Here is a 72,089-nt window from a genome sequence, read left to right as displayed (position 1 = left end):
TTTATTGCAACAGACATGAGCAAGAGTCTTATATGTTTTATTTTCTCTTATTATGTCTACTATATTGGGAAATGGGAGTGTAAATGTGACCATAGGAGTGTCATTTAAAAAAGGCAAAAAAACCACCCCTTTGCCGCTAAGGATGAAGACAATATTTATTTTTCAGGAAGTTGGCAACACAACATATATGTAACATCACATGTGTGATATCAGCTGGTATTTTACAAAAGCATCACCAATGTTTTCCATGCGTTCCGCTTGGCCTGTGCTATATCCACCCTCATTTAACTTGAAATGGCTCTGGCTTCTTCTGGGTGTGCTGAACTATTCTCACTGTGTGTGAATAGCATTGGGTGTCTGGACCTGGTCCCTTCCAGCATCTTTACAACTGAACTAGCCTTGACTTGCTGTGCGGTGACATGTCTGCACGACGCTGACTGCTCGACTGGGAGGATCTGCTCTGTCTGGATGAGAGTGGGTGTACGGCTGGAGGCTGACTGCTGGGCTATGCTTGAAAGACTCTGGCATGTGCTGGTGCCTGCATTTTTCACCCTTGACTGGAAGCATATGCTGCCGCACAATCGAGACAGTGTTAGACAGGCTTGGCGTGAGGGACCCAAACGGCTTCCTCCACATCTGGCAGTGCTTGGCCCTTCTTCCAGGTGAGTCACGTCCCCAGGGAGGGTGGCTCTGCTACAGTCCTTTGCCCCTCAACGCCTGGGCATCTGGAAGTGTCTGGATCCGTCTCACTCACATTTATCTCCGCATGCTTTTGCCATTCCATCACCCCACCCCTCACCTTATTGGTGGCACCATTTAACATGAGCAAAATTCATTTCAATAAATTGTCTTTCATTTTTGTAACTTGGTGGATAACCAATAAAATTGTACGTCGTGCATTTATCCTCCTACAACCTGCAGTACATCTCACATCTCAGTTCCAGAAGGACATAACAACGCAATTCTCAATTCGGAGCAGAAAGAGATAATAACGCAGATCTTAATTCCGAGGAGAAGAAAGGTTAGACAGGCGAAGCTAATAATGTCAATCTCAGCTCAAAGCAGGGGAAGGAAATCATGCAAATCTCAATTCCAACTAGAAGAAGGCGATAATACCGCAAATCTCAATTCAGAGCAGAAGAAGCAAATTTAAAAAAAAGAGTTGTCAGATCAGCTTGAGAAGGAGACGCATGAATCACAGAATTACAGAGACATCAAACCAACATTTTCCTCTCCGAATTAGCAAAGAGAAAAAAGCAACAACAGGATTTTATGGACATGATGATGACTTAATAAACCAGTTGGGGAACAAAAGAAGGTCCTGAAGGAGCTGAAAGAGGAAAACATTTCACTCTGTCAAGTCAGAGACACCTTTGAAGATAAACGTCAGCTCTCAAGAAGGAGAATAAAGAGAAGGAACATATTTTTATTTTTTATTGTCAGAATTATCATGCTATTATTGCTTTCTGAGGATCATTGAAAATGAAAAATATTCCAGATAAGCTAGCCTGGTATGAATATACAGTAAGTATGTATGGAAAGAGAACGGAGGAAGAAGTGGGAGGGAAATAACTCCTTCCCCGCCCCCCCGGCCCTAAAAGGAATGTCACAAGCCGTCTTGGTAATTATGTCCTTAAGCTTGATGGCCGATAGGGCACAGCTGTGTGTGTGCATGTGTGTGTGATGACGGACGCTGCATGTGACAGAGTGGATTGATCATGACACAAACAGATGTATGTTGGTGCAAACATGCAGGTGTGGATATTCTCATCATTAAAGAGTTGGAAATGAACATCTTGCTCTAGTTAATGGTGGACGTCCCAATAGAATTGTCACGCTGATGACACCCCGAGTTGAAGCTGTACAGATGTGTGTACCAGTGACGTGCGGTGGGTTTCATGGCTGGTGAGGCACTGACTGCAGTTTTTTTATGTTAATGCAGGCTGTTCATTAAGAGGAGACCAAGAAAAACAAGAAAATAATTCAGTTTGGTTCAAAAAAATTGTTTTAAAGTGCTCATGACATATGTGAATCTTGTCATTTTGACTGGAAAAATGACACTGAAAGGCCTTTTTCTGGGTTAGATGTGTGGTTGAATGTTGACATATTTACCGTGACACTTTTTGCCACTGAAAAACAAATCAGTCGGAGACTGGAGAAGAAGAAGGAAGTGACGTCACTTCAAGATACATTGTTTTTCATATTTTTGTGGTGCATTTTCTTGTTGATTTTCTGTTGTTGTGTTCTTTTATATCATTACTTTTGATATTATGCCAGCTCGTTGTGTGGCAGGCTTTCGCTCGAGCGTTCGAGCAGACGGAATAAGCCTGTTCACATTTCCAAAAGACGCCATTCACCTTCTCAGATTCCTTGGTATTTTATTTCAGCACATTTGAGGACAATTGTTTTGATACTGCGCCTCAGATAAAGGAAAGTTTCGGACTGAATGTCACAAGCACAAGCACTGACGCAGCTGGAAATAAATAAAAAGTCTAAAACCTAGAAGACGCTCGACCACGGGAGAGCTTGCCAAGGTGGCGATAAGTAAATCCACATTTTGTCTACCAATCTTAGAACAATAAGAGGGTTTTTATGCCAGATTTCAAGGCTAGCTAAACAGGGATAGCTGCTTACTCGTCTTGTATCTTGCAGTCGCTGCATAGATCTGTCAGTGTCAATCATCCATCCATCTTCTACCGCTTATCTGAGGTCGGGTCGCAGGGGCAGCAGCCTATGCAGGAAAGCCCAGACTTCCCTCTCCCCAGCCACTTCGTCCAGCTCTTCCCGGCGGATCACGAGGCGTTCCCAGCCCAGTTGAGAGACATGTCTGTTCAACGTGTCCTGGGTCTCCCCCTCTTCTACCGGTCGGACGTGCCCTGAACACCTCCCATGGGAGGCGTCCGGGAGGCATCCTGACCAGATGCCCAAGCCACCTCATTTGGATCCTCTCAATGCGGAGGAGTAGCAGTTCTACTTTGAGTTTCTCCCGGATCAGTGCTTCTCACCTTATCTCTAACAGGCAGCCCAGCCACCCTACGGAGAAAGCCCATTTTGGCCGCTCGTACCCGCGGTCTTGTCCTTTCGGTCACTACCCAAAACTCATGACCATAGGTGAGGGTAGGAACGTAGATCGACCGGTAAATTGATAGCTTTGTCTTGTCGGCTCAGCTCCCTTCTCACCACAACGGTCCAATGTAGAGTCTGCATCACTGATATACAGTAATCCCTCGTTTATCGTGGTTGATTGGTTCCAGGCCTGACCCTGATAAGTGAATTTCCGCAAAGGAGGATTCCTTATTTATAAATAGAATATTTTTGTAGTTAGAGCATAGAAAATATAACCTATATAACATATATAACCTCAGAGCCCTCAAGACATGAAATAACACCCTACAGTCCTATTACCCAATATAGTAGACATAGACTACAAAAACTGCTACACTTGAAACAAACCCAAATGATCTTAAATTGTGACAACTTTTCTTATTTCAAGAGAAAAATTCTGCCAATGAGGGAAGCAAAATTTGCTTTGCTAGAATTCTTATATCTAGAATATTTTTCTCGTGACTTTTAGGAATATAATGAGTCTGAAATAAGAAATCAGGTCTAAGTTTAAGCAAGTTGTTCTAAATCACATACTGTAGCTAGATGTATTGTGAATAAAATGTTCTTATTTCAAGGTAAGAATTAAGGCAAATGCTCTTCATACATTGAAATTAAATTTGCTTTTATGAGGGTAGATTTAAGCAAAATGTTGTTATATTTTCCAGATTTAGGAATATTATTCTTCAACAGAGGTTTTCACATAGACAACTAAAAATGAACAATTTTTAGAGTCTCCAAAGGGAGAACATGTAAACTCCACACAGAGATGTTCCAGCAGAGATTCGAACCCAAGTCGTCTGAGTGTGGGGGCCAATATGCTAACCACTAGGTCACCGTACAGCCAGCATTTGTTCTTGTTGACATTTTAGCATATTGGATTCTTTTTCTCATGTGAACCATTGGTAGACAAGATATTTTTCCTTCTCAGGAAAAACATTTGAAACTGTTGCTTATAATTGGACTTTTTTACTTTCTTGACTCTTTTGTTTTTGCAGTGTAATAAAAGAAAATAACATATGGAAGACATAATATAGGCTCACACATGCCAGTATTGGGAGAGTTTCTTGTTATTTTTTTTCTTCCCACGGGGGGCTACTGTCTTGTAATATAATGACCCTTAAGTACGTTATTATTCTGTTCATGTTATTGTGCTCGTGTGTGTTGATGACGTAAATGCGTGTGGGGGACGAAAAAGAAGTGACTTTGAGGGTTCAGAGTTGACTTTTAGCTTAGCGTGAGTTACGTCCACAACAGTAGCCCGTGTTAGGTTGAGACCATCCAAACCTGCAATTAAAGCCTGTTGTTCTGGCGATCAAGTCTGTTTTTTGTGTGTCTCACTGAACATTACAGTAACATTAGTGGCACCTAGTGACCAGTGTACCAGTCTACATATCATCACAACAATGCCTTATATGTGTATTTTACTTCATTTAGCCATTTATGCTTAAAAATGCTTAATTTAGACAAAAAATTTGTAACATTTGCTTCAATGTTTGACTAATATGCCATATAAAAACCAGCACAATTTATTTATTTATTTATTTTTGAAAAAACATGACAGGCACAATTTGAACCGTGAAGTGGTGAGGCATTACTGTAATATTCATTCAATCAAGTTATAAAAAAAGTGACATATTTATTTTAAGCTTTGTATTACCTTTGATGCATCATTATCGGCAGGAAAAACAATACTGTTATGAACTGTCATCTCATTTTTATGCCAATATCAGATGGTAATATCGGTCCGACGACATCCCTATTTCAGACTCTTGTAGAGCAGAGAAAATCCAAAATGAATTGAAATGTGTGCACCCAATTAGTGTTTGTAAAAAAACATTAAATATGGTTCAATTAAATCATGAAAAGAAATGGATATCATACCTGTAGGTGTATAGGTGATATAAACTTCTGAGCGCAAATGGGAGGTTTTGTTGACAAATGAGGTCATGTGTAGTTTTCAGTTTGATGAATTACCTCTCCTCTCTGATGTGGAAATGATCGCCTGAGAGCACATTGTGTGCATGCGCCATCCAAGCATTGATCAGCCCAGACTTGTCAGAAAGCTAAGAATCTACTTTGCTCTATTCTACGTTTCACCGAGGCCACCTTGGATCAGACATTACCAGAAGCCATCATGCCAGTCAGAGTTACTTTTGACTTTTAATCATGTTTGTCAACAATGTTTTCAATGTAATGACACTAAGTTGAGAATGTAGGATGTAGGAATAATTTAGCAGTAAGTTTTTCCATTTTTGGTGTCTACGGTCTACTTAAACATTTACATGCAGTACAAACATATATAGATAGAGTACCACCATCGGTGTTTGTCATAAATGACAAATACTGTAACACAAAAGAGCCCGAAAGGCCACAAAACAACACTCAGGAGTCCTAAGGTGCCACTGGGCTCAGTGTCAAGACTTCATCGCCACAAGACCCGACACATCCCTGACACAGCAACATAGCAACCAGAGCTGAAGAACATCATCGGTTCCTCACTGCCAGATAGACAGCAGATAGAACATGCACACAAATGCATTGTGAAGAGTGGGCAACATGGAAATATACTGTCGTCTTTACTTTCATACCAACGTCACCCACATTGTGACTCAGAGAAAAATGTCATTTATTTTGGATATGTCTTTCTAGCAAGCCTCTCCAGTGGTTAAGTTGCTTATCTTGCCCAAAACAGTCTCAAAATCCCAACTTCCAAAGCATGCTTTTGGTACCCTTTTGGTAGCGATGTTCTACCGTTACAGATTACATTACATCCATTACACGCTCTACACCAGCGGTATAGAGCGTCAAAAATTTACACCAAGGTTTTGCCCCAGTATGCATACATTTTTCAGGCAGCGTACAACATGGCCCGAGTCTTGTCATGTTATTAATACAGTAATCCCTTGTTTATGGTGGTTAATTGGTTCCAGACCCAACCATGATAAGTGAATTTCCTCAAAGTAGGATTCAATATTTATAAATGGAATGTCAGAATCACAATCAAAATCAGCTGTATTGGACAAGTATGCTTGCACAAACAAGGAATTTGACTCCAGTTGAAATATTTTCTCAGTTAGAGCATAGAAAACCAGGGTGTACCTGGTCTCTCACCTGAAGTCAGCTGGCATAGGCTCCAGCATGCACCCTGCGACACTTGTGAGGATAAACGGCATAAAAGATGGATGGATGGAGCATAGAAAACCTGTTTACAACCTTCTAAATATTTTTTTTTTAATTATAAAACCCTCATACTCAGCTTTACTTCCATATTAGCCAATATAGTAGAGATAATAAGAGAAAATAAGCCAATTAAGACATAAAGTGAATAAGACTCATGCTTGTGTTCCCTCTGGGAGCTGAGTGGTAGGCAGACAGGAAGTGACGTCGGGGTTTCAGAGTTGTGTTTTAGCCCAGTAGTTATTTCTTACATTCAAGATAGTTATTTCTCACCTTCTTTATCAAAATGCTGGCACTTGCAACTTTCTTTGGCATCATTTTGGCTTATTTTGCAGCCGTGGTGAAAAGAAAAGCACAGACTTGAGGTGAGAAACCGTATTGAATTCAAGAAATCACTCAAAAGGAAGTAACCTTAAATGTTCGTTGATCCCTTTCATTCATCATTTATATGCACTTAGAATTGCTTTCTGCATCTAAAACTATAAAAACATGTTTTGTGTTAACAGTTTTGGCTTTCTGGAACGGATTAATCAGATTTACATGATTTCTTGTGAAAAAAATGTATTTGTTTAGAGTACTTTTGGGTTAAAGTCGGACCTACTGGAACGGATACGTGACGCTAACCAAGGTTCCACTGTATATACATGTATATTTATATATATTTAAAGACAAAGGTTTGGGTTATTTATTTGTATCATCATTTCAGCCTATAGTCTTTAATAGATTATGCCTTTTTGCCCTATTTTCCCACTGTTTACTGTTTTTTAAATATTTCTTGTGTTATGTTCGGCGGGCATTGGACCCCAGACGCAGAGGCAGGAGGCAGATGGACAGGTAAGCAAGTCTTTTAATTAAGCATAAGCACAACAAAAGGCGATGGTGCGGGAATCAGAAGGCTGAACAAAAAGGCACCATGAAGGATACACTTAGGAGTGAGGAAGGAGATCTCGCCTGGAGGGCTGGAAGCACTGGGCACACCATTTGGGAGACGCTGGGTGAGCTGGACCTCAGAATTGGGAAAGGAGGTCCACCAAAGCTGTAATGAAGGTGTCAGGTCCAGAGAGCCAGAAAATCACTGCAAAAAATCAGGCCACTCCCTCTGGAACTTCCTCCCGAGTGATGCTACTCCCTTGGGCAAGCACCACCTGTTCAACAAAGCATACAACACGAAATAACAAGAACACAATTATACTCATGATTTCTACACAAATAATAAATGGAAGTGGACGAGAAATGTACTCACAGTTCTTGGCGTGATACAGACTAGCATGGAACACAAAAAAGAGGAAAAGACTTTATTAATTGCAGAGCGGCTGCGGGTGTGTCTTGTTGCTCCGCCCCACACCAGAAGTACAGTCAAGGAATCCTACGAGGAAACACACAAGGAGACCAGCAGGGGGAACAAAATACAAAATAAAAGAACGGACGGAAAAACGGAAGTTGACGCAAACGAGATGACAAAAATGGTACATACACTTCATCTTCATGCAAATTAGCAAACCCAGACACATCAGCCCGCAATGCAGTGTGTGCAGGGCTTTCATTTGAATTCTAAAAATAAAAGACTCTATTCAAATAAAACTAGTTCAACTTTTGTATCAAACTGTCTGAAAAGGTCAATCACCCAATAAATATGATCCAAATAGGAGGCGTGGTGTGCACTGATAGGAGTTATGGACGTTAAGTGTGTTTGTTTTCAGCAGAAGTTGTGAAGAAGTGGAAAGTCCAGCGGTGGTTAATCAGTGTGTTTAGGTCCGAGGTCATGAGGTTGCCAACAGGGACCCTCTGCTCAACGCTGAGAGGCAGATAGATACAGATCCACCACTGAGTTTTTGCTCCACCTAATTACAAAAACCACTATGAAAACACGTACAAAACCTTGTATTCTTCTCATCTGTTCCAACTTTCCCCCGCGTGTGTCCTCACGCTGTGCTCAAATCGCAATGGGAGGTCAGAGGAGCAAGGTTTCCACATGTGGTAAACTTTCACTCCTTCCCACCATCCAAGCCATGAAAATACCACCACTACTCACACGACACACCCGCTTCAACATCAGCTCACAATCACTACATTTCCCTTAGTGCATGCACAATTTTCCCTATTTTCAAATGTTGTCTGGCATGACAGCCCTGGTGTCTCATTTATAAAGGATGCATGTGACATTTTGTAGCCCAGATGCAGAGACTGCAAAATGAGTCTTTTAAAGTAAGATGGCACGGCACAAAATAAAGACTGATAATAATGATATGCAGAATAAACAGAAGGCCACGGTGCAAGGAGGAAACAAAAGTACAGCAAAAGAATACCTATAAAAAAATAAACATGAATAGAAAACAACGAAACAGAAGGAGCGGAACAATGAGGCAAGTAGGACGACGCCATAAAAAAAGGAAGACGCCATCGGAATATACAGTAATCCCTTTTCAAACACATATAAATGAATGCTGTTTCATGGTTGCATGTGTTCTCTTATTAGTCAAAAAAATATGCATATTTAAGTAAATGTTACGTATTTTGCGCCGAAATTAAGCATTTTCAATCCTAAAAGCGTCTAAATGAAGTAAAATACAAATATAAGGCATTCAATGATGTGATGATGTATCGTATTCGACACTGGTCACTAGGTGTCAGTCACTGTAATGTTGGGTGAGACACACAAGCCAGAACAACAGGCTTTTATTGCAAGTCTGAATGATCTCACAACAGGCACAATAATCCCTAACACGGCCTACTGTTGTGGCTGTAACCCACGCCAAGATAAAACTCAACTCTGAACCCCTGACGTCACTTCCTGTGACTTCCTCAACACATTTACAGCAACATACATGAGCATGAGTCCTATTTGTCTTACTTTCTCTTATGTCTACTATATTGGGTAACAGGAGTGTAAAGGTGACTGTAGGTGTGTTATTTCATGTCTAGAGGGCTCTAATAATGTTAAAACCCATATTTAGAAGGTCGTAACCAGGTTTTCTATGCTCTTAACTATGAAAATATTCAATTTATTGATAAGAAATAGAAATTCACTCATCACGGTGGGGTCTGGAACCAATTGACCTCCATAAATGAGGGATTACTGGATGTATAAATTGGCATTGCATGAAGACATAGTAAGAGTGAATACGTAGCTACAGATTGCACGAAAAATAAAACGGACAGAAAGGAACACTAATCAGGGAACAGGCTGTCCAAGGGACGATGCGGTGTCCTCCTGTTGCAGCCACTCTACTCCGAAGCACCAGTACCTGCTCAACGGTTGCTGATGTGTCCCATTGATGCACTCATCACCGGAAACAAGGACTGTGAAGGAAACAAACAACACAGTGGAGAGCGAGGCAACAACTATAAAATAAAACAGGAAGTGGACAACGTGGAACATCACCGTCGCTTTTTACATCAATGGTGTGATTTATTGTTTTAAAAACACAACTTGGGTGGGAGACTGTGCGCACCCGCACGCTAACTCTTTTCCTTGTTTGTGTGTTTATTTTGCAGGCAGGTTTGTCTCGTGGCTGGGGCCTGGGGGCGGAGCAACAAGGCAGACGGACGCAATCAGCAAGATTCATTTTCATTCATTCATATCGACTTGCTGATTAGACAGCATGACTATTGCGCAGGTGTGCCTGAGGCTGGCTCCAATAAAAGGCCACTCAAAATGTGCACTTTTATAACACAGCACAATGCCACAGGCAGGTGTTGAGGGAGCATGAAATAGGCATGCCATGTGCAGGGATGCATGCTGGGAGTCTCCACCTGACTGTAGTTCTTCAACGTTATTTTTCTTGTCTTATATTATCTTATTATTATATGTGTAGCATTATTTTAGTAAGACGCAATGCAGTGGTTCTCAATTATTTTGTGTCAGGCCCCCCCCAGGAGAGAGAAATGATTTCACGACACCCCCCCCCGATTTGAAATGCGATTGAGAAACTGATATCTTTGTATTTATCTGTACTGTAGAGACTGAACTCGAAATTGAAACCAAGAAAATGCAACAAAATGGAGCTGTGAAGCATGCAAGCGTATTCAAGTGTCAAATTGCTTGTTGAGTACAATAAATTTGTACATGTTGGCAGGTCTGCACTAACACTGAAAGTATTCCTTGCCTCTCACTCCCCCCTAACAGTTCACCGCCCTCCGCCAGGGAAGCCCGCCCCACGATTTAAGAAGCACTGCTGTAATGTGTTGACGATGTATTGGATTTACAGGTGCTTCATTCTGTTTGTATGGTTTATGGTTCAATACATAAATAACACATTCATAAATCAATAAAACATTTAATAAAAAAAATAAAAAAGACTATTCAGTAGTTTGATTTCATTTACCAAATAAATAACTACAATTAGGTGAAGAATCTGAAACTACTGAAAGTACTGTATGCCGCCCTGCTGGGTGGAGAAGTTTTGGACCCCCTGGTCTCCACGTTAGGTCCTGCGTTGTGGCCCTAAGACCATGCAGGTTTTCATGTGTGGCCAAGAAGGGCTCCAGGCTGGTGGTGAATGTGTCTCAGTGTCCCCCGTCCCCCTGCTGAGAGATTCCAGAGGCTCCTCTTTTGGCCTCTCAGGGCTCTTGGGTCACTCGTTTGTCATCATGACCTTTGACTCTTGTTGGCCAGGAATGTCGGAGTTGTTTACCTTGGCTGAGACTGATGGTGTCCAGGTGGCTCCTTTTCTCTCCTTTTGCATGTTTTTCTCCTTTCAAGATCCTTACCTCTTCGGTGGTCAATATTGCACTAATCGAGGTAATACTTCCTTAGACAAGTACTACCTGAAAATACTACTAATTGATGTGAAAGATGTGTGATGTTATACATATGTTACACATGAAATCTATTCTTATGAAATCTATTATTTTTATTCTTTGACACTTTTTTGGATGTCACAAGTGTACTTTGGTGTGGCTGAATACAGCCTATTAGTTTATTATTAACAAATATGCATATTTAATTCATTTAAAATGTTCATTTTACATATTTTTTTGCCTAAATGAAACAATTTCAGGCAAAAAAATGGCGTAATGAAGAAAAAGAAAAATATAAGTCCTTCAGAAGACGCATTCAGAGACGTTTGATGAGTTTGTGCTAGCTACCTTTGTTAAAGCTGGATTTGCCAGTATTATTTCATATATTTTAGTCATTTATTTCCATCCATCTTTTATGCCGCTTATCCTCACTAGGGTCGGGGGTATGCTGGAGCCTATCCCAGCTGACTTTGCGCGAGAGGCAGGGTACACCCTGGACTGGGCACATATAGACAAACAACCATTCACACTCACATTCATAACTATGGACCATTTAGAGTCGCCAATTAACCTAACATGCATGTTTTTGGAATGTGGGAGGAAACCAGAGGACCCGGAGAAAACCCACACACGCACGGGGAGAACAAACTCCACACAACAGAGTTTCAAACCCAGATCTTCCCAATCTCTTGACTGTGTGGCCATCATGCTAACCACTAGGCCACAGTGTGGCCTTTATTTGTCCAGTAAAACTTGAAAAGAGAGCTATTATTTTCTTACAGGCCGATTTTTCTAATCCAGAAGAGACATTTCTATCATTAATTCATTCGAGAGATTTTCAAGTTATTTTTGCACAAGTGAAACTTATCAAAGAGATATCATTTGAAGCATAACAAAACATATTGAGTAACCTCAGAGAAGCTAAATTTGTGTCTTCAGTTATAGGATTTTACAATACTATAATCCCTTCTTTATCGCGGTTAATCAGTTCCAGACCCGACTGTGATAAGTGAATTTCCGTGAAGTAGGATTTATAGATGGAATATTTTCATAGTTAGAGCATATAAAAACTGTTTACGCCCTTCTAAATACGTTTTTTAACATTATTACAGCCCTCTAGACATGAAATTACACCCCTATATTCACCTTTACACTCCTATTACCCAATGTAGTAGATAAAAAATAAGACATTTAATACATAAATAAGACTCGTGATTGTGTGTGTTGCTGTAAATGTGTAAGAAAGTGACATTACGAGTTCAGAGTTTTTGAGTTTTTGCTTGGTGTGGTTTACGGCCGCAACAGTAGCTCGTGTTATTATTAGGGATTATTGTGCCTGTTGTGCGATAATTCAAACCTGCAAGAAAAGCCTGTTGTTTCGGTGATCAAGTCTTGGTGCTCATGTGTCTCATTCAACATTAAAGTAACATTACTTGAATGCGTCTTCTGAATGCATTATATTTGTATTTTACTTCATTTAGCCATTTCTATGCTTGAAAATGCTTCATTTTGCCAAAAAATGGGTACAATTTTCTTAAATATGCATATTTATGACTAATAATAGGCCATAGTCAACAACGAAAAAGCATGATTTATTCATTAATATATTTTATAGGGTGTAGCTGCAAAATTCAAAGCACATTACCATGGAATTATTTATCTTTATTCTTGTGATTGTCATGCATCTCTCCATGTTGTGCTAGTTAGCATAGCAGCTAATCAGAGGCACTTTGTGCTCTGAGGCGCGTTATCCAGGAGTTAATCCAGGAGTTTAAACGGAGTTATCGCGTTTAAGTCTTACTGCCATGGTAGCCTGATGGTAAAAACTTGGGAAAGAGAATGTGTCCTACTCATAATGCCGCCGAAGATCTTCAAAGTAGGTGGCTTACTCAAACATATACTGTATTTAGATGTGTGTGTGTGTGTACTGTGTGTGTGTGTGTGTGTGTGTGTTTCACTTAACCCATTTACTCTTGTGGATATATAATAAGTGGATATATAATTCTCTCTCATTCATTCATTCAGCAGAGCATAAAAATTTGACTTGTTGCTAAATCTAACTCTGTCTGGTGTGAACAAAAAAAACAGTGACAAGCACCTTTCAGCTCACGCACCCCCCCCCCCAAACCTTCAGGATGAGTTTGAGTCCGCGTATGACATTTCTGTGTATTCTATTGTCCAATTAGCAAGAATAATGATGTCACACTTATAGTAAATATGTTGCAGAAGGTTATGGTGTGTAATAAATGTTTCTCCAAACACTACATTGGCAACACACAGAAACAGGCACACGCCATCCGGCATTCAGTGAACTCAGTGAAGTGCACTCACATGGTAGGCTCAGCTTGCACACTCAGCCGAGAGGAAAAATTTGACACAGCCTCATCTTAAGTTTCTCCCCTGTATTTGATCATGAAATATGCAAATTCATCAATTTTTACTGAAAAAATGTTCAAAATGATTGGAATTATACAGAAAATACATTTATAGCACAGTTCAAAGGACAAATTAATTCAGTGGAAAGTTGGTTAGCATGTCTTTTGGTTAACGTAAAACATTTAGGCATTTACATTTTTTTGCATACATTTTCCGGTTAGCAAACAATATGGTGTGCATCTTGCCGTGTTATTAATGCACTGCGTAAGATAATTCAGATTTTTTGACATGAAGTTACATGACATCCCCATCAGCAGTGTAGTCCATTAACAGCGCCTTACCCCCCACTTGGTCTCCTAAGTTCAGTTCTGGTCAGATTTCTGTGATGAAGAACGTAGTTCCGCTCCGTTGCTGGGGACAATTAAGTCAAGAGTTTGGCTTCTCAAAACAATATGTGTACAAAAGATTAATACATATATTTTTGTGATGCCACCCATTAGGAGAAGTGGCTGTTAAAGGACTACAATGCTGATGGGGATGTCATACAACTTAGTGTCAAAATATCCGAACTATCCCTTTAATGTATTTTTTAATCACAACATGACACATTGTGTCTTTGGGAACAGTCACAGTTCATCATTTATCTGTATTTATATGCATTTTGAATTGTTTTCTGCACATAAAACTAGGATTGGAAAACTAGAAAAACGTCTTTTATGTTAACAATTTTGTTTTTCTGGAATGGATGAATTGGATTTACATTATTTCCTATGGGAAAAAAATGATTTGGTTAACATCCGTTTCGGTTTGAGTCGGATTTGAGTCGGACTCAGGTTCCACTACAGGGAATATCAAATCATCCTATCTATCTATCTGTCTATCTAGCACTCTGTCTCTCTCTCTCTCTGTCTCTCTTTCTCGCTCTTCTCTCTCTCGGACCTTACCAATGGAAACTCTTGGAAACTTTCCGATGCTTCAGTCTTTGAGACCCCACCGCCCCTTTCTAAAGAGTCCATTAAACAAGGCTGTACTACAAACAGTAAGTCAAAAGAGAGCGAGGGCCAGGTGTTGGGTACGCAGGGAATGAGTATCTAATGCAGCCATTACCAGTGGTGGAGGAGGGGAGGAGGATTATCATAAAAGCCTCTCCCCTCCCTCTAATGTGGACATGTCTGATCAATACCAGACTCCTGGGAGGGTATGGAGGACCGGAGGCTTGGATGGAAGAAACAAGCAGAGAAATGCTTGTTTGGCTATACAGTACAGTGGAGAAAGAAGTATTTCATCCCCGCTGATTTTGTAAGATATGAACAGTACATCATTTTTATGCTTGGTTTACATCAACAACATGGTGCACATTAAGTTAGGGACAGGAAGTGTTTATGCCGTCACGCGTCTACTTAGTAAACATACAACACAGTCCAGTCTTTGGATAGTGGGAGTCATGGCTAGCAATTAGTGATATTAGCTCAATATTGGCTTTCTTATCAGTATCCAGTACAGCAATCCATCGTTTATGGAGGTTAATTGGTTCCAGACCTGACTGCAATTGAATTAATTTCTGCGAGGTAGGATTCAATATTAATAAAAATAATATTTTCATACAGTAGTTGGAGCATAGAAAATGTTTTCTTGGCGTGTCAGTTTGTTTCATTTCACTGTGATGTCTTAGTTCCGGGTTTTATGATTTTATTTTGTATTACTTCCGTTTTGTTCTGTTCTGTTCTCAGTCGCCTTTACGTTTCTTGATGTCACACAGCTGTGGATCATTTAGGTTTTGATTGCTTAGTTCTGCCTGTGGCGTCTTTCTTTCGCTGGTGCATTGTGCTTTGTAGCTCGTTCTGTTGCTGGATCCCTTTTTCTGCGTTGCAACATTCATCAATTAAAGAAGATTTTTACCTGCTATTGGGTCCCATCTCTGCATTCTGAGGTAATTGACACACACCACCACGCCGTGCCGTAACAGAATGCACCAACCAAGAGATGACTTTGTGGAGTTTGTGTCTGGACCCAACACATCTTTATGGTACACGCCGGAGGAGCGGAAGACGATGGTGTGGGGTCTTGATGGCAAGCTGGTCCCCATGAAGGTATACCCAAGCGCCACTGCTTACTCACCAGCCCGCTCGCGACGCAAGACCACACCCCGCGTCACTTTGGCAAAGTCGTCATGCCGTTCGGAGGTGCAGTCACTCCCTCCCTCCTCGCCACGCCCATGCCAAGGTGCTGCAGCTACATGCTGTTCCTGAACACTGGCCCATGGCTAAGCCCACTACGGTCCCTGCTCAATGTCAGCATGTCATCCAGCTGTCCTTCTTGTCCGTACCCGCTTTGCCCCCCGTGCACCTTGGTGCCAAAAGCTCCCGGAGCCCGCACCATTATTTCCGGCTGGGATGTCAGAGCAGGAGGAACCTGTGACCCTCCTCCAAGCCTCCCTCCTCCCATCCCTGGTTCCGGTTTTGGCGGTGAATGACATCTGGAATCCACCTTTGGGGGTGGGGGTTGAGTACCAACAGCTGGGCCCGCTCCTCTTGTTGCTTCGCTGTCAACTTAGGACCCACAGCTCGCATCTTCACCTGCAAGCCAGGACCCACAGCTTGTTCCTTCGCCATCAAGCCAGGACGCACAGCTTGTTGCTTCGCATACTAGCCAGGATGCACAGGTGACTCCTTTTCCTCCGGCTTCGTCGTCACGTAAGGCGGACGAGATGCCTCCTTCTTCTTCCAGTTTCTGTCCAGTATCAGCCCAGACAACAACTCCATCTGGAGTTACGATACTGGCGCCTCACTCACTCAAGCCCGTGCCACCTGGAGTTCCTGTCCTGGTGCCTCCCTCATTCCAGCCCGCTTCGCTTGGAATTCTTGTCCTGGCACCTCCCTCACGCGAGCATGTGCAGCCTGAAGGTCCTGTTGCAGGCATGCCGTCCCCACCGTCCCCCGGAGGGGTCCTGTCAGCTTTGCTGGGGATGCCGTCCCGGCCGACCCCCAGAAGGGTCCTGCTGGTTCCGCCGGGCCTACCATCCTGGCCGTGCCTGGCGGAGTCCTGCGGGTTCCGCAAGGCATGTCGTCCGGGCCGTCCCCTGGAGGGGTTCTGCCAGCTCCTCCGCATATTCCGTACTGGCCGTCCCCCGGAGGGGTCTTGGTGATTAATCGTAATTCATTAATTGGAAATCTGTGATTGATCCATGATCACTTGACAGCACTACTGAAAATACATTTATAAAAATCTGAAAACGGTGTGTACATGTCACAAAAGCTTTCACAATGTTGACTATATTCTGCTTCATACAGGAATAGTATGCGCATGTAAATATAGTGAATGAAAATACTACATGTATTGGTTTAGAGCTTCCAACTGAGTGAAGTGATCTGTAGAATGACAGTCGGGGGCACTTAAAATGGACGTAATTTGAAGTGAGTCTTTCCTGTGCACGCATACCATTAGTATTGCTCTTACCTGTTCTCTCTGTGCTAACACTTGACTATATCAATGCAGAGAAAATATGCTCATATTAAGCACAAATATCCTGAGCTCCTCTTAACACTTGAAGTGCACTCAGTAGCTATTTCTACTTTCACTAATGCTGTTGTATATCAAACCAATCTCTATGAAAGCCCCGCACCTCCCACACAGCAGCAGACCTGACCCCCTCTCATGCGACATGTCCAAAGTCCTCTCAGGTTTTTCTCTTGTTACACAGTCCTCTCCTTTAAACACAAATCATAAACACTCTAGCCACACAAGACAGCGATAGTCCTGCATGTAATACACTTTAATTGCTTACAATAACATTAGCGTTACAGGTATTCTTATGATACTAATGATGAGAAACTCCTTTCCTTTTACTCACTCACTCAAGTCAGTCAGTCACTGAAGTTATTCACTCGAGTTTCCAGTCACAAAGTGCATGTGCCGAAACTTACACACATGAGTCTGTGAAACTCGAGTCTTTGTTGAGCACCTGTGAGCCGGTGAAACACGAGTCTTTGTCAACTCATAAGCTAGTGAATCGAGTACTTGGGCACCTGTGAGTCAGTGAAACTGGAGTCTTTGTCAACTTATAAGTTAGAGAATCAGAAAACTCGCACATGCGCAACACGTTATACACATTAGTGTGAAACTCGAGTCTTTGTCCAGCACCTGTGAGGCAGTGAAACTCGAGTCTTTGTTGAGTACCCATTAGTCAGTCAAGCTCAAGTCTTTGTATAGCACCGGTGAGTCAGTGAAACTTGAATCTTCATCAAACCATGAGTCAGTGAAACTTGAGTCTTCCTTGAGTACCCATGAGTTCGTGAAACTCAGTCTTATTGAACCCTTAGTGAAACTAGAGTGTTTGCCGAGTACCCGTAAGTCAGTGAAGCTCGAGTCTTCCTCGAGTGCCCGTGAGTCAGTGAAACCACAGTCTTCATCAAGCAACTGTGAGTGATACTCGAGTCTTTGTTGAGTACCCTTTGGTCAATGAAACTCGAGTCTTTGTCGAGCACCCATGAGTAAGGGAAACTGAATCACTGTTAACCTGTGAATCAGTAAAACCAGAGCCTTTGTTGAGTACACATGGGTCAGTGAAACTTGAGTTAGTGGACTTGAGTCTTCGTCGAGTACGCATAAATTAGGGAAACTCAACCTTCGTTGACCCGTGAGTCAGCGAAACTCGGGTCTTCGTCAAGCACCCGTGAGTCAGTGAAACTCAGATCTTCATCAAGCACCCATGAGTCGGTAAAAGTCGGGTGTTTGTCGAACAACCAGTGAGTCAGTGAAACTCGGGTCTTTGCTAACCACCAGTGAGTCAGTGAAACTAACCGAGAGTAATAGTTGCACAATAAATGACATGTTACCTGTTTTCTTTTTTAAAAATAGCTAGCTGTAGCAGGGGTGAGTATAAGTGAACTAATTAACAGGAACTGTTGTGCTGTCCCAAATCCTCCACTGTTGCTGTGCCTTGCACGCTTTGGCTCGGTGGCCACAGCCTGGTACGGACACTTTTCAAGCAACAGGGAGGTAACGGATTCGTTTTTTTTTTGTTGTTTTTTTTCAAGCTGTCAACTTAAGTGAAGAAAGGCAGGCCGACACATGGACCATTCAAGTGGTGTGCAGACACGTGCAAGCACAAACACACACACCACACACACACACACACACAGATTTTGCAGAAGCGTTTGTGAAGGTTTTACGTAAAAACGAGAAATTGAATAATACGCAGGTATTCAAGATAATCTATTATATATTTATTGATCCATATTCCATTTTATCTATAAAATAATCTGTATTTATCTATTCATTATACATTGTCAGTTTTACTCCTGTACATGCTATTTATTAATTATTCTTCTTATTGTTTAAAGTATTGTTGATCATACAGTCATGGAAAAAATGATTAGACCACCCTTGTTTCTTCAGTTTATTGATCAATTGTAATGCCTGGTTCAAGTAAAGGTACATTTATTTGGACAAATATAAGGATGATAACAAATATAGCTCATAAGAGTTTAACTTTAAGAGTTTAACTTCCATGGTTTTCTTGATGATAACCAAAATGTTTTTAGTTCTTACATGAATAGTTATAGCATTGTACTGCCAAAATGCTATTTTTGTTGTCATTGTTATATTTGGCCAAACAAAGGTACCTTTAGTTGTATCAGGCATTAAAATGACAAAGAAATTGAAGAAACAAGGGTGTTTTTTTCATGACTATAGTTAATTAATTTCTTTATTTAGAATTCAAGATTTTATTTCTTTGTTGTCATGCCTTTGAGTTACATATTTTTAAAAATATTTTAAATAAATAAATATTTTTTATTTCAAAATGAATTCAATTTGACAAATAAAAACATATTTGTTTATTAAAAGTAATTTATTAAAAAATGTATTTGAAATTTACAAAAAAAAATACATTTATAAAATGTATTGGAGGTTAATTGGTAACTCTAAATTGTCCATAGGTGAGTGTGAGTGTGTGAGTGTGTGAGTGAGTGAATGTGAGTGTGAATGGTTGTTTGTCTATATGTGCCCTGCGATTGGCTGGCGACCAGTCCAGGGTGTACCCCACTTGTCACCCGAAGTCAGCTGGGATAGGCTCCAGCATACCCCCACGACCCTAATGAGGACAAGCGGCATAGAAAATTAATGGATGGATAAACTGTATTGTTTGGGTTTTTTTTTTTATTTAGCATTCAATGAGTTTTCTTTGTCATTCTTGTCAGTGAAATGTAAAATGTAGAAAAAGAAGAAATAGAAAGAAGAAAGGGAAAAAACACAATATTTATTCATTTCAAATTGTATTTTTTTAAATGCATTTAAAATTGAGTAAAAATACATTTATTTGTTTATTTATTCATAAAATATATTTGCTTATTTTTTAAATTTCAGATTCAAGGGGTCAAGGAGTCTTTTTTGTGATTCTTGTCAAAGTTGATAATGGTTTCATTTATTTTGAACATGCATACATGTTACATTGGAACACATCTCATATTACAATTCACAATTCCACATGTCCAAAAAAGAGTAGGAAGAAGCACAGTTTATGTAATCCTAACTCATCACCGTTGCTCAAACATTTGTTTTTCTTTTTGTATTCAACATAAACCCTTTACCAATTCTGAAATAACATAACAAAATGTGTTACAATAATGTCTGTAGATCAATATAAATAAATGATATAACATTCGGTGTGGTTACGAATTTTCTGTTGGTGTACTTAACAATGATGACAGGTTGTTTCTGCCATAGTAATCGATGGTGTTGACGTCGCCCTCCGCCTCCTTTGACTGTAGGAATTTGGAAATTTATCCATTTCGTCTGGTTCTCCTCTGTTCTTGACTGCCCTGGCATATGACCTTGGAGTAATTCTGAGCCCCGTCAGGATCACATCGTTCATTCGTGCATTCTGATCCATCTCAACAATTGTTTTCTTCATTTGCTCAATGATTTATCTTTTTTAAGAGCGGCACACAAGGCACCGCTATCATTCTGTAGTACCTTGATATAGATCATTGCGCAGTATGCTATTTTCCTCCTGGATCTCAGAGAAGCTCCTCTTAAAGCTGTTATTCTGTGGTTGTACATTTCCTATCTGTGGTTGTAGGCTTCTTAGATCTTGCCGTATTTGTGCCACAGTGTCCTGCAGTTGCTCTTTAATTTCTCCATCAAGCCGCCATACTGTATAATGCCAACTCTTTGCCGTCCAACCGTCCACCGTCTGGCCGGTAATCTTAACTTGCTAGTGGCTCTCTGCACGTATAACTGATTTATTTCAACAAATTCATACCTCCCTCCAGTCCAAGTTCAAGTCGGAAATGTCAGCAAGATGTCCTAGTCTTGATATCACAAAGGGTAGTCAGGAAATCGCCTAAATAGTTCACAACTCTGTAGCAAAAGCAGAGCACTTGCCATGAACGTCCTTTCAGGTCAATAAGAAATGATTTTTGAAAATGAAAAGAGAAAAGAAAAGAACAAAGAAGGAAAATTACTGAGGTAAATATCCACATCCGGTAGCAAGTACAGTCGTCCCCCGTCTATCGTGGTTAATTGGTTCCAGGCTCAATCGCGATAAGTATATTTCGCAAAGTAGGATTCAATATTAATAAATGGAATATTTTTGTAATAAGAGCATAAAAAATCTGTTTATGACCTAAATACTACGGATATCAGCGTGCCGATATTATCAGACCGATATTGGCATAATATCGGCATTGTAATATCAGTTCATATTAGTATCGTGTTTTTCCCTATGATGAAAACCAATAATAAAAAACTGCTGTATATTGATTGTGTATATGGGTTTTGCCACTAAAGACAGTCCCTCCCCTTATTCTGGTGCAGATTGTAGAAGTGACGTCAGCTCCTCCATTGCTTCGGTGTTGTGGTGACTCGTTCTTTGTTGAATTTCTGTTGTTGTTATATATATTTTCAGATATTACTGTATGCCTGAGTGTTTTGTGGTAGGCTCTTGTTCAAACACTCGAGCAGAGGGAGTTAGCTTCTTCACGTTTCCAAAAGGCCCAATTCGCCGCGATACCGATCGCATACAGACCGGGTGCGAGTGCAAATACAAGCACCGACGCAGACGCCAATACACAAAGTCAGAAACACAGATGTTCAACCGTGGAAAAGCGTGCCAAGGTGACAGTAAGTAAATCCACATTTTTTAACACTTACAGTACACTTACTGTATTACGCTTCATGTCACGTCTTTTGAATACCATATATGTGTATTTCATTTATTTAGCCATTTTTATGCTTCAAAATGCTTAATTTAGGCCATGAAAACATACAATTTGTTTAAATATGCATTTTTTAAAAATAATGATAGACCATATTCAGCCACAAAACAGCGATAATTTATTAAGTAATACATTTTTGAAAAAATGCGATAGAGTGAGCGTATGACGTTCGATCTGCGATGTAACGAGATACGACTGTAATTTGACTTTAGTATTTTAAATTAATAAAGAAATAGATGATTTATTTATTTATTCGTTTTACATTTGATTGTAATTAGATTTTTTATGTATTAACAAAATAAATAATTTATCCATCCACTTTCTACGCCGCTTATCCTAATTAGGGTCGCGGGGTATGCTGGAGCCTATCCCAGCTGACGTCGGGCGAGAGGCAGGGTACACCCTGGACTGGTCGCCAGCAAGGGCAGGGCACATATACACAATCGTTCACGCCAGTGGACAATTTAGAGTCTCCAATTAACCTAAGATGCATGTTTTTGGAATGTGGGAGGAAACCGGAGTACGCGGAGAAAACCCACGCGTGCACGGGGAGAACATGCAAACTCCACACAGAGATGCTCAACGGAGATTCGAACCCATGTCTTCCCGATCTCACCCACCGTGCAGCCCATTAAATAATTTAAATGCATGTATTTATTTATTGATTGCATCTTTGATCATCAGTGAATGAGCTACTGTATCTGCAAACTCTATTAACTTTACTACACTCAACAAAAATATAAACGCAACACTTTGCTCCCATTTTTCATGAGCTGAAATCAAAGATGTAAGACTTTTTCTATGTACACAAAAGCCCTCTCTCTATCAAATATTGTTCACAAATCTGCCAAAAACTGTTAGCGTTCATCATTCACAGGTGTGCCTTAGGTTGGCCAAAATAAAAGGCCACCCCAAAATGTGCAGTTTAATTGTATTGGGGGTGGTCCGGGGGGGGTCTGAAAACCAGTCAGCATCTGGTGTGACCACCATTTGCCTGAAATACCGTATATGACAATCCAGAGCATGGGGTGTTATTTCATCTGTGTTTGTTGTCCATAACATACAGGCGTGCCCATACCATAACCCCACTGTCACCATGGGCCACTCCATCCACAACACAGGTGCATTTTATTGTATTGATGGCATTTTTAATGCACAGAGATACCGTGATGAGACCATGAGGCCCCTTGTTGTGTCATTCATCCACAAGCATCACCTCATGTTGCAGTATGATAATGCATGGCCCCATGTTGCAAGGATCTCTGCACAATTCCTATGGTGGTCACAGCCGATACTGACCGGTTTTCGGACCCCTCAGTCCGAACTGCACATTTTGGAGTGACCTTTTATTGCGGCCAACCTGTGGCGCACCTGTGCAATAGTCATGTTGTCTCATCAGCATCTTGATATGCTACACCTGTGAGGTGGATAGATTAGGAATCATGAATGTTGCATGCTCACTAACACAGTTTTACACTGAATTGTGAACATTTGAGAGACATAGGCTTTTTGTGTACATAGAAAAAGTTTTACATCTCTGAGTTCAGCTCATGAAAATGGGGAGCAAAAACAAACGTGTTACGTTTCTATTTCTGTTGAGTGCAGTACACATCTTTAGCATTTTCTTCAATGTAACTTGTCGGAAATAAACAAAAACCAAGCATTGGCATTATTTTGGCAATAACTGTAAAAGGTGCTCACTGAATTTGTAACACCAAGACAAGAACACAAATAGTTTCAAATAGAAACATCCATGCAAACTATTTAATTACCAATAAATAGTATTACTGTTATTGTTGTATTTAAATATTTTTAAATGCTTCACAATTCATTTTGATAATATTTTTGTTTGCCAAAGTCCTTGTCCTGTTTTATTCTGATTATATTTATCAAGAAATTTAAGACAACATCACAAAATCATTCAATGTTCTTGAAAAATATTCAACTAAAAAGCACCAATATTAGTATCAGTATTGGATTGCTGCTGTATCGCCAGGCCAGTGATGGAAAATAACGATATCATTAGGTTTGCACTGCAGCTATGTTCTAAGCTTTGTGTGTGAAAGAGTCCATAATGTCTTTTCCAAAGCTCTTCATGTCTCCAGTAACTTTGGCCCCTTTATCTGCGCCCTGCAGGAAGGTTAATGACAGACATGTAAGTGGCAGCGTGACCTGTTCTGCTGCACATGGACTTTATTTGCTGCGGTTTTAGCTGCAACTTCCACGCTTTGCCCCTGGGGGCATGAATACGTCTGCGGTGCTCCAGCGATCCGACAAAGCAGTGCAGACCTAATCCAGGCCAGGTCTGGGGCTGTGTTTGGTATGCATCCCTTAGGTATGGAATAAATACAAGGCTGGTAAGCAGATCTGCTTGCCTGGACAACCGTGGGAGACCAGAGGGCTTTCCGACCTTGCGTTTACACGCCTCGACGAGATGTCTCTTATCCATATGCGGAACCTTATAACGTTTTGGACATTTCCTCAATGAGAGCAGCTTTGATCTCCGGTGGAAAGTCATGCACTTTTTTAATGACCAACTTCAAGTGCTATTAGTTGCATTTTTATCAGTTAGTGAGGATGCTTGGCACATTTGGGAATGTGGAGCAAAGGGGGAGGTGGTAGCCTGAAGGATGGGGAAGGAGGACTGGAAGCTTTGGGAGACAATCCTTCTGTTGGGCTACGCTCATCCTGCAAAACTGGAAAACTACTAAATGGAGTCATACAGTGTTGTTGCTTGCACATTTACTTCTGACTTTGTCCACAGACATCAGCAGAGTGGGCAATAACGAATGATTTTTCAATCTACGGAAGTCTGTTGACTTGCTTTTTTTCCATTTGTGTATATTTCTATTCAGATTCTTTTGGTTTCCTACACAGTGGCGCCTCGGGTTTGTACTTTGTACTGGTCTGAAAAACACCGAATCGTACAAAAAACAAAGCACTTTTTTTTGTAAATCCATTCAATCCGTTCAAGACCCCCAAAATATAAAATTCAAACTTAAAAGAAAGAGAGAATCATTCTAGTTTTACATGGAGAAAACAATGCTAAATGCATGTAAATGAGGAATGAACTTTTAACATCTTTTACCTTAAAAGTGTTGAAGGGGGGAGGGGATGTCATTCTTTCTTGAATTCAATAGTGTTTCTCGTCTTCCTTATCAAATTGCTGCCACTCGCAACGTTCTTTGGCCCCATGGCGGGTTATTTAGCAGCTGCACTCATTAAAAAAAAGCACAGAGACGGCTAGTTTGCTATTTACTATGTTTGGCCATTGGGATAACTGAGAGGGGATACAAAAATTGCTGTCGCAAACAGGATCATACAAAAATTGAGGCTTACGAAAACAGAGGTTTGACTCTATTTTATACTCTTAGCTAACAGAGCTGCTTGTTTGTATGTCTTGACTCCAAGGACGTTTTCTTACATGCGCAAATCTTTCTTCCGGTGGATAACAATAAAATTAAGAAATATAACAATAAAAATGATAAATGTATATTTTATAAAATTGTATAAATATAATAATTATGGACATAAAAAAGAAAAAGTAAAAGAAAATATTAGGGCTGTCAAAAATAGCGTATAAATAGAGGTAACATGTATTTAATTCATTACATTAAGTCAACGAAACATTTTAATCATTTAACAGCCCTAATAAATGGATTTTATCAAATTTTGTTGCTGTGATAAAATTCAGGTTAACACTGTCACGTTTTTATTTTGAAGAACTTTCTGATAATAAAATAACATAAAACACAGTGGATGAGCTGGTTGACTTAAGCGGGTTCCACTGTGCAATGAAATGATGCTTAAAGTTGAAAATGTTACTTCAATTGGTGACACACCCCAAATAACTCCCGCCTGCCCTTGAAGCCACCAAAGGAGCAGACGAGAAGGAGATGTTGTACCTGTTCCTACTTGCCGTGTCATTTGCGGATTAACAAACACCAATGGCCAAAGTCATCAGAGCTTTGTTGTCTGTGAGCCACAGGCATTAAAAAGCAGACAAATGTGACAAATGTGGTACACACGCCTTACGATGGATTCTTTATTACTACTTTGCACTTAGAATTCCGTGGCTTCACTCAATCACGTTTTTTCAAAAATATATTAATGAATAAATCCTGCTGGTTTGTGGTTGAATAGTCCAAAAAATGCATATTAAAGCATACTTAATTTTACATACTTTTTCCCTAAATGAAGCCTTTTCCAGCATAAACATGGCTAATTTAAATGAAATACAAATAAAAGGCATTCAGAAGATGTTGTGATGACATGTAATATTCTATACTGGTCACTAGGTGTCAGTCATGTTACTGTAATGTTTGGTGAGACACACAAGCTGGAGCAACAGGCTTGTATTGCAGGTTTGAATGATCTCACAACAGGCACAATAACTCTTAACATAAGCTCTGTTGAAGCTAGAACTCAACTCTGAACCCCCAGCGTCACTTCCTGTCCGCCCACAACTCAGCTCCCCTAGCACACATTTGCAGCAACACACGAGCATGAGTCTCATATGTCTTATTTTCTCTTATTATGTCTACTATATCAGGTAATAGAACTGTAATGGTGACTGTAGGGGTGTTATTTCATGCCTAATAATGTTTAAAAAGCATATTTACAAGGTTGTAAACTGGTTTTCTGTGCTAAATATTCCATTTCTAAATAATGAATCCTACCGCGATAAACAACAGATTATTGTACCTGTAAGTCTCGATTCAGTAGAAAAAGTTTTGAACGACTCGTTCATGACTCGCACATCTCTCTCTGGTACCAATGTTTAGCACTCCGATAAATACTTTATCGTCAATTCCACATGTCAGTATGTATTTTGGTGCAACAAAAAAGAAAAGAAAGGAAAGTAGAAGTGTGTAGTACACAAAGGTTGAGTACCTCGTCGTCCTAAAAAACACTCAGACGCTGACACATTCCTGACGGCACAAGGCCTAACTTGTTATGGAGGCTGTTCACGGGGCTGTGTTAAGGTGAATCCAGACACACACGCTGGGATGTGTGCACCAAGAGGGGCGGCGTTGATTTAGGCGTTACTGGGAGAAAGAAGGGGGCTGGGTGGGGGGGCGTCGCGATGGGGAATGGGGGGGCGAGTCTCCCCTGACTGCATTAGAAGAGCCTCTAGCCTTTGTGGTTCCTTTTGATCAAATCTCTGTGAAAGATGAGTGTCATGCCCTCTTCCAGCCAGCTGTGAGGGGACTGCCCTGTGACTCCAAGGGTGTGTGTGTGTGTGTGTGTGTGTGTGTGTTTGTGTGCGCGTGCGTGTGTATGCACTGCACACCTCTGCGTGTGTGTGCGTGTGTGTAGTTTTCAGGCAAGGGAGGGAGCTCCAGAGGTGAGAATGCCGAGTGGGAGGATCTCATTCCAATCCCATGTGCCCAGTTTCTACACACACACACACACACACACACACACACACACACACGCACAGAACATCTTGAGTAGTTTAGTAGCCAGTCCACGGCAACATTAGAGGAGAAAGCAGAGGAGGCGTGTGTTAAGTGAGAGTAAAAGCGCAGACATCTCTTTGCTTTTGTGTGGAAAAGGTGTTTACTGTGTATCAGTGTATATATATATATATATATATATATATATATATATATATGCACACACTATATATACATATATATATATATATATATATATATATATATATGTATATACACATATATATATATATATATATATTGGGAGTTAGGTGTGTAGGCTCTTTTTGCAATAGCGCGCGTGCAAGCAGAGGAGTTGGAAAGAGTTTTTTTGCGGGACAGCCAGGGAATGGCCAACACCGTGGTACCCTTGGAAACATCTGACTGACTGACAATGGCGGAGGAGGTAAGAAGGCACCTTTCCACTCATTGCTGCTTTCTGGAAGAAGTTTTGGTACGAGGGGGTGTGCAGGCAGCACTTGTGTTGTGCCCTTTAAATAAGAAGTACTTTTCATAGCGGTTGCATTGGCTGTGTAATATTCACACACATAAGCAGTGTCTTGTTTTGTTACAAATTGCACATTTACGCTGTGATGGCACAAGTACATCACTAGTATATACGATTCTGCTCTTCTGTTTTGCTTTAATAAATGTGGCTGCATTTCCCATACCTATCCTGACCTATCTGCAACACTGCTCATCTTCACAAAAAGTACAAGTCCTGACAAGAAGTCCTGGTAAAATGGCAACATATGTATTTATGGCAACAACTAGCCTGACAAAGTGATGGTATTGTCATGTGAAATGTAAATCAGACAAGAGCATCCTTATTGACTCTTTTCTGAACTATTTTCCTGACTTACCGTCCAAAAATTTCAACAGAAGAATACAAGAAGGCTTACAAAGTTCCCAAAATGCAATTTCCTATTCAAAGTGTATATAGACTATATACACTACAGTATGTACTATAAAAGTATTGGGGTAATTAACATAATATTGTAGTGCTTATTAACTACGTACTTCCGCATATTTGAAGCAATCAAATGCATCATGACGTCCGAGCGTGTTCCAAAATAATTTTTGTACTTCCCATTTTCCTTGACGACATTCCAATTGGAAATGTGCAGAGTCTCCATTTCTCACCCAATCAAACCATTCCAACACCAAAACATTCACTTCATTCAAACATTCCGTCTGGCTCTTTTCCACATTCCAAAAATTCTCAGTAATCTGCATGTTTCCGACCCACAAATTCCCATTAAACATGAATGTCATTTTTCCACATTTCTCAACAAGTTCCAGCATCACAAAACATTCTGGATAACAATTTTCCACATCACAAAAATTCCCACTTTTCCCGTAATTCCACACATTGCGTACAGCATTTCAGTTCCGCTTCACCATTCACACGCAATTTCAACAGAAATGTTTTGCTTTAAAGCACAGCTCTGCATTGGTAACACAAATGTGTCCAAAATTGAAAGCAAATGACTCGTTAGAGCTGCGACAATTAATTGATGAATCGATGATTAGTCAATTATCCAATTAATCAACAACTATTTCGATATTAGATTCGATAGTTTTTTTTTTATTTAAAAATATTAATAACCTCTGATTTCAGCCTCTCAAATGTGAATATTTTTTATTTCCTTAGTCATCCATGAAAGTAGACCTATAATTTTTGGTGTTTTAGACAAAACAAGATATTCACACACATCAGTTCTGACTTTGGAAAACAGTGATGGATATTTTTGCCTCTTTTCTGATATGATGTTGACCAAACCACTAACTGTTTGTGTTTGCTTCATATTGATTTGGCTCGTCTAGGGCCTAACCAATTACTCGATTAATCAAAACAAGCTTCAGATTAACCCACTAAGAAATTAATTGTTAGCTGCAGCCCTATTTCTCCTAAAAAATGCATTGCTTTTATATTACCCATATAACATACTTGCTCGTAATGTTTTGCACATTTTAATAATACTCATTTGTTTATAGAACATCCTTAAGAAAGTTGCATTAAATAACACATTTACACGGGCACAAATCAACATGTCCGAAAAGGAGGAGGAAGAAGCTGAGCTTATTTAATCCTGCACCTTCCTTCTCCGTGTCTATTACTAATAATACTGATGTTGACTGACTTGTGTATCGACACTTACAGTAAATCATGTGTTTTATATTTTGTCATTAAAGGTTTGCTCACTTCTTGTGCTTAAATGTTACTATTTTATATAATCCAGAATGTGTAACAGTAGATGTGATGAAGGGCAATATAGGAAGAAAAGACATAAAAATCCTAGGAAAAAATAATAATAAAATGGATAAGTGAATGGTAAAAAAGCTAAAAAATGTTATGATAAAGAGAAAAATGTATACAGTAAATAAGCAAATAGGAGTTTGACAGACTATATCTTGTACAGCGATGAAGGAAAAAGAAAAGAAAGTGTTAGAGAATAAAACAAAGAAATGTTGTCATGCTGGATGATATCTACAGTGATATACAGTATATGTGGTTCAATAGTATTGTTTGATATAAATCACGTTTATATTGAATGTATAGCAACTATACGGTATGGTATCATCTTGTGATGCTGTCGCCGGGAGTCCTCACCTGGGACAACATGTCTGTCTGCCTTTGTGCGCTTGAGTCTGTGAGGAAACACAAAAAGCAGTTTAGTGGCAGACTAACATTAGCTGTGCGGTCGTGTCAGCAGCAGGAATACATTCTGCATGCTTGGGATGTCATCTGGCTCATCAGCAAAATAATACAAACATGTTGAATTTGTCATTTTTCACTTTTAGACTAAACTTGTTCACCGTTCAGCATTCACGGACAGCCCCACAAATTCACATTTTTGGTAAAAAAAAATGTTATTTATTTTTTTGTCCCAAAAAAAGGTTTTTTGTCCGCTGAATAAACCATCCCATTCACCATAAATCAGTGACAATGTATAAATACATGATCATCCAGGTCAAATGTAGAGTATACATGTGCCACTGTTAAAAAAGCCCATACTTTTGACATGTTTTTGTCTTTGTGCTTCCTGATGATTTCGCCACTTTGTTACACAGTCCTTGAATGCACCATAATTGCTGGAGAGTAGCTATACCTTTTTTACTTGAAATGTGTTTACTAAATGTGAGGCATGTTTAGGGATTAAACCTGGATTATGTTGCAAATGAACAATGGCAACTGAAGAGAGTAAGAGAGTCTAATAATTACAACTGTTGCTTTTATTGCAAATGTTAATCCGAAATCGGAAAAGAACGTCAACGTCAAGCTAATAGGAGGGTTTGAAAGAGGAGGAGCGACCCGTAATGTCACCCCCGCGAAAAGTCTGCTGTATGGAGACACACACTTCTCCCAGTCAACTGGTATAAGCTCCAGCTCCATTTTGCAGTGAAAAATGAAGGAATGAGTGCACGACTATACAGTTGGCTTTAGTCAGTTTGGATGCTAATTAAAATTTGTTTCATATACAAATGTAACCCTGTCATTTGGTCCATTTTTATTAATCAATAAAATCATAAATAAATCTATTATCATCATTTAAATTTGTTGTTCGTCACAGCAATCCATGCATCTGATTCAAATGTATTTGTGAGCGTTGTGAGTGTTTTATGTCTTATTTAACAGGGTGTCCCTAAAGTCTGGCCACATCAGGAAAAATGCATATTTATATATTACATGTTTTCAATTTTTTAAGTCTTGAGGGAAAAATATATGTATCACACAAAATATGAATAAATATTTGAGATGCAATGTATTCATTTTAAAATAATTGTATTTATATTACAATATATAAACCAGTATAGTTTTTATTTATTACATTTTTTCTATTTGAAAAAAATGCATACTAGTAATGCAATACATCATAAAAAATATTAATAAATATTTAAAATGTAATGTATTAATTTTTAAATATTTGTATTTATATTACAATATATAAAATAGTACACTTTTTATTTATAACATTTTTGTCATTTTTTTAAAGTCTGGAGACACTGGGAAAATTGCATATATTACACAATTGTTTAAAAAATATACATATTTACACTTTTTCATTCAATATACTGTATATAATTGCAATAAAAACAAACACATATTTTAAATGTAATGTATTAATTGTTATATATTTGTATATACAGTATAATACTATATATTAGGGCTGTCAAATTTGAAGTTTCCTTTAACAGCACTATTTTTTTGACACGTGATTAACATGTGCACGTCCTGTTTGACCCTCAGCCCACACCGTAGTTTGAGGAAATGCAGCGGTGGATATGGAGCCACAAGCGGGAACAAATATTGAGCAGAAATGGAAAAAGAAAAGTTTATTTTGGATGGTAAATTTAGCTTCAAAGCCCTGACAGATGGTTCTCGCAACAAGACCAAAGTTATTTGTGTCTACTGTTGCCGTCAGTTGAGTTGTTACCGAGTACGTACGTCGACTGCCAGAGAGGTGAGAAGGTACTGGAGCACTGCCAATATTTTTTATTGTCATTTATACAGTGGTACTTTGGCATTTGATTTTCATATTTCAATTTTTTTTCTTTGAATTGCAAGCTAAAATTTGGGTCACAAGTTGCTAGTTACCGGCAGGCATAGCTGAGGACAGCTATTTGGGGGTTTGTGTCAATGTGACCATGGCTGAAGGCGAGAATGGATGTAAAATAGCATTAGCAGCGCTAGCATTAGCAGCGCACTAGCTAGTTACCAGGAAAGATTTTTAACACATCAGCAAAACATACGTGCATTATGGCAATCTAATTTATCTTAATTATTATGTTTTGTGTAAAACTAAAACTATGACAGGACTAACATCAAATTAAAAGCATGAAGTGACACACAAAGTCCACCAATACGAGCTTAGACTTTGTTTTTCAGCGCGGTGCACCGCACATTAATGCACATTAGCACTGAATAACGTCATCAAATCTTACCTTTATGCATTCCCACATAGTAACAGCAAATATGAGGTTCAAGAAAAAGGGGTAAAATGCAGTATAGTAGTATGTCAGTGCAGCGTGGTAGAAAATTAGAAGGTGGGCTCGAGGACCGTCGAACAAAGCGGGCATTAAACATGCAAAAACTGGGCGATTTCCAACTGTATATTATTTTTTTAATTAAATAATGGCCCATATTTCCAAAATGTATTTCACTTTACATAAAATTTTATGTAGTTATTAATTTTAGTTTGTATTTTTTTTAAGTGTTTTTTTTTTTTTTCTAATCATTGCACCTGAACGTCCGTGCGGCCCGGTGGTTGAGGACCCCTGCCTTGCAACATGCTTGGGGATATGATGTGCTCTTTTACATATTTGAAAATACTGTCAGAATGCCACTTTTACAGAATTGGCTTCTTTATTTTAAAATGCAACTAAATGCAGCAAATGTAACTGTCTAATCATATCATATCGAATCGTGTTGTTTGAACACTGTATCGAATCGTATCGAATCATTCTGTTTTAAAACATATTGTTTTTTAATCGTATCTTAGCCCGTGTATCCAGATGCATATCAAATTGTTAACTACGAAAAGATTTACATCCTTACCTATTATAGATAAAAACTTATTTCTATCTGAGATTAATTATGAGTTAATTATGGGCAAAATATGATTAATCACGATTTAATATTTTAATTGATTGACAGCCCTATTTTAAATGCAATGTGTTAATTTATATTACAATATACAAAACAGTATCATTTTTATTTAGTACGTCGTTTTTGCCATTTTTAGATTGGGAGAAATTGATATATCAGGCAATTATTTTAAATATGTAATAATATTTTACATCCTTCATTCCATATACTGCACACAATGCAAAGAAAGATATAAAATTATTTTACATGTAATTAATCTTTTTTTAATATATTGTTATTTATACTACTGCATATAACACTGTATATTTTTATTCATTATACTTTTTTATTTTTAATGTATGGACATGTCGAGAAAAATTCATATATTACACAGTTAGAAAAAATATTTACAGTTTTTATTAAATATACTTATGTAGTCTAAATGTAAAAAATAATAGATATTTTAAATGTAATGTGTGAATTTTAATATTCATATTGTTAGACATAACATAGTATATGTTTTACTTTTTACATCTTTGAATGTTTAAAATCGATTTAATTGTACTTATTTTCCAAACAATGATTATTACATTTTATTTATGAATTACATTAAACTGTTTTCTGTATGATATCTCCAGACTTATTAATAACTTTCCTCCTCCTGCTGTCTTGTTTCCTGTGTGCCTCCACTTTCTGTGTCTCTCTTCTTCTTTTGTGCTACATGACCCTGAGGCACAACACACACACACACACACAAGCGCACGCACACACACATGCACACACACTACAACTTGTATTCCATTCCACTTTGTGTAAGTGTGTGTGTTTGTGTGTGTTTTGAGTACCAAGCTGGTCAGCCTCATTAGGCTCATGATGGTCCATGCGTGAAAAGGGGTTGGGCAGGGTATGTGTACTGTAACTGCGCCTGCCTTTTACCCCTTCAGCGTCTCCCCAAGCTGTGCTCCAGCCCTTTTGGACCCAGTCTACTCCCCTAACACACAGACACACACACACGCACAGAAGCCCCCCTCTGTGCATGGATGCTGCCACTAAAATGCTTGTGAGGATTTGTCAGCCAGATGTGACAAGATTGTCAAGAGGCAGGCGAGGAGAAATGTGATATTAATCACACCATGGCTCCAAGCCAAACGCTCACATTGGGCGTAGCAACATCTTCCTACACAAACTTCTTCATTGCTCATTTTCAGCTTTTATTTCATTTCTTAGAGGTTGACAACTTTCTCATGGATGTTTAGCTCCAGGTATCAGTAGCGAAATAATGACTTTTTCCACCCCAGCTTTGTCCTATGGGTGTCCAAAGTGCAGCCCGGGGGCCATTTGCGACACGCAGCTTGTTTTTTATTGGCCCACGGCTATGCTTGGGTATTGTTTATTGTCTGGTGTCAAATCGGTACTTTTTAAACGGTGCCAACTGCTTAGCCTGTTCATTTTCTCTCCCATGGTGATGCCTTTCCTCGTCTTTGGTGCGATGTCGCTTGGGAGAGATAATGAAGTGCAAAAAAGTTAACTATTAAGCAATGTTATTCTTCCTCAGTGTGGGATGAGGGGAAAAGAAGAGCAAAAAGGCATAACGTCATGAGAAAAAGTCCAAATGTTGATGTTAGTAACACGACGCTAGTATGGTCATGAATACGTATTACACGTATTGTTCCAGCTATGAGTGCATTTTGCACGTGCGTCAGCGAGTGTTTGTGACTAGCGAACATCGGAACTTAATTGCCTTGTTGTGTTTTTAGTACTGCAATTTTGTGTTATTTTTGTGGGTTTTTATACTGAAGTGTTGAATATTATTGAATGTTTTTTTTGTTCTTTTCTTGTTTTAAATGAGTACTTAATACATTTTTTGAAAGATAAATTTTTTTCCAATCAAAACAATTTTTTTTTTTTTTCCAAGTTAAACGATTCATCATTAAAAGGAGCAGCAATCGCATTCATAAAGTGACAAATCTTTATTTTGACTTTGTGGATTATATTTGTGTCTTTCTATTAGAAGGCTTTTAGGAATATTTTCTGGTAAGATTATTACTTGTGTCAAATTCCAACTTTTTTTCTAGTAACTTTCCGGCTTCATCACAATACTGCGTAAGATTTATTTTGGTAAAATTAGACATTCAAATGTTTTATTGTTAATTAGTCTTTGTGGACTAATTTGCAGTTTTCTATTGCTTTCTGTTGTGAACGTTTTATTGGAATGATTGATTATGAATTTTCTGAAGAGCAACTATAATGTGAAGACTTAAAATTGCAATAATTTCATGTAAAATTCAGATTTTTAAAAATAATTTTCTGACTTTTTTCTCATACAATTTCAGTGATCTGTCATAAAAATGATTACTTTTTCTCATAGAAGTACAACTTTTTTTTTTCATGTAAAACTGCAACTTTCATCTTGTAACCATGCCAGGCGTTTCTCGTAAATGCAACTTTTTTTTCACATGAAGGCGTTTTTAAGATTTGTATTTTCTTGTACATTTTTTTGGTCATATTCTGCCTTTGTACTTGCCATAAAAATACAATATTCTCTCATAAGATGATTACTCTTATGTAAAATTCCAACTTTTTTCAGAATATTGCAAAATATTTATTTTGGTAAAATTACAAATGAACAGTTACATTTACAGTCTGTCGCTTTCTATGATGAAAGTTTGTGACATGCCACTGTGGAGGAGTGTTTGCAATGGACTCGGCTGTGCTGCACGAGTAAGTGCGCGTGTATCGACTACCGACCCAATCCACTTCCAACAAACGCACAAAAAAATCCAAAGACTTTCATCTTGTAAAATTGTTGCTTATTTCTCCCAAATGTACAACTTTTTCTCACATTAAGGCTTTTTCATGTTTGTTTTTTTTATTGTATTTTTTCCAAAATCTAAATACATTTGTTTCTCATATCTAGGCCTGTCACGATAATCAATAACTCGAACGATAAAAGAAAAAAACAAAGTCGATCATTTTGTCGCCTCGGTAAACTGACATGTGCATATATGCCCGTTTGTTTTCCTCGTCTCTCTGTACCACACAGGCTGGATGACAAGAGGGTTCACTCTGCATGTGTCTGTGCCCATTGGTTCTATTGTGGAATGAATGGAGAGAGTGAACCCTCCTATCATCCTCTTCGTCCCCCAGTACATGGAGGCGGGGCTACTAGTGAGTGAATACACAGACAGAGTGCTAGCGGTTAGAAAGTTAGCAAGCAAACGCTAATAAGAATGAAGGCGCAAAAGCCATGGTTTTTATGTCAAATGCCACAGCCCCGGTATGGATGTGCAGCAGAGCCTTCGTCCCGACAGTCAACACTTACTGAGACATTTAATCGGCAAAGTAAATATAAAATGAAACAGCACGAAATGGTGTGTGGTCACAGACAGTGTCGCTCGCTACATTGCAAAAGAAACGCAACCTTTCAATACGGTTGAAAAGCCAACATTTTAGGGAAATGTTAGAAATGTTAGACAGTACGAATTGCCTGGGAGAACTTACATGTACATGCAATTCCTGAACTGTATAACCGAGTGAAAGAAGACACGTTGAAGGACATCAGAAACATTACATTTTAATCTGCCACCGCAGATATGTGGTCCAGCTCAAATATGACCCCCTACATTAGTTAAACAATACACTAAATAGCTGCGTGTGGGTGGGTGTGGTTTTTATTTGAGTGTTTTTTTTCTTAACAGAGACAGGGTCTATTTTTTATTGTTTTGGGTTATTATTGTGATTTTTATTGAAGTGCAATTTTTGCTAAAAGAGACTGAAAGTCCATTTTATTTTTTTTTAAATGTATTCTATTTTTTGTTGAATTTATTTAAAAGCTGTTGAAGTTCCAATTACAATGTTAAATACTCTTAAGAATTTAAAGTTTATTGCTTTTGATACGATGTACTCTCATCATTTTGCCATATAATTAATTAAAAAATGGTCTCAAAAAATGTTGTCAATAATATCAATTATCAACAATAATTTGTTGGACAATTATCGTCCAGCAAAATTTGTTATTGTGACAGGCCTACTCATATTCCATCTTTGTTCTTTTAAAAAAAAAAGGCAATATTTATTACTCTTTCTTTGAAAAGTCCAACTTTTGCTAGTAAATGTCAAACTTTTCTCATAATATCAATTCTAATCAAATTAGCCATGAAGATTTTGTACTTTTAATTAGACTATGTGGACAAATTTTCAGTTGTTCTATTGCTTTCTGTCATGAAAGTCTATGAAATGTCACTGTGGAGGAGCAATTGCAACACAGTTGGATACATAGTGCACGTCCATGTGTGCGCATGTTTTTATCTGTGTATGGATTATCCCCCCCCCCCCCCGCTCACTTCCTGCATTCAGGCTGCGCCTTCATTGTCTTATTAATGTTGAATGTGTTTCTGAAGCACCTTTATGAGCTGCTGGATGTCTCATGGTCAAATCTGCTCGTCTTGTACTTGGGTGAGCCACATGGTGCTGGTACTTGCTTGCAGCAGCATTGCTGGTTTCCATGTACGTGTCATTTAGTGCTTTTCCAAAGGATGACTTTTCCAGGCCAATAAGTCCCTTCAGTGTCTCTCAAATATTTTTTTACAGCCAGAATGAACTTTGCTCTGTTTTTCAGCCTGCGACTCCTGTTCCATAACGCAGTGGAGAAGGGTACTAAGTCAGTGGTACTTTAAATATTTGCCCCCCCAGCCATGGTTAGGGTTTGTCATATTTTTACGACCTTTTTTACGGCCTTTTGTTACACTTTCACACTAGGGGTAGGTGGTGCTGAAAATGTTTGATCCAATTGATCCAATACCAAGTAAATACATTACAATAATTCCTCATTTATAGCGGTTAATTGGTTCCAGACCTGACCATGATAAGTGAATTTCCGCAAAGTAGGATTCCTTATTTATAAATTGAATATTTTTGTAGTTGGAGCATAGAAACCCTGTTTACGACCTTCTAAATTTTTGACATTATTAGAGGCCTCGAGACATGCAATAGCACCCCTATAGTCACCTTTACACTCCTATTACCCAATATAGTAGACATTATAAGAAAAAATAAGACATATAAGACAATTTCATTAAACTCTTCTTTTTGTTGTTATCCTCTTAGTGAGCAAGCGGTAATAACATTAAAAAAAGAAGTCAGTGCCTCACCAGCCATGAACGTCATCGCATGTGATTGCAAGCCACACTAACGAGAGTCAAAAACAAAAACAAGGAAAAAGCACAAAGCAAAAAAAAACCCAAGAACATGGGAGGTGACTTGATCCTGGAGCTAGAAGACGTCCAGCGTGAGGCCTAATGGATAACAGACAGCAGGTGTGCACCTGGTGGCTCCGCCCCAGGAACTCCAAATACGGTGCTGCACACCAGACAGGATCATGACCTAGTCAATAATAACATAATAAGAACTTCATCCTTAAATTAGGAGTTTTTCTTGTAAAATTGCAACTTTTTACTTGTAAAATTGTGCCTTTTTCCTCATTTTATGAAGAAGTATTTTTTTTTTTCTTGTAACGCTGCAACGTCATTCTTGTAAACAGGAACTTGTCATTTATTTCTCGTAAACCTTTTATCACTTTAAGGCTTTTTAAAGAGTTGTCTTGTCAATTTTTTTGTCACATTCTGACTTTGTTCTTTAATAACACTGAAACATTTTCTAGTACGTTATTCCTCTTTTGTGTAAAATGACAAAACATTTTTCTCAAATAAAAAAATTAATACATATATGGAACATAGCACGTATAAAATGGAACAAGAAACACCAACTATTCTCCTAATATTAGGATTTATTCTGGCAAAATGAGATACTAAGGTTTCCTACTTTACGTGTGATGCAGTGCAACAGTAAAGCTGAAGGCTAATTTCCTCCTGATGCTGCCACACATTTACAGTGCAAGGTGTGTTTTCCCTCACGTCTCGCAAGATGCAAGAAGAAGGTGAGGTTTGATGACACTATGACAGGGGTGTCCAAACGTTTTCCACCAGAGGGCCGCATATGGAAAAAGTGGAAAAGGATGCGGGGCCCATTTTTGTACTTTTTATTTTGTAAAAAGGCAAAAAACACATTTGTGTTATAGGTGACAAAGCGTATTATAACACCTATTATTACACCTTTTTGGTCTTTTTTTCCCATTGTTGTTACCGCTGTTGTTTTTTTGTTTAATTTCTAGAACCACGGGCCAATAAATAATGAGCTGCAAATGGCCCGCGTGCTGAAGTTCGGACACCCCTACGTAATGACATCTGCGTTGCGTGCACATTTTTTCATGCATAAACTTTCGTTGATGCTAGCGTTGCTATTTAGGAATAAGCCTTGCGTGGAGGTGCATTCATAACATGACATTACGAGAGGTACTATTATCCCAGTATTTCACTTGTCCTTTTTAACAGTGTCTTGCATTATCCCTCCCCTTCCACTACGTAGTCAAGAGGGCAGGTATTTGTACATGTCACTATGATGGCACTTCTGCACTCAAGAGGCTACAGTAAGGAAGTAGAAGAACGCGGCCCTCGTTTGTGAAGTTTTGTGATATTTTCATGATGAAGCCAGGGTTTTACGCCGTCCCTATTAGAGAGACTGCATCGTCGTTGAAAAACTTTGTTTATGGAGACTGGACTGACCGACTACAGGATACAATCCTAACTTCAGGCTGGGTAAACACTAATGTTAGACCAGCAGCAAACATAAACATAAATGAATCCTCACGGGGCCCAATAGATAAGTCTTTATCTTGTCTGCTGTGGTACAATAAGCCCTTCTTCTTACATACATATCTCGGAACATTTACGTCCAATCTTAATGATGATTGACACAATGAATAGCCAATGAAATTGTGAAAACACTGATATGTTGCTTGATGGGTGGACTTTTGTCATAAACGCAAGTAACTCCTGTGTAACGAAGCAATGGACATGTGTCCTTGCTGCAATTCAGCCTTCACTTTGAGTCTTTCTGTGTGTCCAAGCCTGGTTTTCATGAAAACATAGATTGTGCGCCAAAGATTGCCAACATTGCACCTTTTGAAGTGTGTTTTCTGTCTTTATTTTGTAAACAATGATGATAAAATAGTGTTGAAAGGAAGCCAGGAAGCCATGGAGTTTTGTTTGCATGGAGTTAGTAAAGACTTCAACCAAGTGTGAGCAAGGGTCACCAAATAAAACACCTTTGGAATGCCTGATCCTAACTTTAGAAAAGCCTGTGTAAAATACTCCATTTTTGTAGTATCATTGGCAGTCGATACCTCTAAACTATTTATTTTGAAGACAAATGTTTCTAGAAAAAAAATGTAGGCCAACTTAAAACAATATTTCTTTACAGTAGTCCCAAGCCACTTCACGCTTTGAATTTCAGGGCTTCCTCCGTTGGCACAAAATGCAGGTCACCTGCCAGTGACTATCCAGAACATACCCAGAACGCCTTTCACTGCCATGTATATATTTATGTTCAAATGCATGCTGAAAATCCAGAATGGTTAATTTCCCAAATTAATACAACTCATATATAACTCCATATGCAAATACACACAATACTGTAATCCCTCGCCACTTCACGCTTCCAGTTTTGTGGTTTGAGTCTATCAAGTTTTTTTTTTTAATATAGTAAAAAAACAGGACCCTCCCAACGCCAACATGTGTTAGCCTATAGTATGTCTTATTTTCTCTTATTATGGCTACTATACTGAGTAATAGGAGTGTAAACGTAACTATCGGGGTGTTATTTCATGTCTAGAGGGCTCTAACAAAGTTAAAAAGCGTATTTAGAAGATCGTAAACAGGTTTTCTATGTTCTAACTACAAAAATATTCCATTTATAAATAGGACATTCATATACTTTGCGGAAATTCACTTATCATGGGTGGGTCTGGAACCAATTAACCGCGATAAACAAGGGAACACTGTATTCAAACTACTATGTCAGTGTCCGTAGCAGTTAGCCACATTCTGACTGTTGGGGAGAAAAATTCTGTTTGTTATTATTTGGGTAGGATAATTTTAGGCATCAAAAAATGTCATGGGGTTAATAATCACAGCGTTGTTATACTTTGAGCACATCTTGCACACCTTGCTTGGTGAAATTCCTGGAGACATCTCCCCTTTCGAGAGCCTCCTCGTTGTAGGTAAGCAAGATATCAAGGACAAGCCGTGCGGAGCTCAGCCAGCCCCAAGATACGGGGGGTGAAGGACCCCTACCCATTTAGCCAGCAGTGCAGACAGAGCGAGGTCCACCAGTGAAGCTCAGCATGCTGCTGGTGTCTTCTCACACCCCTCCGCTCATACATTATAGATGCAGAGGGAGAGTGTGAGCTCTTCAACATGAAGCGCTAACAACACCGCCTTTGATCATAAATCTGATGATGCTTTTCCTTCACTTTCTTGACTGTAAATGTTTTTTTTTTTAATCATTTGAGTGAGCGAGGGCAAGAAAGCGCAGACATTTGTATTGTATGTGCGCTGGAGCACTCTGCAGGGTCCCTGCCAAGTCAGCAGCCAACCACAAAACATGTGTCATTACTGCAATTCAGCCTTCACTTTGACTCTTTCTGTGTGTCCAAGCCTGGTTTTCATGAAAAGATCCATTAGCAGACCAGCTAAACACTCCATTGCTCTCAACTCCGCTTACCATGTGCTGTGTGTGTGTGTGTGTGTCTGGTATTGATTGATTTTGATGCATTTGCTGGCCCAGGTATGTCCAAGACCTCTCGGTACATTAAACCGAAGAACTGAAACACACTTGGGCCTGAAAAGGAGCACAAATAACCCACAAAAAGAGGCTTCTTTCACTTTCGCTTTTGTATAAATGCTAAGAATGTGCCAGCCCAGTTAGGTTTTTGGACAAAAAAAAAGTTGATTTCGCAAGATATACAATATATGGCGATAATAAAACAAATGCTGAATGAACCTGAGGAAGACACCCAAGAAACAATACACAAAAGTAGCAACCAAAACCTGCCCGGGAGGATGAGCAAGAAAGCCTGAACATATAAAAAACTACAATCAAGATGGAAGCTAGAAGCCTACAAAAAGGGAACACCAAAGCAGTGTTGGTGTAACGGCGTTAAAAATCGCAGCATTACTTTTTTATTACTTATTTAGTTCTTACTTATTTACTTAGGAATTACTATTTCAAACATAACTGCCGTTAATTGCACCGGCATGAAATGTGGTGTGTACATAAGGATGTCCGATATTGGCTTTTTTTATCGATAACCGATATGCCGCTATTGTCCAACTCTCAATTACCGACATCACATATCTCCTGTCGTGGAATAAAACACTGCCGCCAGGAGAGGCTGCTTTTCAAGAAGGTCTGTTTGTTTATTCAAGCACATTTTTGCATGCCATGAGAGCGACGTACCGCATCGGTGTGATTCCCTGTCTATCCAGGCGGCAGAGCCGGGGCTAAGATGAAAGTCAAGCAGCTAGCAAGGAAGTGGAGATTGAAGCCTTCGGTACCTTCCATTATCACGGGAAATGTGAATTCACTACCGAGCAACATCGACGAGCTGGCAAGAACGTCAAGACTTTCAGGGAGTGCGGTTTATTTGAATCTGAAAGGCTAACAGCTAGCGTCCCAGATGCTAATGTTGAGTTAGCCTACTTCAGGGCAGTCAAAGCGGACAGGAAGACAAGAGCCTGTGGAAAGCGCAAAGGAGGAGGGCTTGCACTGCAGTGTCATCCTGGCCATGTGAGCATTAAAATGTCCATCTATACAGCACTTTTTTAAAATCAGTTTTCATCATCGAGAAAAAAAACAATATCAATATCTACTGATATCATATTTTTAAACCAACATCAGGCCAATAATATTGGTGGAACGATATTATCGGACATCGCTAATTATACACTGCTATCTAACAGCTGTTAATCCGCACTGCGGCTCTCTCAGAGAGGTGACGTTCGTGAACGAGTCGAGTCCATTGAACAGCTATTAGAAGTGATTCAGATATAAGAATGTAAGCTACACTCCCAATCAGTTGACAAACAAACAAAATTTACATTTTGCATTGTTGCAGGTTTGATGTAGAGCTTCAAAATGCAAAAAGAAGAAATGGGAGTGAGATAAAGAATATTTTAGTCAGCAATTTATTGAAAACAAGCATCAAAGCGAAATAGGCTATTCATCAGCTGATCAAAAGTTTAAGACCATCGATAAAAAAACCCTGAAACTGTCGCGGGTGGCCAGTGCCAAAGTACAGGAGCCCAAAATGCAGAGTGGACTCAGTTCATGTACAAAAAGGTTTATGAACAAAAGGTGACTCACAAGGAGCGAAAATAAGAAAAACGCAAAGTACAACAGAAAAACACCGGGCCGAGCCATGGGAGAAAATATCCTAACTAAAAGAGCTGCTCGACACGACAATAGCAGAAAGGATATACAATGCACTGCTGGGAAACATCCGCAGGCGACAAAACAGTAACAAAAAATCACAGCTGAGGCGTGCTGGACGAAACTAGAAGTACAACAAAAAAACATTGCTGGAAAAACGAGCAGGACAAGAGCTGAACTAGCTGGGATATACCACTGCTGGGGAAACCACGCAGGTAGAAACAAAACTTGGTAACACAAGGTGGACCAGAAAGTACAAGGGAGAGGAATACAGGAGTCATGCATGCAGCAAGGAGCAATCTGGCAATTGGGTGACGCACAGGCACGGCTAAAGGATAATTGGCTGCAGGTGTGACCAGGTGACTCCTCCCAGACCAGAGGTGTGCTGCAACAAAGCACAGATAGTCGGCAGCAGAGCAGCACTACAGAACATGACAGAAACTCCACTGAAATAGAAATAAAATGTTGAAAAAAGGACTCAGTAACGAGTAGCTGCACCATTCTTGTTAATCACCTCAAAAATGTGTTTGGCATGCTTGATGTGAGTGTTTCCAGGAGGCTAGTGGGAACATTGCTCCAAGTGGTGAAGATGGCTTCATGAAGGGCATCAACTGTCTGGAACTGATGTCCATTTTTGTAAACTTCCCTTGCCATCCATCCCCAAATGTTCTCTATGGGATTTAAATGAGGGGAACATGCAGGATGGTCCAAAAGAGTGATGTTATTCCTCAGGCGGGCATTGTGAACTGCGGCATTGTCCTGTTGAAGAAGCCAATCAATACCACACAGACGAGGGCCTTCAGTCATGAGGGATGCCCCCTGCAACATCTCCACATACTCTAGCCAACTACCGTTTGACGCCCCTGCACAACCTGAACCGTCATTGTTCCACTGAATGAAAAAGCACCACTGGTCATGATGGACCCCCCTCCACTATGCCGGGTAGAAAACATCTCAGGTGGGATCTCCTTGTCATGCCAGTAACGTTGGAAGCCATCTGGACCGTCAAGGTTACATTTTTTCTCATCAGAGAATAAAATTTTCTTCCACCTTTCAATGTCCCGTGTTTGATGGTCTCGTGCAAATTCCAAACAGGCAATTATGTAGCATTGGAGGAGACAACCAGTAACTAAACGGCCATCAAGAGATCGTGACAGTGTGAATACCTGACAGAAAATGACATTGTATTCACATTTTTGACAAGATTTTGTCATTTGAAGGCTTCTGGTCTTTTGCTCCACTGATAAACAGCCTTTAATGGTGGTTTGCAATAAATTGCTTACTAAAATGTTTTTTTTTTGTCTTACTCCCATTTCTTCTTTTTACATTTTGAAGCTCTACCAAGAACCTCCTTAAGATCCAACAGTGCAACATGTAAATTCTTGTCTTCTTTTTCAACTAGTCCAGTCATTCTGATCAGGAGTGCATAAGAAGAAGCCGTTCTTATATAAAACTGTGAATCGTTTTCCATCGTTCACTTAAAAGACTTGACTGGTTGGTGAACGTCACATCTCTAAGATGTCGATTAAACAACGAGGCGACAGAGCGGTGTGTGGCTTTAAAAGTGTGCTTTTCAGGATGTAAGTACAGAACATATACTGTAAATGGTAATGCTAACCGCTCTTTCACTTGTATAGCGCTTTTCCACCGCCAAGGCACTCAAAGCGTTTTGAAACTGTTACTGTTGCTGATACTGTACATGTGAAGCGTACTTTATGGATCACATAAAGTCTAATCTCAGTAGCAGCATAGAACAAAGAAACATGTTGACGTTGTCCTGGTGTGGACACAGGCGGTATGAATCGACCGCCTGCCTCGTTGCTACCCCAGCCACTAGACAAACCACAACATAAACATTTCCTACCTGGCTATGACAAACTGGGTTTATATCTTTACTTCTTTTTTGTAGGCTATCTGTTGCACTTTGGTGAACTGCAACTGCGACAGTTTTAAGCCTGGGAAGTTGAAGCGAAGGCAGTGTGAAAACTGCAAGCATGGCTGGGTAGCACACGGTAAGTGCTCTCCCTATCTGATGCAGACATACAAAGCCACTTCTGCGGCTCTTAAGTGAGATTTGTTGCTGGTCTTACTTGATTGAAACCACTGCATTTAATGTGGTCATGTTTCTTGTCTTGAAAATGAAAAGGAGAATATTTTTTTTACAGGATGGTTGTTCATTTACACTTTAATCATGCAAATATTAAAGTGTCATGATATCATATTTCCCCCCATCCATGTAGAGTAGAAGCTGTCTTGTTGGCTGGTTTAGGTCCGGCTCTGGAGAGGATTCCCTAAACGTGTCCCTAAAGTCCGGACACAGAGGCAAAAGTGGATATATTATACAGTTCCTGTAGATTGTATAAATAATTAAAATGTATATTTTCTCATAAATAAAATGTCTACATTTTAATATACTTTTATGTATATTATTTTATACAAAATATTTTTATTTAATTGTTTGTGAATAATTATTTAAAATAATTATGAAAATAATTATTTAAAATTTTAAAAAAAAAGTAAAACAATGATTTCTATGTGCATAATATTGCATGTTATTGAAATGTTTAAATTGTCCAAGGTGTACCTAAAGTCTGGACACATAGGCAAAAATGTATATTATACAATCAATATATATTATATAAATCAGTGGTCCCCAACCTTTTTTGACCCGCGGTCCGGCTTGTGTTCCCACAAATCTCCCACGGCCTGGGGTGGGGGGGTCGTACATTATAGCAACCTAATGTATCTTATTTATGATGTATTGTGTAAAACTAAGACATGAATAACATCAAACGAAAAGCACAAAATGAATGGCAACCCACCATCCACCAGTTCAAGTTCCAGCCAGGTTTTTCGAGAGAGATTATTACATCGCTGTTTGACGTGTGTGGTAAAAGGTAGTGTGCTAGCATGAATTAACTTGAGATAAATGTGCCCATTAGCTCTCAATAAGTCATCCAAACTTACCTTTATGCATTCCCACATAGTATCAGCATTTGACACCAAATATGAGGTGAAAGAAAAATGGTAAAAATACAGTAGTAGTCTATCTGTGCGGCATGAGATAAAGTTAGCACACGCACAATGGACATGCGTCAAGTGAGACGGATGTAACAGAGAGAATCCGGCCACTTTTCAAAATAAAACAAACAAAAAAAAAGAAATAATGAAAATTATTTTTACTTTCTGTGCGGCCCGGTACCGGGACGCTGCCCGGGGGTTGGCGACCACTGCCTTAAGGCATTGTACAAAAAAGTGTTAATTGATAATTAATTAATCAATTACATTTTCTAATAAATGAACAAATAAATTAAATTAATTCATGATTTAAAAATGTAAAATAATACATACAAATATATTATGCATAATAAAATCCAATTTTTAATATTAGCAATATCAATATCAAATTGATCAATTAAATTACTATTATTATAAACATATACTTAGACACTTATTATTATCATTATAAACTTCTTTATATTATGTATGTATATAATTAAACATTTAAATAATATGATTTTTTTTAATATTGCATTTTTGTGTCCAGACTTTATGAAATATGATTTTGCAATGCAATGTACGATCACTGAAATGTATGTCTATATGTTCTAGCTCTCAGTAAACTGAAGGTGCATCAAATGTACCAGAGCAGCCAGGTGGAGATCGTGCATTCCAATGTGGTGTTTGACATCTGCAGCTTGATGCTGTACGGTACCCAAGCAATTCCCATCCGCCTCAAGATCCTTCTGGACCGCCTTTTCTCTGTCCTCAAACAGGAAGAGGTAATCCAAATCCTCAATGCACTGGACTGGACACTGCAGGACTACATACGAGGATACGTACTTCAGGTAAAAGTCAGAAGAAACTTTTGTCGCTTCAGTGGCAGAACATTTTTGATTAATCCTGCTGATTAACTCACCGAATGTATTAGAATTATATTTTTTATTTGGCTTTAGATAACTTATTACTATCGAGAAAATGGTGATCTAACATTACAATTCCACAAGCCATACTCCAGTGGTCTGATCCAATACTCAGGATCAGCATCAGTCTGATACTAGCCAAATACACTTGATAGGATTTGGAGAAAATGTATGAAATCCTTCCAAAAGTGTAAACAATCACGTAATTGCTCAATTTAACATTGCACTGTAGCACAGTATGTATGCATCGACCCTTGAATGTGCTTGCATGTGTCACTGCTCTGCTGAAAAAGCAAGCTAACGAGCTAAATCATCAACGAGAGTTGTGGCTGCTCAAAGAGTTGATTTCACGTCACGCGCTCAACATGCAAGTATCTGAGGGGATGGTATTTCAACACCACAAATTTGACAAAACATTTGGAAAACGTATGCAGTTTTTACAACTCGTGCTAAGAAGTAAGGTTGCCAACCGTCCATTGAAAATTGTCTCGTATTACAAATAAAAATAAAAGCATGTGTCTCGTATTGAGTTGACAAGGGACGCACTTTGACAATGAAAAATAGTCTGTAAAATGTGCAGTAAATTGACGACGACAAATGTGTTGGATATACATCTTAATGTGGTTTACAAACAAAAATATGACGAATACCAAAGTGGACCCCATTTTTTCTGTATGAACACATCTGCTTAAAACAACAGAATTCCAAGAGCGATAAACCAACCTTTTGAGCTTTCGTACTGAGCAATGAGTTTCAATTCCTCATGGTTGAGGGTCAGGGATATGGCACTTTTAAGAAGTGTCCCTTGGTTTCTGTGGTCTTACTGCTGTGCAAGGTAGATTTGTAAATGTCTCCTCCACCAAACATCCTCTTAAGTTGCGGCCAAGCTGGCGGAGTCTTCATGGGCAGACAGCGTCAGCACCAGCTCTCATGTCAATTACAACATCATCAAGTATTCAACTTGGGCTGCATTTAATTCATGTTAGCTCATCTAATGGCGGGGGTAGAGTCAGAATCCTCGACAGGCACTCAATGAATGCTCTGTGATGAAATATTAATTACGGTTACGGCACCAAGCTGCTCCTCACTTTCAAAGACAGATAAATCGACATGTGATCACTACTGGGCCAAGGGAGAAGCATTGATCCGGCCGGGCTTGCTTGTTCAATATGAACCCCCCGTTCGCAAATATGTTTGTGTGATATATTTGAGTGCATATACTGCATGTGTGTCATTTCATTTTAATGCCCTCATTATGTTGGATTTGTGTGTAAGCTTGTGCGGGTGTAATGGTACGTCATCATCACAGTTCGGTACCTACCTCGGTTTTAAGGTGCAAAACATAAAACTACTTAGCTTTTGTATCAATATATATATATGTATATATATATATATATATGATCGGCTTTCATTATTTTTTTAAGATGAAACATAAACAAGTGCCACCGCTAGCAGGTAATTATCCAGTGAATACAATTCTCAAAACATTATACTGGGGTGTCCAAACTTTTTCCAACAAGGGCCACATACTGAAAATAAAAAAATGTAAGGGCCATTTTCATATTTTCTAAAGCAATACATCTAGATATGCTAAGAAGTCATATATATTTCAAGAAAAAACTGCATCTCAGCTTTGTGATATAGGTGAAAACACATACTATTATTATGAACTTCACTCTTTGCTTTTGTGCCATTTTTGCTGTTGTTTTTCTTTTCATTTTCCAAATATTTAAAGTTTATTCTTAAACCTTTGTAAATGTTCTTTGTTTAATATAATGACTTTATTCCCATAATATTTGGACTTTATTCCCATAATATTACAACTTTTTCCCCAACCTAATTTTCCAAAAATGACAACGTTATTTTGTTTTGTTTGTTTTTTTTAAATAATATTACGGCTTTTTTAAGGAACATTTGTTTGTTAATATTTTTTCTTTAATATTTGAGCTCTATGCTACTAAAATGACATTATTTAGTTTATGCTAGTAAAATTGCGCCTATATTTCGCATTAGACTCCAACTTTTTGCTCATAACATTTTGATGATATTCTCATAAAATTTGGGGTTTTTTTGCAGTTTCTTTATTTTTTTTATTTTCCAGCTATTTCTATTTCTTTGTTCTTGTAAATTCTGTTCTCATAATTATGACTTTATTCCTGTAATATTATGACTTTATTCTCATAACGTTATAACTTTTTCCCAAACTAATTTTCCAAAAATTGCAACTTTATTCATTGTTTTGTTTGTTTCTCATAATATGATGACTTTAAAAAACAAAAGTCTTTTTTCTTAAATATTTCAACTTGCTGCTAAAATGACAGAATATTCATAATATTCACAATTCAGAATATTGCTACATTATTCTAACAAAATGGCATGTTTTTCCCCTTAGAGCACTACTTTTTTCTCTTAATGTTTTGACTTAATTCTTGTAAAATTATTGTTGATTTCCATTTTTGCTGTTGTTGTTTTTTTTTTTTAGTTTTCTTGTTGAATTATATTTTAAGAATAAGCTGCGGGCCACACATGGGACACCCCTGCACTATACTAATTATTCTTCATTAAAAGTGCAAGAGTGTGAATGATTGTTTTATCTTTAGTAAAGTGAAGTTCCTTCTTGTTTTTTGACGTGCAGTAATATTGGAAAATCTGTACGTCTCTGAACCGAAGTGAAGGTTCCATACTAAAAAATGCGGTTATGATCACACCGTACACCAGAGGGAGCTCATGAGCTCAGCTCGAGAGGGACCCCATGTGCTCCCTCTGGCAGCTGTTGGCCAATGACCTGCTTTGCTGGAACAATGTATTATGGGAAGAACTTAAAATAACTTTTTTCATTTATTTTAAACTTGTATTGGTACTATACTTGTATATTTTCTAGCTATTTTTGAGTGTTAAGTTGCTGTGTGATGATTTTGCATTCTTTGTAAGATGACACCGTGAGTTAGATTGTTACACTGAGTAATAACCTCCTGTGATTTCCGATGGGTTGACAAGCTCGTCGTGAGTTCCCTTATAGCTCGTGATTGGCTTCTGCCAAGTGCTACCGTTTCCTCACTGACTCGTGAGCGGCACAGTATTTGAACGATTAGTAGTAGTTCTAAAGTATAGGTGATGTCTTGAAATTAGAGCTTCATCATAAATTAGGTGCACCACTGTACTGTATAAGCCACAGGGTTCAAAGTTTAAGAAAAAAGTAGCGGCTTATACACCGAAAATTACAATATGTACTGTTCCACCCCTACTTGATGTGATTACAGGGTGCATCCTCTAGCCATATAAATGTATGAGTGATCCAAAAAACAACACTAATGTTGAAATTGTGTTTCTCTTTCTTACTCTGTTCCACCCCTCTACCCGTCCCACTTTCCTCTACCATGTTGTGTTTGTCGCCCTCTGCCACTGGTCTGTCAAAAGGATGTGGCGGGGAAAGTGTTGGATCGTTGGGCTATGATGACGTTTGAGGAGGAGATTGCAACCTTGCAACAGTTCTTGCGCTTTGGCGAAACCAAGTCCATCGTGGAGCTCATGGCTCTGCAAGACAAGGAGGGACAATCAGTATTAGTACCCAGCACTCGCACCAGCTCAGATATCCGGACTTTCATTGAGCGTAACACCCCATGCACGGCCGCCAACTTGTCTACAAATAAAGCAGAGAGGCAGAGCAGCAACAACATGCACCACTTTGAAAACTTCATTAACAGCATGGCCTTCATGCTGCCTTTCCAGCTTTTAGGTTCTGTTCCAGCGCCGTTTCTGGGCTCCCCAACAGGTTCACACCAGCAGCTTCACCAACAACACCGGCAGTCTTTCCGAGGGTCGGTCGAGCCCCAGAGCGAGAGACAAGACGATCAAAAGCCGGACAGTGCATTAAGGGAGAACCACCTTCAAGTTCCACTTCCTGCGGACAGTAGCCATGTATGTTCCAGCTCTGTTATATTCACTGCTGATCTGGACCAAAGTGGAGACAAGCCACTAGACAGTCTTTCCTCTACAACGAAGATTGAGGCTGAAGATTTCTCTACCAGTGACAACTACTCTGATGGGCCCCCCACACCATGCACACCCTCCATGAGCTCTGATGTGACCCAAATGTCCCCTGAGGGTAAGCTGCGCAATGGGAGCAGTGGAGGGGGGAACTTTGTAGGAAATGGGGGTGGGGGATCTCTAAAGAAGGGCCGTGTATTTTGTAATGCCTGTGAGAAGACATTCTACGACAAAGGCACACTGAAAATACATTACAATGCAGTGCACCTAAAGATTAAGCACAAGTGTACAATTGAAGGATGCAACATGGTGTTCAGCTCACTGCGCAGTCGCAACCGCCATAGTGCAAATCCTAACCCACGGCTTCACATGCCCATGAATCGCAACAACAGGGACAAAGACTTGCGAGGCAACCTGTCTGCCGATGAGGGCTCTCCGAGAGAGAAAAGACCTGAATATGGCTCATCCATCCCCATCTGTTCCGCTGAAAGTCACAAGTCCGTTCCCAGTTACATGGTAAGTCAAATGGACACATGCCCTAAGATCCACACCAGCTCATTCCCCAGCATCGGCCAGAGTGGCATTCTCTTCCCCAATTTAAAGACAGTCCAGCCAGTCCTGCCTTTCTACCGCAGCCTTGTTACACCAGCAGAGCTGGCCAACACCCCAGGGACACTTCCGTCACTCCCTCTCCTGTCTTCCTCTGTGTCTGTCAAACCTACCACCATTCCTGACGTCTGCAATGCCGACCCCATACCAAAGAAAAAGTCTCGAAAGTCAAGCATGCCAATAAAGATAGAGAAGGAGATGCTGGAACCAGATGAGCAGATGGATACGTGTAGTAACACAGAGGAGGACATTCCCTTATTGGACAGAGACAAGGAAGAATGTGATGGTCACCAATCAGAAGGACAAATGTACTTTGATGAGCACAAACAGAAGAGGGAGTATTTTGGGGAGGAAAGGCAATGTAGAAGGCCTTTGTTGGGTCACTACTTAGAGATGACAAGGGAAGAAATCAAGGAGGACACAAGAGGAGGGAAAGTTGATGCAGAGACCAACATCGACTCATCGCCCCCTTTCAAAAACAGGTTGGTCAAGACACTCCGAGGCAACTCTTTGGCCAGTCAGGAACTCAACTCTAACGAGGAAAGTAATGGCAGAGAGTGTAAAAACCCCTTGCATGAAGACGACCACCTTCCAGAGCTCAAGTGGAGTGAGCACAACCTGACAAACGGGAGTGCTCTGCAAGTCTCAGTTCATGAGAAAGGGGGATCTGAGGCCTCTGCAGATGACCACGGTGACTCAGGTTTATCGGAGCTTGAGCCAAATGTTGACCAGTTTCACCACTGTGACGTTTGCTCTATGACCTTCGAGAACCCGCACAGTGTCAAGATGCATTACCAAAACGTGCACCTCAAGGAGATGCACGTGTGCACAGTGGATGGTTGCACTGCAGCTTTTACCTCACGCAGGAGCAGAGACAGGTGAGATGCAAGAGAAGTGTTGTTTGTGGTTGATTGGGCTTCCAAGCCACATATCTCTGTGAATTATTTAAAGGTTTTGAAAAGATGGAATCTGGTTTTAGAAATCATATTCCTAATCTCTTGGATGAGTTGTTTGTGTAAAAGTGTCATTAAGGTGTAGTCTGCTACCCCTGGCTAGGACTGAAAATTTTAAAACGCTACTTCGAGTCGGTTAATGTTGAGACATTTTTGTCAGCGGAACCAAATAACCTTCAGTTAAGCATATGCATGAAGTCGGCCCTAAATTGAACCATGTATTTGGTGCGTACAGCATGTGACAAAACTCATACAAAACTCTTCTGCGTCACAAAGGGAAGTTGGCCTTTTTTTCTTTGATAGACGTTTTACCAACTGAGATTTTACCAGCGAAGAGGATATGCATTTTATATATCGTCAAAAAGGTTGCCGAAATATTACACATAGATGGAGATGGGCTGCAAGGAGACAGACTTTCTGATGACTTCACCGAACTGTAATGATCAAAGCAACGCATTTGTTGAATAGAGCCAGGTATGTTTCATTAGGATGGATGATTGGATTTATTTCAAGACAACGAAAGCGCTTTACAGTGAGAACCCATTACTCATTCACTCCATTGTCCCACACTGCACACTACATCGCCTGGTTTTGTGTGGTCGATGTTCACACTTGCCTAAATCAGCAAGCAGTCTCAACAGCCTGTTTGCTCGGTCCTGGGTTCAGGGACTACATTCAAATTTGCTAAGTTTGCTCATATGGTTCATTTGGTCAAGTGTGCACACAGTCCACCAAACCCTGGATTGTACTAAACAGGCGGACCAAGACCACCTAATAGATGGGTCTCAGGTTGTGTAGGTGCACCTCACTTTAGCACAATTGTGAACACCGACCACAGCAAAACACTGTATATGATGTTAATGGACTATCACTTGTATGGCGCTTTCCTACCGTCACGGCACTCAAAGAACTTTGATACTGTTACCACATTTACCTCGTGATGACGCAGCATCAGGATCAACTTGGGGTACAAGTATCTTGCCCAAAGACATCTTGACATGACCATCTGAGCCATGCCGTCCCATTGATGTCACCAAATACGAGCCAAACCAGGCTATGGTTGGCAAAATCCAACAGAAAGCAGAGTCAAAAAATAAAAGTTAAATGAAAGCCCAGAAGCGTAAATGCAGTAGTAAACATTCCTGGATCTTTTCAGTGAAGGAGTCGTGTGGATCATTATAGTTCACTGAAGTCATCAGAAACACCATCTCGCATGTGCATCACATCATGCACATGTCAAATACTTAAATGCTTAACTGAGCAATAATTGTTCCGTTGATGAAAATACAAGTGTGAACGCTAACTTAACCACACTAATGTGCACCCCAAGTATCTTTTTTGAATTTCTGGTCCGGACCAGCGTACCAGACTACAAGTGTGAATGCACCCTTAAATGTAACTGATATGAAAAAAGTACAGTCATCCCTCACCTCTTCACGCTCCAAATTTAAAAAATATACATATTAAGTAATGAATCATGGTGTTTCGTGGTTGAATATGGCCTATTATTAGTAAAAAAATAAGCATTTATTTAAGCAAAGTGGACATGTTTTGCCTAAATGAAGCATTTTCAAGCCTAAAAATGGTTGAGTGAAGTAAAATAAGGCGTTCAGAAGGCGATACTGACTGACTGTCGGGACGAAGACTCTTTTCCACCTTTGTTTTTGGTTTGCATACAAGTTGGTCGTATTCCCCTGATTCTTCGTCACTACTGTCGAACAAATGCAACATCGCAGTTTGTCAGTGTTCATGTGCTCACCTTGTTCGTTTTGTTTAAATGCCAAATATTCTCACACTGGGGATGTGGCATTCGCCTTAAAAACTATTGCTTTTGTGCCATCATTCATGTTGGTATGCTGGCTCACGAGGCTAATTTGCTGCTAGCCAAGGTAGCCCCGCCTCCACGTACAGGAGGAGACGACAGGAGGGTCTTCTTGTCATCCAGCCTGAAAGAGAGACGAGGAATACAAACACAAATGCACGCACATGGCAATTTATCAAGGCTGGCGAAAACGATTGACGTCGTATTTTTTAATCCTTCAATTAATAGATTTATCGATTATCGTGACAGGCCTACAGTACATGCACGATTTTGTTTCAATAAACCGCCACACACATTGTGCCTTTTCTTGAGGAGTAGCCATTTGCCATTTCAGGAGTTTACTGAACAATTTAACAGGGAGTCTAAAAAGGCTATCTAACCACTGAGTACATAGAAGAAATGTGATTAACATACCCTGGGTTCTCAGTCTTTCCCTGAAATTATTTTACAGTACTTTTCCAGGACATTTTCAGAGTCAAGTTATAACCTCCGGTACTAGCAACACTCAACTTACAAAAAAAGTCAAGCGGAAATGCAAATTTGATTGCCTGGTAGCGTCACATGAGGCGCTGTGCCAGGTAAAAGCAGAGAAGCGCTGTGCCAGAACATAACGTGACAACAGATATGCATGCACATAACGCTTACAGTAATCCCTCATTTATCACGGTTAATTGGTTCCAGACACGACCATGATGAGTGAATTTTCGCAACTTAGGATCCGTATTTATAAATTTAATATTTTCGTAATTAGAGCATAGAAATCCTGTTTACACCCTTCTAAATACATTTTCAAAGCCCTCTAGACATGAAATAACACCCCTATAGTCACCTTTACAGTCCTATTACCCAATATAATAGCTATAAGAGAAAATAAGACATAAATAAGACTCAAGGTCGTGTGTGTTGCTGTAAATGTTTTCCCTAGAGGAGCTTAGTGGCGGACAGACAGGAAGTGGCGTCGGGGGTTCAGAGTTGAGTTTTAGCAATTGTAGCCCGTGTTTTTATTACGGATTTTTATTCGGGATTATGGTGCCTGTTATGGGAGCATTCAAACCTGCATTAAAAGCATGTTGTTCCAGCGATCAAGTCTGGTGCTTGTGTGTCTTACTAAACATTACAGTAACATTGACACCTACTGACACCTAGTGACCACTGTAGAATACTACATATTCACACCGTCTTTGAATGCGTCTTCTGAATGCCTTATACAGTATACTGTACGTAGTTTAGTTCATTTAGCCATTCTTATGCTTGAAAATGACTAACTGACGCAAAAAATACATACAATTTGCTTCAATATGCATATTTTTGACTAATAATAGGCCGCACTGAACAGTATGATATATTCATTCATATATTTCTGAAAAACCGTGACAGAGTGAAGCCTCGAAATTCAAACGGCAAAGTGGCGAGGGACGACTTTAATCTGTTTCATTCAGTGGTTTCATTCATTCGAGTTCTGGTCGGTTTTCAGTGTTGAGGGAGGTAGTTCCTGCTAGTTCACTTAAGTCGAGAGTTTTGCTTCTCAAAACAATATGCATTCGAACGAGTAATACATTTGCTTCACAAAATAGTTTTCCATGAAAAAGTCAGACCTCACAGTCATTCGGCGTTGTTTTCGCTCCCTTCGTATAACTGCCCGCTGCCGCCTGTTAATGTGTTTCACAGTGTTTACATGCACGACTACTGATGCTAGAGAGTTAAACTGAAAGCAAGAGTGGCACTGTCACAAAAGAAATGCATCAGTGTATTCCTGTTCATGTCGGTATCCGTTTGTGTTTGTGCTAAAAGGAATGTTGCCATCACTTGTTTCGTCGTCACACGTTTGCTTTCGCTTTCCCAGCAGTCAACTCTGTGAAACAGGTGATGGAAATGTGCACAACAGTTCACAGCCGGCAGCGGCACTCAAGCGATGCAAAGGGAGCGAAAATAACAAGCGATTTTTAGGTCTGACTTTTTCATGGAAAACGGTTTTGTGATGCAGATGGATTACTCTTTTGAACGCATGTTGTTCAGAGAAGCAAAACGCTTTACTTAAGTGACCCCACCAACTAGCCGGAACTACTTTCCTCAACACCGGAAACCGACCAGAACACTGCTCATGGGACAAAGTGGGGGAAAGTCATTGTTGATGCACTACACTGCTGATGGGGATGTCGTTCAACTTCATGTCCAAAAATTCAAACTATCCCTTTAAGGGGCTGCATGGCAGTTCATTACTCTTAATGAATGACATTGTTCTCTGCAGACATAGTGCCAATTTGACCCTCCACCACAAGCTGATGACCAAAGACCTCGTCTACGCCGGCAACAACCTCTACTCAGCATCATCTCACCGCAAAGAGAGCGACTCTGTTGGGACTATGGACTTCTGCCAGGACCAGTGTGACAGGGATCTTGCCTCTGTCATCTGCAGAGGGAAAAATCGCATGGGCTTGGTCTACCCCATGAGCAAAATGCCCACAGCACAAGAAACATCTCCCAAAGGGGATACACAGGGATTACGAGGGGGTGGTGATGGGACAGTGCTGGACTTGAGCACCTCCTCCTCTGCCCCGCCTCATTGCAGCAGCAGTGCTCCATCCTACTGGGACTCAGATGAAGTTGCTAGTGAGGATGGAGAGGGGGCTGAAGGAGATGTCGAGGCACTCCCTGTGGAGGACAGTGATGAGAGCTGTGATGGGAGCAGTGTGGGGAGGCCTGGGGGGGAGCAGCCATTGCATGGGGGAGAGAAGAGCGCCGTGTTTGGTGGGGAAGTACAGATCGGGCTCCAGGGAGGGGGGAGCGGGTCTCCGATAACCTGCCACATGTGCCAAAAGGTCTACAGCAACAAGGGGACATTCAGGGCCCACTACAAGACTGTCCATCTCAGGTTGCTTCATAAGTGTAAAGTCCCCGGGTGTGACACAACATTTTCTTCCGTACGAAGCAGAAACAGGCATAGTCAGAACCCCAACCTCCATCGGAACCTGGTTGCTAGCACGAGGGCCACGGTGGAGCAGGAAGACATGGTTTCAGATTTCTTGTAGTCCAGTTTTAGAGCACCCAAATTAGCACTTTTTCAATTCCATATTAGTCACATGAGTCAAGAGTTTGAGGGAAGAAGTCAGCCGAGTACAATCATCAATGTATAACGAAGGTGACAGTGAATTCAATGTAAGTATAGGATTGAACTCCTATATAGTACTGTATTGTATTTGCTTTGCCTTATGGTCCTCGTATTTCAATTCACAGTGTCCGTTGGTAGTCCCGAGTAAGAGAGGGGAAAACTTTTGTTGTCGTCATTGTTTTAATGTTCAATAATGTAACGATCAAGAACAATTTGTGAAGAAACTTGAACTTGTGTCATGTGCTTCATTTTGTCTACATCAATGTTGGTCAAAGATGTGTACTGTTGTGAGCTTGACCAGTAACTTCTTGGAAGTGCGTTGTGATCTCTGTTGTTGTTCTCTGTGTTTCCTTCTCAGATTGCTGCGCTCTGCAAATGTTGACCAAAGACATTCAGTGCACTGGTCGTGTAAAAAGGGTGTACAAAGTCCACTGGGGGTGTATAAAGACCTCATCATGTCAGCAATGATGCCAACTCAGCACCTTTGTCACTTTGTCAGCAGGCGTGGCAGTACTGCAAGTTTTGATATCAATCTGATACCAAACAAATACAGGGCCAGTAGAATAGCAAATAAACGCGAGTAATTGAGACGCTCCTAAAAATGTCTATTTTTGATATCCTGGGTTATGCTGCTGCGTTGAGGCACCGTCGTACGCAACAACCGGCTCACTCCTCCCCCTCCAAACCCTCCAAGTTGCTTGAGGTTGATTTCTCTGATATCGGATGAACAGTTGCAATAAAAGTGGCCTTTGTAATTGTTAGACTAGATTCCGAGCCAATAACACAGGGGTATCCAAACTGCGGCCCGAGGGCTGTTTATTTAATGGCCCACAGTTTATTATAAAAATATAATTTAACAACAAGATGAAAAAAAAGATGGAAAAACCAGTAATTTTACAATAATTAAGTCAAACTATTAAGACAAAAAAGTTGTCATGTAACGAGGAAAGGTCATAATTTTAGAATAACGTAATATAATGAGGAAAATTTTTGTTAAAGAAAAAAATGTTTAAGACGTGATATTGTGAGAAACAAAAGAAATAAAGTTGTAATTTTTGGAAATTATGTTCTGAAAAATGTTATAATATTACGAGAATAAAGTCAAAATATCATGTCATAATTCCGAGAAAAAAATGACAGAAATTGAAAAACAGCTGTAATTTTAGGAGACTAAAGTCAAAATATTCAGAGAAAAAAGTTGTGATCCTACTACAAAAACTAAAAAATGGCATTTTAGTAGCATAAAGTTCAAATGTTATGAAATATTAAAGAAAGATGTAATTTTTTAAATGTTGCAATAGTATGAAAAACAAACAAAACAACAAATAACGTAACAAATGTAATTTTTCGAAAATTAGGTTGTGGAATTTTACCTGAATAGAGTTAAAATATTAAGAGAAAAAGGTCGCATTTTAATGAGAAAAATTTTTACGAGAATAATGTCTGAATATTATGAGGGAAAATAATAAAATCATCAATCAATAATCATTTTAGTAGCTTAGAGTTGGAATATTAAATAATTTTTTAAAGTAATATTACGAAAAACAAACTAACAAAATAAGTTGTAATTTCCGGAAAATTTGGTTGGGGAATAAATTATAATATTATGGGAATAAAGTCATACTAATGCGAAAGGAACATTTACGAAGATTATTTAAGAAGAAAGTTGAAATATGTCAAAATTTAAAAAAAAGAACAACAGCAAAAATGTGCAAAAAAGAGCAAAGTTGATACTAATAATACGCTTTTTAATCTACATCACAAAGCTGAGATGCAGTTTTTTACTGAACTCCGTAGAATATCGGCATGTGTTGCTTTACAAAAAAATATCACAGTGGACCTTGCGCCCTCTCATTTTTCAGTATGTGGCCCTCACTGGAAAAAGTTTGGACACTCCTGCAATAACCCTCCCCATCTCTCTTTATTTGCCATTGTTCACTCGTGACAAAGGAAGCTAACAAGCTAAATGCATAGAAGCCCAATCCAGGTTTACGCCCTTAATACGCCTCACGCATTTTAAAAAGTAAAATGTATAGGTGCTCCCCACTAATTAATGCTAATCACACATGATGATGATGATGATGATGATGATGACGATGATGATGATGACGACATTTGCTGTGCAGTATGACGATGATGAAGCTTAAAACTTTAAAAACTTGCTGTTTCAGTGCTTTTGATTTCCTTCTCTTTTGTCTCGACGTATGGAAAAGTGCTTCCATTCACGGCATCATGCGTTTTTCTCTCTTGAACATTTCCACAAGTTCCTGCGCTGAGGGCTCTTGTCAAAATCCTGAGAAGTTGCAGTTTGGCATTGCAAATGCAAGCTTAAGAATCACCGAAGCTCACAGCAAAAACATCCACACACGTGAACGAGAGCTGTGCAGCTCATGCTTCCGAAGGATGCTTCCTGTGGATGTGGCGCCCCCAGCAGGATGAACACCTACTGTATCCTGTATCATCATGTATTATGCTAACATGTTATGCTTTATCATCACGTTTATCAATTATTATCAACTTAGTGTGAACGAGATGGGTTTTCCGCAAAAAAGACATACACAAAAACACAAAAAAAGCACAAATGGGCGGATTTTTTCACCCCCCAAAAAATATATATTAAAAATCTGCGAATTTGCAGGGTCGTGAATGCTGAATGGCGAATATGCATGGATCCACTGTATCGCCAGTACCGATACTGATACTGATATGATTTTTGACTAGAATTTTTGTCAAGATCATTGAATGATTTTAATTTGTTGATCATGATTATGTCATCAGATGATATCAGAATAAACCGCAGGCCAAAGTACAACAATCAACAAAATAATACAATGATTCCCTTCTATTACACACAATTGTGTGAGCAAAATAAAGTCAATAGTGCAAAATAAGTAAAGAAAAGTAAAAACTACTATTAGCTCTCATTCAAATCCTTCCACGCCCTCCTGTGTCCAACAACTTCTTCTCTGACTTTAAACAATAAACACTCAATATATAAACACAGTTTTTCCCACACATTCATACATCTAAAAAAATTTAATTCAATTAACAATTATTCATATCTTTAATAATTACTATAAAATAATTGTAATAAACAAATAATAATAATTTGAATACATGTAAAAAAAACTTCCAATTATATAATAATGTGAATAAAATGACATTAAAATTAACCAAATAAAAAAATATGTATTTACAGTATAGTCTTTGAAATGTTTAACTACAGTATATATTTTATTTACATTGATTGTTTATATTTTAATTAATTTATGTATATATATAATTTTTTTTGCAAACATTGAGTGTGTATTTACAGCAGTAATGAACATATAAAGTGCTTATTTACAAGCACGAGGGGGTTATAGAACACAATACATCAAACATATGACAAGTAACAATGTTGTACAAGAGGGGTTGTGCGATGTCGGGAGGTTTGTCATTTAAGAAGTGCTCTGTATACTGGCAAAAAATATTCCTCAAATATGAAAGAAAAAAAACACGGTAGTGATAAATAATAGTCATGCAGTTGTGCTGTATTAAGGGAGAAATACAAAAAAAATACATACATAGAGTATATACATAAGTAGACATATAACATATATATAGACATATACACATACAGTACATGCCTGCGTGTGTAGAATTAACAAGAGAAGAGTAACTTAGAATAAAAATAAATCAGACAAAAACTAAATTAATTTAAAAAAAAAAAAGATATAATTAATATTGTTATGTATGTCTACTGACTGACTGAATGAGAGGCAGAGATTATTTGCTATTCACCCCCGGTGAGCCCAGCCCGCCGTAAGCAGGCAGCGGCCGAGCATCCCCAGCACACACACCCCTGCCCCACAGCCAAGGCCAGACAAACCGCCACACATCTATCATCATCATTTATTCATAACTGTATAAGATATGCTTTTTGCCGATGTGTCCAGACTTTAGGGACACTCTGTTATGCATCAGTACACACAGTATTTCCAGTGAATAGTATTTGGATAATCTAAAATAATGTATTAATTGATTTAAAGTGTATATGACACAACTTTATAGAAAGAAATCAAAAATCCAGATCTTTTTTGAACTGCGATTGCTTGTTGCTTAATTATTGCTGAAATAATAACTAAAAATTCCAAATGATAAGATCAGATTTGACTCTTAACGGTATGCAATTGTCTATGTAGTCAACTACAGTCAACCACCTGCATTGGACTGATTGATTTTAGCGTGTTTTGTCAACTAATTTAAAAAATTACAAAGTGGCCCCTGTATCATTTTATTTTACTGTAAAAACCTTCCTGGCTTACTACTATAGCGCCTTCAATCAAACATTCTTCTTGTTGAGCTGGAAGGCAACCATTGTAATACTGTACAACACATTACAACAACGTATCGTACGTATGACGAGTTCTCCCAACCCACTGATGAAAAACCTGACAGGGGAATGAAAATTTTAAGTTGAGGTGCCCACGACATTTTTTGCAGTGTTCAATCACCGCTAGGTCATAAAAAAACATGTAAATACATAAGTGTACAATGTTAAGTTCATGAAAAACAGTGGTAAATAAAAGCTTGCACTCACAAAACATGTCAATGATAACAGTGGTGATGATTGGACACCACATGATTTTAATACCCAATGAATTTAATAAGGTTTTATTCACGTAGAGTCATTTGGCCCCATAATATAGCCGAGCTTCCCAAGCTATAACGCGTGTGATGGAGGCGGACACAAAAGGTAACGATTGTTATTGGATTTGCAGAGTTCCTGTACTGGGTCAATGTTATGTGTGTCGCAGAAATTGTGTTCGTATTTTGCAAACAGCACATCAATAATGACTTCAACTGCAAATCATTTTACCGGATGAAATTACACTTCATATCAGAAACACTCAATAAAACCATCATAATCCTGTCAGGTTTTGGTGTCCTTTTTCCCCTCCAATATCCAGGATGAAATCATCAATCGAGAAAAGCCCAGATGTTATCCAAGATTCATTCTATCATCACTAAACCTCAATAATTGAACAATCTAACCTACCACTCCATTGCATTTGACCTACCATTAACTATTTCACAACATAAATACAATAGAAATCCTTGTAAACATCCCTGCAGGTTCAGAGAACGTGCCATACAAGATGATGAGTACACATCTGGCAACACTGGCAGTTCTAAAACCCATGGCGTTGATGTCTGGTGTCTTCTCTTTTGACAATAATCTATAAAACTAATTCAATATAATAATAATAAAATGAATAAAATGTAATATTTTTGATTTACCTAATGAATGTTGATGATGTATAAAAGACCCCCAATGATGGATTCATTTACTGTCTTTATGGGAACTCAGATGCTCTTCAAGGGGGCTGGGCTTCTAAGAACTGAAACCCTGTCATGACTTTCCGTTACCATGGAAACTTGGAAACAGGGAAACTTCATCAAGCACAACTGGTTCAAAGCAGTTTTTCCCATACCAGATACGCCATACAGTTCAGTCAATCATGCTTTTTTGTGGTTGAATACAACCTATTAGTTATGCATATTTAAACAAATATTACCTATTTTTCCTTAAATTAAGCATTTTCAAGCATAAAAATGGCACAAGGAAGTAAAATACAAATATAAGGCATTCAGAAGATGCATTGAGACATTGTGATGATATGTAGTAATCTACACTGGTCACTAGGTGTCAGTAATTTACTGTAATGTACTGTAAGCACCAGGCTTGACCGCCTGAACACCCGCATTTTATTGTAGGTTTGAATGATCACACAACAGGCACAATAATAACAACATAATAATTATAATAATCATCGTCATAATAATAACACAGGCTACTGTTGTGACCCTCAACGCCACTTCCTGTCCACATGTTTGGAACACATTAATTGCAACAAACACAAGCACAAGTTTTATTTATGTCTTAAATGGCTTGTTTTATTTGATTATATCTACTATATTGGATAATATGAATGTAAAGGTGACTATACGGGTGTTATTTCATGTCTAGAAGGCTCTAATAATGTTAAAAACTGCATTTAGAAGGCCGTAAACAGGATTTCTATGCTCCATAAATATTCCATTTATAAATAAGGAATCCTACTTTGTGGAAATTCACTTATCACAGTCAGGTCATGAACCAATTAACTACCAGGAATGAGGGATTACTGTAATCCTGTGTCAATGTTGGTATAAAATCGATGTCATTTATTGTTTTACTTACTTGACTGATTAGAAAAAGTCCAGCGTAGCGCGTCAAAAAGAGTGTGTTTAATCATGTTAGCGGTGCACCCTCCTTTACCTGATATGATGTCATTGCAAATGTTGCACTGTCCCAACCGATCATTTTTTTGCAGAATTTCAGTCAAACTTTTAAGCGCCGTCGCACACTGTCCATGGTTGACATGGATGAACACAAACGCTTCCTGCTGCTTCTTCTTGGTGTTAGCTGGCTGCTTCTTCGTTGCGGCCATTTTGTCCGGTTGGCGGGCAGGTTGATCACCAAACGTAGGAATCAAATTTTTTTTTTAAATGAATGATTCCTGGAGAATCGGAATGTTAGTCCCAGTTCCCAACGATGCTCAATGCCTAACACTAGTCTTGAGTCTTTTGAACCATCATCAGTGTTTCCCTGATCTAAATCCAATTGAGAACATTTGGGGATGGATGCCAAGGGAAGTTTACCAAAATGGCCATCAGTTCCAGACAGTTGATGCCCTCTCTGAAGCCATCTTCACCACCTGGAGCAACGTTCCCACTAGCCTCCTGGAAACACTCGCATCAAGCATGCCCAAACCAGGGTTTTACTTAGGGTTTGGGGGGGCTGGCCAGGTGAGGGGCCCTCCGAGCGGCAGCTGTCCCCCGATTTTAATTGCATCATTAGCTATCATCCACATACACTCCATATACATGCACACAGATACACCATCCTCTTTTATTTTATTTTATTTATTTATTTATTTTTTTTAATTGCATCATAGACACTATCACACCTTATCACATACACGGGTGGGGCGGGCTGGATTGGGGTGCCTCGTGCACCTCGGCGTCTGCCCGCCAGGGTCGGCGGTGTGGCCGGGGGCCTGGCCGTCGCGGTGGCTCGCCCGGGGCGGCCTGGCCTGTGGGGTGCCCTTGTCTGGTTCGCCTGCCCTTCCCTGGGGTGGCCCTCTGGGGCCTGTTGATGCCGGGGCTTGCGCCGGGGGGGGCGGCTTGCGGTGCCCCCCCCTGGACTGACACGTGCCGCGGGCGCCTCTGCGCTCTTGGGGCGGGTTCGGCGGTCTCCGGGGGGCGGTGCTGGAGCTTCGGGTGGCCCGTGTGCTGTCGCGGCGGCCGGTGGTTGCTGCGCTGTGGCGGCTGCTGGGGCGCCGGGCCAGCTGGTGGGTTGGGGCTTGGTCATGCTTGCGGGTACTGTGGGCCTGGGTGGCGGGGTGGGGGTGGGGGGGCGGGTGCCCTGGGGCCGGGCTCGCTGGGGGGGGTCGTGCTCTGCCGGGCGCTTGGGCGTCTGTCGCCGTTGCGCTTTGTGCGCTGCCGGGCCGCTGTCTGTGTCCTCGCCTCCCCCGGTCTGTCTGTGGGCTTGTCGGGGGTGGGGCTCCGGTGCGCGGGTGGTGCGCTGTCGGCTCTGGTGGCATGTGGCTGGTCTGGCTTCTGGTGGTATGTGGGGGCCGTCGGCTGGTCGGCTGCTGGTCTCGCCTTCTCGGCGCTGGTGCTTGGCCTCCCTGCGGCTTGGGGTGTGGTGCTCCCGCTCTCTCTTCGGGGTTTGCTGGCCCGCGGGTCTCGGTTGGCGCTGTGTGGTGGTTCGCCTGGCTGCTCGCCCGTTTTCCCGCCTGCCTGCTCGGTTTCCCGCTCTCCTCCTCGCTGACTCCCCTGTCTGCCTCGCTGGCGGCGTCCTACCGCTGGGGGGGTGTGGCCGGGTGTCTTCCTGCTCCCCGGCAGTCTGCGCTCTCCGCTCCTGGGTTCTGAATCGTATGTCTGGGACCCCGGGGTCCCCGGCTCCGCTGCTCCTTGGGTTACCAACGGGGGATAGGGTGGGGCTTCCGGGTGTCGGGCAGTCGACCACTGTGTGTGTGTGTGTGTGTGTGTGTGTGTGTGTGTGTGTGTGTGTGTGTGTGTGCGCGCTTGAGTAAGTAAGAGTGTGTATGAGCGTGCGCATAGGGGTGTGTTTGTGCGTAGGAGCGTTTATGTGCGTGTGTGTGGGTGCGTAGGAGTGTGTATGTGCGTGCGTGTGTGTATTTTTATTTATTTATTTATTTTAGTTATTTATTTGGGGGGGGGCATACAGGGGTTTGCTCCGTGGGGTCAGGTGCTGGGCGATACATCTCTGCCGCCCGTGCCTCCGCCGGGTGGGTGGAGGGTGTGCCTCCTGCATCCCTTGGCGGGGCGGCCCTGTGTCGGGGGTCGGGCGGGGGTTGGCCCGGGGCGGGCCGGGCTCCGCTCCCTGGGGGTGGGGGTGGCGGTGGGGGAGAATTGGCGCTTCCGGCGCGGGCGGGCTTCTTTCCAGCTGTGGAGGCGTCTCTGGGCCTGCCGGTTTGTGGCCCCCGGTACCCGTCTGCCTTTGTGGGGTGTGATCTCTCGCTGGTCTCGGGGGTTGGCAGTCCTCCGGCCCGCTGGCGCCCTGTCCTTGGCTGGGATTACCTCTCTTCGGCCCCTTACTGGTCTTCCCGGGGGGGGGGGGCTCTCTGGGCTGGCTCTTGGGGCACTGTTCTTTGTGCTGCCTGCCCCTATGGGCCTGGTGGCCTTCTGGCGGCCGGGGCCCGGCCTTGCTATTTGGGGCGGGGCTCTCTGGGAGGTGGAAGGCGGCCCCTTTCCTTTCATGCACTCTCAGTGACAATCACACGCCCACACATTCCTGCACCTTTATATATATATGAAGTCTTCCTTACATACAGAGATACCTGTACATATGCACACTCACAGTACATACGTACTTCCCCACATTACTCACTGAGTTATCCAGGGTGTTATTATGTTGTTGGTTTTATTACAGCGACGGTGATTTCAGCAGTATGACTATATATATATATGTGTGTATGTGCGGTATATATGTGTATATATATATATATATATATATATATATATATATATATATATGTATATATGTATTTATGTATGTGTATGTATGTATATATGTGTGTATATGTATTTTTTTTTTTTTTACAATGATGTGCATTACAGTAACTTTGATTCTATTCACTATCATGGATAATCATTTCATTACTACAGTTATGTGTGACTGTTTCAATGCGGTATTATCATGGTGATCACTATCATAATTCATCATTTCATGACTGCTATTGTGTGTGACTGTTTCAATGCAGTATTGTCATTGTGATCACTGTCATAGGTCATCATTTCATGACTGCTATTATGTCTGATTGTCATTGACAGCTTTGTCATTGTGGTTGTTGATATTGATTTGTCCTTTATCCTTGTTCGTCTTTATAGTTGTCACGGACATTTATTTGCTGATGTCGTTCGGTATGTTTCTGTTGTTCTGTCACAATTGTTGTTGTTGCTGCTGTTGTCCTTGTCTCTTGTCTCTCTTTTTTTTGTTTTTGTCCCCTCTCGCCCCCCCCCCCCCCCCCCCCCCCCCCCCCCCCTCCGTTTCCTTTTCTCTTCTTCTCTGTCCCCTCCTGCTCCGGTCCGGGCGCTCCAAATTTGCTTTATAACAAGCATCAAGGTCGAATAAATTTTGTATGACAGGGGAAGTGTATATCACACTTCTCTCTGGCAGAGTAAATCTGTTGAGCACTTGACGGCATTTAGGTATACAATTCTATCTGCTTTAAAGGCTGGACAGGACAGGGGGAAAAGAAAAAAAAAAAAAAAAAAAAAAAAAAAAAAAAAAAAAAAAAAAAGCATGCCCAAACCAATTTTTGAGGTGATTAACAAGAATGGTGCAGCTACTCATGACTCAGTCCTTTTTTGAACATTTTTTCTATTTTAGAGGGGTTTTGGGGGTTTTTTTGGGCTGTGGTCTTAAACTTTTGATCAGCTGATGAACAGCCTATTTCACTTTAATGCATGTTTTTTGTCTAACTCCCATTTCTCCTTTTTTGCATTTTGAAGCTCTACTGAGAAACTCAGTGCAAAATGTAAATTCTTGCAATTTTTCAACTATTAAAAGGTATTACAATTTTGATCTGTAGTCTATATATATTTTAGGGGTGCAACTGACGTTCCATACCTCGTTATTTGGGCTACGGTTTCGGTACGTTTTTTGCGTGTAAAAAGAACAACTTCTTTTCTTCCAAATTCTTCATTATTTATTATTATTATTAAAAACCTTTTCAATCTACTGGCAGGTAAAGTCTCAAATAAAAAATACAAATATTGATATAGCATACAGAAAAATGGAAGGATGCAGGGGTCACTTTGATATGAACATTAAAGATGCTAAAAGCAATCCAATGTACTCTAAACTATATAAGCTTTGTGTTATAGGTGGCAAAGCACATTAGTGTCATATCTAATAATATACTGTATATATCCATTAGATTGAACTCCAGAACCCTCCCCTTTTCTCTTCAGTTGGCATTGTTCACTCGTGATACAATCACAGATCTCCTCAGCTACGTGCCTCCTGGCCCCAACGTTGAGGTGCGTTGCATCTGTTTTAGAGCACTTTATCTCTGTAGTGGACAAAGACGAGTGCATGAGATGAAAGCAGCATGCTGCCATTGTTCGGTAGAGATGAGAGCGCTTCTGCACGGTGTAACTATTTACTAACTTTGCTAAAAAATATAATAATCATCACCCTGTCATCCTGTTCAAACGCTTACTGTTGTTTTTTTAATGATATATATGTCACGTCTTGGCATTGTGGTGTTGTGGCGACGACCCCAGAATGCAGAGAGCAGGGCCCAAGTGCAGGTAAAAAGTATGTAATTGTTAATTGTAGCCGAGTAGGGGATGGATCTGACTACAAGGAGCAATTACACTCACACTCACTCATGGTAACACTCGCAATGCTCCGACAAAGGGAGAAGCACGCACCTGAACTAAATACTCGGAGGGGAATGTCGACAACACCAAGCTAGCAGGAGGATTTGGAGAGGCGAGAGCGAGCCATGTGTTAGAAATAAAGATTTTTATGGGAACATCAACAACTCACAGATTTTCGCCATCCGCTGGTCGGAGTGGAAGCTAACTCCTGTGAAAAGCCACTGTACTGTATATGACATGTAAACACTAGGGGTGTAACTGTTCACATGGATGTATTGAACTGTTTCGGTTCTGCGTGTTAGGTTTGGTTCACTTACGTACCGTTTCGGTTATATTTTATGCTATTTTTCTCATGAAATTTACTACTAGAGTGATCTAAGTGCTTCACGCAGAACTAAAGTCCTGGGCAAGTTTCTGCACGGACGCCTCTGAGTCTCGGACACTACTGACTGAGGGGGAGAAACGCTAGTAGCTCACAGGTGTGATGGCATCATGGCAAATGCAAGCGAGAAGCCTGAGCTGGAAGACCATCAAATCTCACTACGGTCACTATGGTCTCCTGTTTGAGAACATTTTGGCTTCCCTGTTGAAATTACAGATGGACAAAGGCAAGTGGATAAATCCAAAGTTGTGTGTCGACATTGTTGCACAGATATTAGGTATGCTGCAGGAAACACGTCTAACATGTTAGCGCGCTTAAAGCGGCATCATCCGGCAGTGAATATTACATCTACAAGAAAGAAAACCATCTTAGTGCAAACACCGATAACTTCAGCATATAAACAACCTCTAGCAAGCAACTCTGACCGGGTCAAACCCAAAGCAGTAACACATTGTATTGGAGTTTTTATAGCCACGAGATGACGTAAATATTCAGTTGTTGAGAGCGCTGGTTTAAAGTACAGTAATGGAAAAAATAATGAGACCACCCTTGTTTCTTCAGTTTCTTCCATCCATCTTCTATGCCACTTATGCTGCTTATCCTCACTAGGTATGCTGGAGCCGTTTTCAGGCGAGAGGCGGGGTACTCCCTGGACTGGTCGCCAGTCAATCGTGGGGCACATACTGTATAGACAAACAACCATTCAGTCTCACATTCATACACAATTTAGAGTTGCCAATGAACCTAACATGCATGTTTTTGGAATGTGGCAGGAGTTCCCGGGAGAAAACCCACGCACGCACGGGGAGAACATGCAAACTCCACACTGAGATGTCCCAGGTATATTCCCGATCTCCTGACTGTGTGGCCAACATGCTAACCACTAGGCCACCATACGGCCTCTTCAGTTTCTTGTTCATTTTAATGCCTGATACAACTAAAGGTACCTTTGTTTGGACAAATATAACAATGACAACAGAGTTACATTTTTTTGGCATTACAATGCTATAGCTATTCATGTACTGTAAGAACTTTTGGTTGTTATCAAGAAAACCATGGTAGTTGCTCTTAATCCAACACTTATGAGCTATACTTGGTATCATCTTTATATTTGTCCAAACAAATGTACCTTTAGTTGTAGCAGGCATTAAAGTGGATCAATAACTGAAGAAACAAGGGTGGTATAATCATTTTTTCCATGATTGTATATGATTAAATTTCTTGAACCTCTCTACGAAATACCATCGCGTCCTCACTTTAGCCAGCACTTTATGAAAAAGCTAAAAGTGATGTCGTCAACGAGCTGTCCGCTGTTTCACTTACGACAGATGGTTGGACTTCACGTGCAACTGAGAGATATTTAACTGTAACTGTCCATTACATTTCGCCACAATGTTTAAACAAGTGTTTATTTTATTATTATTTTTCTATTTTTAAATTTAAAAAAGTTTGGTTTGCAATTTTTTAAATACAAGCACTTTAAGTCTTTTTTTCTTCCTTTTTTGTACCGAAAATTAACCGAACCGACCACTTCAAGAAACTGAACCGAACCGAAATTACATTAAATTACATACAAATTAGTGTACCGTTACACCCTGAGTAAAAGCTATGGGCTTTTGTCCCCAAACTGCTTCATACGTGGGTCGTTTTGTATGACCGCATGCTTTAAGCGTTATCGCAGGGTATCATGACTTCAAGTAAAAAAACAGAATTTAATTTGACAGGATTTTTTCCTGAATAAGGCAACCAGATTCTACATGAATAAAGGATTTTAATTTGAACTATGAAGTATAAAAGATTGAACATCAAAGGGTATGTCATGTGTCATTTTTGAGATCATAAAATGGGGATGTGCGATTTGCATATATGAAAATGGAACACACTACACTAAGCTCTCATACTCATTGAAGAGGTGAATGACACTCTTTAATGCTGCTACGCATGGTTAAAGGGCATTGATGGAAATGGACCAGGGACAGTGGGGGTACCACCGGGCCTCCAATAAAACAAGGAGGAGGACAAATGTGTTATGCAACATGTGCTGAAAGCCTTGCATAATCCAACAATTCAACCCACCCATCACATTTACTGTACATTTACACATCACTTAGCTAAAAAAGCCAGTTCTGACAAGTGGCCCCCATCCTTTTTCTCTGGCACGTTGCAGAAATCTAGTAGCACTCAAAGAGGGCACAATGTTTTATTTCAGTCTCTCCTGTGTGCGCATGTAGGCGACAATATTCAGCAGAGTACATGGCAGCGCTGTAGAGGTGGAGCACTTACTCAGCTTCCTCCACACTCTATCTGGAGGAACGACTGTCTTTCTGGCTTACTTGAATAGCTTCATATTCCACACTAAATATGTTGCAGCTTATGTGCATGAAAAGCATACAAACACTATCGTTTACAAATGATAGCATAAAGAAGATAATCCCTCACCACTTCGCACTTCAAATTTTGCGGCTTCATATCGTGGTTTTCTCGAAAATATATGAATTAATAAACCATGCTGTTTTGTGGTCGAATATGGACTATTAACTATTATTAGTCCAAAATATGCCACAAGATCTTGTGAGGTGAAAACATGACAAGATTTGTCATTTGGAGAAAAGCTGTCTCACAAGAACAGGGCAGCCAGAAGCCAGTCAGACTGTGAACTATGGCATCTCTACTATGAATGATAATACATAATATGGTAGTTACAGTATATTGGAACCGTACATTAACTCTTTCACTGTCAATGACGTCTATTGACGTCTTTTCAAAAAGTAACATTGACTGCCAAAGACGTCTATTGACGTCTTTTGCTTCTTTTATTTGCGGGAGCTACCGATCAAAGTCTTATTCATCTTGTGTGAATTTTTGACTTGTAGGCAATGTATTTCTGTCCCAGTAGGGGGCAACAGTTCTCCTTTCTTTCAAGCGGCAGCGACAGATTGACAGTGAAGAAGACGGATTGTGGGTTGAGAGAGGAAAATGGCAAAACACGAGCGGAGACAAAAAATACAGGCAGCTAACACTGTCACAGAGCTTGTCTGGCGGTGGATCTGCCTTTTGTAGTGACGCGATCGCGAAAGATAGAGCTGACATGGGTGATGTAGGTGACATAGACACAAATGCAGTTGACAATGGCAGCCAGTTCAGAGTCACGTGGCTCAGAACCCGACCCCGATTCTTCTGACGAGTGGCTGCCGTCTGGATCGGTCAGCAGCAGGGATTCATCCAAACATCCAGCAGACCCCACCATCACTCTGCTTGAATTTGCTTCTCTGCAGAAAAAGCTCGTTTTCTCTGTTTTTTGGTCAAAATCAGGTGTTTTTGCTGAAACTACCCTATGTTCTACCACCAATATCTAAAGACCCAAAAAGGCTAGAAACAAACTGTTTTGA

General features: G+C 40.0%; 1 protein-coding gene across 2 annotated transcripts; it reads left to right on the top strand.

The window, feature by feature from the left end:
- The first annotated feature begins 27,134 nt into the window (after positions 1-27,134).
- Positions 27,135-59,967, top strand: bnc1 (basonuclin 1). 2 transcript variants are annotated; one of them, XM_054771499.1, is made up of 5 exons: positions 27,135-27,461; positions 44,881-44,983; positions 46,584-46,819; positions 50,312-52,368; positions 56,514-59,967. In XM_054771499.1, the coding sequence occupies exons 1-5, from the start codon at positions 27,450-27,452 to the stop codon at positions 57,292-57,294; spliced, it is 3,189 nt and encodes a 1,062-aa protein (XP_054627474.1). In that variant the 5' UTR covers positions 27,135-27,449; the 3' UTR covers positions 57,295-59,967. The 2 variants fall into 2 exon arrangements, with proteins under 2 accessions (XP_054627474.1, XP_054627475.1); XM_054771500.1 differs by lacking the exons at positions 27,135-27,461; positions 44,881-44,983 and having other exon boundaries at positions 46,601-46,677; positions 46,748-46,819.
- Positions 59,968-72,089: the final 12,122 nt, after the last annotated feature.

This window comes from Dunckerocampus dactyliophorus, chromosome 3 (genome assembly GCF_027744805.1).
Source record: "Dunckerocampus dactyliophorus isolate RoL2022-P2 chromosome 3, RoL_Ddac_1.1, whole genome shotgun sequence".
NCBI lineage: Eukaryota > Metazoa > Chordata > Actinopteri > Syngnathiformes > Syngnathidae > Dunckerocampus > Dunckerocampus dactyliophorus.
This window is presented reverse-complemented; position numbering and strand designations above follow the sequence as displayed.

What these genes read in the sequence shown, in the direction of transcription:
- bnc1 (XM_054771499.1), top strand. An exon ending in TACGAGGATACGTACTTCAG is followed by an intron (nt 46,820 to 50,311) that starts GTAAAAGTCAGA and finishes GTCTGTCAAAAG; the next exon opens with GATGTGGCGGGGAAAGTGTT. An exon ending in TCACGCAGGAGCAGAGACAG is followed by an intron (nt 52,369 to 56,513) that starts GTGAGATGCAAG and finishes TGTTCTCTGCAG; the next exon opens with ACATAGTGCCAATTTGACCC.